Below are 72,089 nucleotides of genomic sequence, written 5' to 3'. Positions count from 1 at the left end.
ACTCATCTCTTCTTTATCTTTTGCCGTGGTCGATGACTGAGCTGAGCTCAGTCTCATACCTTGTAACATAGGCAAGAACCCCTTCTTGGACTGATCCATTCTGAATCTCTTCAAAATCTTATCAAGGTATGTGCTTTGTGAAAGACCTATGAGGCGTCTCGATCTATCTCTATAGATCTTGATGCCTAATATATAAGCAGCTTCTCCAAGGTCCTTCATTGAAAAACACTTATTCAAGTAGGCCTTAATGCTGTCCAAAAATTCTATATTATTTCCCATCAGGAGTATGTCATCTACATATAATATGAGAAATGCTACAGAGCTCCCACTCACTTTCTTGTAAACGCAGGCTTCTCCATAAGTCTGCATAAACCCAAACGCTTTGATCATCTCATCAAAGCGAATGTTCCAACTCCGAGATGCTTGCACCAGTCCATAAATGGATCGCTGGAGCTTGCATACTTTGTTAGCGTTCCGAGGATCGACAAAACCTTCCGGCTGCATCATATACAGTTCTTCCTTAAGATGCCCGTTAAGGAATGCTGTTTTGACGTCCATCTGCCATATCTCATAATCATAGTATGCGGCAATTGCTAACATGATTCGGACGGACTTTAGCTTCACTACGGGAGAGAATGTCTCGTCGTAGTCAATCCCTTGAACCTGTCGATAACCCTTAGCGACAAGTCGAGCTTTATAGATGGTAACATTACCATCTGCGTCCGTCTTCTTCTTAAAGATCCATTTGTTTTCTATCGCTCGCCGATCATCGGGCAAGTCTGTCAAAGTCCATACTTTGTTTTCATACATGGATTCTATCTCGGATTTCATGGCTTCAAGCCATTTGTTGGAATCCGGGCCCGCCACTGCTTCTTCATAGTTCGAAGGTTCATTGTTGTCTAACAACATGATTTCCAGGATAGGGTTGCCGTACCACTCTGGTGCGGAACGTGTCCTTGTGGACCTACGAAGTTCAGCAGTAACTTGATCCGAAGTACCTTGATCATTATCATGGTTTTCCTCTTCAGTTGGTGTGGGCATCACAGGAACGGTTTCCTGTGCTGCGTCACTATCCCGCTCAAGAGGTAGTACTTCATCGAGTTCTACTTTCCTCCCACTTACTTCTTTCGAGAGAAACTCTTTTTCCAGAAAGCATCCGTTCTTGGCAACAAAGACCTTGCCTTCGGATCTTAAGTAGAAGGTATACCCTACAGTTTCCTTAGGGTATCCTATGAATACGCATTTTTCCGACTTGGGTTCGAGCTTTTCAGGTTGAAGTTTCTTGACATAAGCTTCGCATCCCCAAACTTTTAGAAACGACAGCTTAGGTTTCTTTCCAAACCATAATTCATACGGTGTCGTCTCAACGGATTTAGACGGTGCCCTATTTAAAGTGAATGTAGCTGTCTCTAGAGCGTATCCCCAAAATGATAGCGGTAAATCAGTAAGAGACATCATAGACCGCACCATATCCAATAGAGTGCGATTACGACGTTCGGACACACCGTTTCGCTGAGGTGTTCCAGGCGGCGTGAGCTGTGAAACGATTCCACATTTCTTTAAGTGTGTACCAAATTCGTGACTTAAGTATTCTCCTCCACGATCTGATCGTAAGAATTTTATCTTTCGGTCACGTTGATTCTCCACCTCATTCTGAAATTCCTTGAACTTTTCAAAGGTCTCAGACTTGTGTTTCATTAAGTAGACATACCCATATCTACTCAAGTCATCTGTGAGGGTGAGAACATAACGATATCCTCCGCGAGCCTCAACGCTCATTGGACCGCACACATCGGTATGTATGATTTCCAACAAGTTGGTTGCTTGCTCCATTGTTCCGGAGAACGGAGTCTTGGTCATTTTGCCTAAGAGGCATGGTTCGCACGTGTCAAACGATTCATAATCAAGAGACTCTAAAAGTCCATCGGCATGGAGCTTCTTCATGCGCTTGACACCAATGTGACCAAGGCGGCAGTGCCACAAGTATGTGGGACTATCGTTATCAACTTTAAATCTTTTGGCATCTACACTATGAACATGTGTAATATTACGCTCGAGATTCATTAAGAATAAACCATTGACCATCGGAGCATGACCATAAAACATATCTCTCATATAAATCGAACAACCATTATTCTCAGACTTAAATGAGTAGCCATCTCGTATTAAACGAGATCCTGATACAATGTTCATGCTCAAACTTGGCACTAAATAACAATTATTAAGGTTCAAAACTAATCCCGTAGGTGAATGTAGAGGCAGCGTGCCGACGGCGATCACATCGACTCTGGAACCATTCCCGATGCGCATCGTCACCTCGTCCTTCGCCAGTCTCCATTTATTCCGCAGCTCCTGCTGTGAGTTACAAATATGAGCAACGGCACCGGTATCAAATACCCAAGAGTTACTACGAGTACTGGTAAGGTACACATCAATCACATGTATATCAAATATACCTTTGGTGTTGCCGGCCTTCTTATCCGCTAAGTATTTGGGGCAGTTCCGCTTCCAGTGACCCTTCCCCTTGCAATAAAAGCACTCAGTCTCAGGCTTGGGTCCATTCTTTGACTTCTTCCCGGTAACTGGCTTACCTGGCGCAGCAACATCTTTGCCGTCCTTCTTGAAGTTCTTCTTACCCTTGCCCTTCTTGAACTTAGTGGTCTTATTGACCATCAACACTTGATGTTCTTTCTTGATTTCAGCCTCTGCTGACTTCAGCATCGAGAACACTTCAGGAATGGTCTTTTCCATTCCCTGCATGTTGTAGTTCATCACAAAGCTCTTGTAGCTTGGTGGGAGCGACTGGAGGATTCTGTCAATGACCGCCTCATCTGGGAGGTTAATGTTCAGCTGGGTCATACGGTTGTGCAACCCAGACATCTTCAGGATGTGCTCACTGACAGAACTGTTTTCCTCCATCTTACAACTGTAGAACTTGTCGGAGACATCATATCTCTTGACCCGGGCATGAGCTTGAAAAACTAGTTTCAGCTCTTCGAACATCTCATATGCTCCGTGATGCTCAAAACGCTTTTGGAGCCCCGGTTCTAAGCTGTAAAGCATGCCGCACTGAACGAGGGAGTAATCATCAGCGCGAGACTGCCAAGCATTCATAATGTCTTGGTTCTCTGGGACGGGAGCGTCACCTAGCGGTCCTTCTAGGACATATTGTTTCCTGGCAGCTATGAGGATGATCCTCAGGTTTCGGACCCAATCCGTATAGTTGCTGCCATCATCTTTCAGCTTGGTTTTCTCTAGGAACGCGTTGAAGTTCATGTTGACATTAGCGTTGGCCATTGATCTACAAGACATATTTGCAAAGGTTTTAGACTAAGTTCATGATAATAAAGTTCTAATCAAATTATGAACTCCCACTTAGATTAGACATCCCTTTAGTCATCTAAGTGTTACACGATCCGAGTCGACTAGCCCGTGTCCGATCATCACGTGAGACGGACTAGACATCGTCGGTGAACATTTTCATGTTGATCGTATCTTCCATACGACTCGTGTTCGACCTTTCGGTCTCCGTGTTCCGAGGCCATGTCTGCACATGCTAGGCTCGTCAAGTTAACCCTAAGTGTTTTCGCTGTGTAAAACTGTCTTACACCCGTTGTATGTGAACGTAAGAATCCATCACACCCGATCATCACGTGGTGCTTAGAAACGACGAACTGTAGCAACGGTGCACAGTTAGGGGAGAACACTTCTTGAAATTTTATAAGGGATCATCTTATTTACTACCGTCGTCCTAAGTAAACAAGATGCATAATACATAATAAACATCACATGCAATTATATAGTTGTGACATGATATGGCCAATATCATATAGCTCCATTGATCTTCATCTTCGGGGCTCCATGATCATCTCGTCACCGGCTTGACACCATGATCTCCATCATCATGATCTCCATCATCATGATCTCCATCATCGTGTCTTCATGAAGTTGTCACGCCAACAACTACTTCTACTTCTATGACTAACATTTAGCAATAAATTAAAGTAGTTTACATGACGTTATTCAATGACACGCAGGTCATACAAAAAATAATGACAACTCCTATGGCTCCTGCCGGTTGTCATACTCATCGACATGCAAGTCGTGAATCCTATTACAAAGAACATGATCTCATACATCACAATTCATCATTCATCACAACTTCTGGCCATATCACATCACATGATCAATCGCTGCAAAAACAAGTTAGACGTCCTCTAATTGTTGTTGCATCTTTTACGTGGCTGCAATTGGGTTCTAGCAAGAACGTTTTCTTACCTACGAATCACCACAACGTGATTTTGTCAACTTCTATTTACCCTTCATAAGGGCCCTGTTCATCGATTCCGCTCCAACTAAGGTGGGAGAGACAGACACCCGCCAGCCACCTTATGCAACTTGTGCATGTCAGTCGGTGGAACCGGTCTCACGTAAGAGTACGTGTAAGGTTGGTCCGGGCTGCTTCATCCCACAATACCGTTGAGCAAGAAAAGACTAGTAGAGGCAAGTAAGATGACAAAATCCACGCCCACAACAAAGTTGTGTTCTACTCGTGCAAAGAGAACTACGCATAGACCTAGCTCATGATGCCACTGTTGGGGAACGTTGCAGAAAATTAAAATTTTTCCTACGGTTTCACCAAGATCCATCTATGAGTTCATCTAAGCAACGAGTCTAGGGAGAGAGTTTGCATCTACATACCACTTGTAGATCGCGTGCGGAAGCTTGCAAGGTGATGATGTAGTCGTACTCGACGTGATCCAAATCACCGATGACCAGCGCCGAACGGACGGCACCTCCGCGTTCAACACACGTACGGGACGGGAGACGTCTCCTCCTTCTTGATCCAGCAAGGGGGAAGGAGAGGTTGATGAAGATCCAGCAGCACGACGGCGCGGTGGTGGATGCAGGGCGTCACAGCAGCAGGGCTTCACCGAGACTACGAGGGAGAGACGTAACGGGGGGAGGTGGAGGCGCCAGGGGCTGGTGTATGAAGTCCCTCCTCTCCCCAACTATATATAGAGGTGCCAGGGGGGCGCCGGCCCTAGTAGATGAGATCTACTAGGGGGGGCGGCGGCCTAGGGGAGGTTTCCCTCCCCCCCAAGGCACCTAGGGGTGCCTTCCACCACTAGGACTCCTCCTAGGGGGAAACCCTAGGCGCATGGGCCTATAGGGGCTGGTGCCCTTGGCCCATGATGGCCAAGGCGCACCCCCTACAGCCCATGTGGCCCCCCGGGACAGGTGGCCCCACCCGGTGGACCCCCGGGACCCTTCCGGTGGTCCCGGTACAATACCGATAACCCCGAAACTTGTCCCGATGCCCGAAATAGCACTTCCTATATATAATTCTTTACCTCCGGACCATTCCGGAACTCCTCGTGACGTCCGGGATCTCATCCGGGACTCCGAACAACATTCGGGTTTCTGCATATCCATATCTTCATAACCCTAGCGTCACCGAACCTTAAGTGTGTAGACCCTACGGGTTCGGGAGACATGCAGACATGACCGAGACGCTCTCAGTTAATAACCATCAGCGGGATCTGGATACCCATGATGGCTCCCACATGCTCCTCGATGTTGTCATCGGATGAACCACTATGTCGAGGATTCGATCAAACCCTGTATGCAATTCCCTTTGTCAATCGGTACGTTACTTGCCCGAGACTCGATCGTCGGTATCCCAATACCTTGTTCAGTCTCGTTACCGGCAAGTCACTTTACTCGTACCGTAATGCATGATCCCGTGTCCAACACCTTGGTCACATTAAGCTCAATATGATGATGCATTACCGAGTGGGCCCAGAGATACCTCTCCGTCATACGGAGTGACAAATCCTAGTCTCGATCCGTGTCAACCCAACAGCTACTTTCGGAGATACCTGTAATGCACCTTTATAGTCACCCAGTTACGTTGTGACGTTTGATACACCCAAGGCACTCTTACGGTATCCGGGAGTTACACGATCTCATGGTCGAAGGAAGAGATACTTGACACTTGCAAAGCTCTAGCAAAACGAACTACACGATCTTTTATGCTATGCTTAGGATTGGGTCTTGTCCATCACATCATTCTCCTAATGATGTGATCCCGTTATCAACGACATCCAATGTCCATAGTCAGGAAACCATGACTATCTGTTGATCACAACGAGCTGGTCAACTAGAGGCTTTACCAGGGACATAGTGTGGTCTAAGTATTCACACGTGTATTACGATTTCCGGATAATACAGTTATAGCATGAATAAAAGACAATTATCATGAACAATGAAATATAATAATACTTTTATTATTGCCTCTAGGGCATATTTCCAACAGCGTCGGGGTCTCCAATTAGGTTGTGGAGATCGCCCTGAGCAATTTGACGGGTACCAGTGACCGCCCCCAAGGGTTGCCAAAGTGTACGGGTTCGGTGACCGCCCCCAAGGGTTGCCATTTGTATGGGTTCGGTGACCGCCCTCAAGGGTCCCTTAGTGGAATCACGGCATCTTGCATTGTGCGAGGGCGTGAGGAGATTATGGTGGCCCTAGTGGCTTCTTGGGGAGCATTGTGCCTCCACACCGCTCCAAACGGAGATTAGCATCCGCAAGGGTGTGAACTTCGGGATACATCGTCGTCTCCGCGTGCCTCGGTTATCTCTTACCCGAGCTCTTTACTTATGCACTTTACTTTGTGATAGCCGTATTGTTTCTTGTCATATATCTTGCTATCACATAGTTGCTTATCTTGCTTAGCATAAGTTGTTGGTGCACATAGGTGAGCCTAGTTGTTTTAGGTTTTGTGCTTGACAAATTAACCGCTAGGTTTATTCGGCATTTGTTCAAGCCTAAATCGTAATTATTTTAAAACACCTATTCACCCCCCCTCTAGGCGACATCCACGATCTTTCAATTGGTATCATAGCCTCGTCTCTCTTTATTAGGCTTTACTGCCTAGAGAGTAAAGATGTCGACTAGGGGATTAGGATTCTCTGACACTCTTAGTTTCGATGGCACAAATTTTGATGTTTGGGTAATTCGCATGCTTAATCTCTTTAGGGTCATGGACCCAAATTTAGAGCGAATTGTAGATATGGGTTTTTCTCCTCCAAAGGATCCTCAAAGATTATATTTAGAGGATGAGAAAAACTCTTATCTCAATGCTCAAGCTTCTAATGTGCTTTTCGATGCTTTGAGCAATGTAGTTATATTTCAACTCATGCCGTTCCGGGATGCTCATGAGTTGTGGACAAAGCTTCTAGATAAATATGGCGTGTCCAAGTTTTGTGGGGATGATTGTTCTCCCTCCACATCCGGTCGTATAGTCTTCTCAACTTCTTCTACTTCACCTACATGTGGCTTGCCACAAGGTAATGATATGGTGAGTAGTGTTGGTCATTGCAATGATGATAGTATGTTTATTATGGATGATCCTTCATCACTATCTTATTGCAATGCTCCTTCTTTGGGCTTTAACACTTCGAGCACTCCAAATGTTTCACATGCTTGTGTTGATAGTCCTTGCATATCATGTAGAAATTTCTTGACTAAATCCCATGATGATATGTTTACTATGTCTTGTTGCCATGATAAAAATGCATACATGTCCTCGAATTGTTGTGCTAACAATGTAGAGGAAACCCAACACCCGATGGAACAAGATGTGGTCTTGAATGGTGCTTCAACGGATCCTTCATCATCATCTATTGCATTTTGCCTTATGGCCAAGGCTTCAAAGGTATCTCCCACTTTGAATCCCAATATATCTTGTGATGATGGCAAGAGTGATGATGATGTTGATTATGATGAAGAGAATGATAATGTTTCCTCCTTAAAAACTAAGAGGGAAATGATTTTTAAAGCTCTTCACAAAAATAAACTTGCTCGTTCCAACTTCATGGAAATCATGTCTCTTGCCATTGAAGGCAAGAAATACATTGAGGAGTTGGAATCTCATCTAGAGAAGCATGAGGTCACCATTGAGAAAATGAAAGCTCATGAGCGTGATTACGCAAATGAGATCACGGAGCTATCTCAAGCTCTTAGACATGAACAAACCACATCCGAATCTCTTGAGGAGACCTTTGCTCTAGAATTATCTAGAATAAAGGAATCTCATGATAGAGCACTCGAGGTGGCCAATGATTTCAAAACTAAAAATGCTAAGCTTGAAGTTGCTCATGCTAGACTCCTTGAGAATTTTGAGCACCTCGAAAATGGCTCAAGGGTCATCAAGGGTGAGCTCATCAAACTCACTGAGTCTCATGCTCAACTTAAAGCTTCTTATTCAAAAGAGCTTGCCAAGTTGTCTTCTTCTCTTGTTGCTAATGATGATGCTTGTGCTACTAACTCTATCTCTTGTGAAGCATCCATATTAAAGGAGAATGTTGAGCTAAGGGCTCAACTTGAGTTGCTATCTAGCAATTATGGTATGTTGGAAGAAAATCATGTAAACCTCACAAGCTCTCATGATGATCTTCCAGTATCCCATAATGTGCTAAAGATAGCTCATGAGGCCATGCTTGCTAAGGTAACATCTAGTGAGCCTCATGTGGATACTAGCACTACTTCTAGTCAAAATGCTATATTGCCATGTGCTAGTCCTTGTAATTCATCTACTCACAATGTTGGTACATCTTGTGATGAATTGCTTTCCTTGCCGTGTTGTTCTAACAATGAAGCTTATACTTCCTCTAGTACTTGTGTTGAGACTAACCATGTAGAGGAAATCAAAGAGCTCAAGGCCCAAGTCACTTCTTTGAAGAAAGACTTGGAAAAGAGTCATGAAGGGAAATCACACTCAACAATATATTGAGTGTGCAAAAATCCCCCAATGACAAAGGTGGACTTGGATTCAACTCCAATAAGAAGAAGTCCAACATGATCAAGAAGAAGGGCCAAGAACAAGTCAAGAATTCAGACAAGATTATTTGCTTCAAGTGCAAAATTGAAGGGCATCATGTTAGATCTTGCCCATTGAAGAAGAAGTCCGTTAATGACAAGCAACAACGGAAGAGGCCACAAGTTCATTCTCATGCTAAACCTCAAGTTGAAGAAAGGCCTCTTCTCAAGAAGACTCAAGCTTATGCTTCTCAGGTTGAGAAATCAAGTGAGAAGAAAGTGAGGAGTAGACGTTGCTACCTATGTCGCGAGAAAGGTCACCTCGCCTCTTCATGCACTAGTGGTAACTTATCCAACCCAATTATTATTGATGAAGTCTATTCTCTTGGGAAGGATAAGGTTGGCAATGTGGTTGCCAAGTTTGTTGGTACTCAAAGTGGTTTGAAGCAAAGAACCATTTGGGTAGCCAAGCCTATTGTGACTAACCTCTTAGGACCCAACTTGGTTGGGGACCAACAAGCTCAAACTTGATCAATAGGTGATGTTGGAGGTCATTGGAGACTTGGCTACATTATGAAGAATTAAGGGTACTTCATCATTCTTATTGTCTCAAGCCAAGTCAATTGAATCATCAAGATTATATCTTATATCCAATGTGCCTCCTTGCGGTAACTTGTACCTCAATTGCTTACATTAAAGTTACTTGCCCCCTTGCATGTTTTGGTTTTGTTCCTTGCATGTGTTTGTATATGTTGTGCTTCCAACTTGATTATCTTGAGCAATCAAGTATGTGTGTGTGTTGGGGAACGTTGCAGAAAATTAAAATTTTTCCTACGGTTTCACCAAGATCCATCTATGAGTTCATCTAAGCAATGAGTCTAGGGAGAGAGTTTGCATCTACATACCACTTGTAGATCGCGTGCGGAAGCTTGCAAGGTGATGATGTAGTCGTACTCGACGTGATCCAAATCACCGATGACCAGCGCCGAACGGACGGCACCTCCGCGTTCAACACACGTACGGAACGGGAGACGTCTCCTCCTTCTTGATCCAGCAAGGGGGAAGGAGAGGTTGATGAAGATCCAGCAGCACGACGGCGTGGTGGTGGATGCAGGGCGTCACAGCAGCAGGGCTTCGCCGAGACTACGAGGGAGAGACGTAACGGGGGAAGGTGGAGGCGCCAGGGGCTGGTGTGATCTCCTCCTCTCCCCCCCACTATATATTGGGGTGCCAAGGGGGGGGGCTCCGGCCCTAGTAGATGAGATCTACTAGGGGGGGCGGCGGCCTAGGGGAGGTTTCCCTCCCCCCCAAGGCACCTAGGGGTGCCTTCCACCACTAGGACTCCTCCTAGGGGGAAACCCTAGGCGCATGGGCCTATAGGGGCTGGTGCCCTTGGCCCATGATGGCCAAGGCGCACCCCCTACAGCCCATGTGGCCCCCCGGGACAGGTGGCCCCACCCGGTGGACCCCCGGGACCCTTCCGGTGGTCCCGGTACAATACCGATAACCCCGAAACTTGTCCCGGTGCCCGAAATAGCACTTCCTATATATAATTCTTTACCTCCGGACCATTCCGGAACTCCTCGTGACGTCCGGGATCTCATCCGGGACTCCGAACAACATTCGGGTTTCTGCATATACATATCTTCATAACCCTAGCGTCACCGAACCTTAAGTGTGTAGACCCTACGGGTTCGGGAGACATGCAGACATGACCGAGACGCTCTCAGTCAATAACCATCAGCGGGATCTGGATACCCATGATGGCTCCCACATGCTCCTCGATGTTGTCATCGGATGAACCACTATGTCGTGGATTCGATCAAACCCTGTATGCAATTCCCTTTGTCAATCGGTACGTTACTTGCCCGAGACTCGATCGTCGGTATCCCAATACCTTGTTCAGTCTCGTTACCGGCAAGTCACTTTACTCGTTCCGTAATGCATGATCCCGTGTCCAACACCTTGGTCACATTGAGCTCAATATGATGATGCATTACCGAGTGGGCCCAGAGATACCTCTCCGTCATACGGAGTGACAAATCCCAGTCTCGATCCGTGTCAACCCAACAGCTACTTTCGGAGATACCTGTAATGCACCTTTATAGTCACCCAGTTACGTTGTGACGTTTGGTACACCCAAGGCACTCTTACGGTATCCGGGAGTTACACGATCTCATGGTCGAAGGAAGAGATACTTGACACTTGCAAAGCTCTAGCAAAACGAACTACACGATCTTTTATGCTATGCTTAGGTTTGGGTCTTGTCCATCACATCATTCTCCTAATGATGTGATCCCGTTATCAACGACATCCAATGTCCATAGTCAGGAAACCATGACTATCTGTTGATCACAACGAGCTGGTCAACTAGAGGCTTACCAGGGACATGTGTGGTCTAAGTATTCACACGTGTATTACGATTTCCGGATAATACAGTTATAGCATGAATAAAAGACAATTATCATGAACAATGAAATATAATAATACTTTTATTATTGCCTCTAGGGCATATTTCCAACAGTCTCCCACTTGCACTAGAGTCACTAATCTAGTTACATTGTGATGAATCGAACACCCATAGAGTTCTGGTGTTGATCATGTTTTGCACGCGAGAGAGGTTTAGTCAGCGGATCTGCGACATTCAGATCCGTGTGCACTTTGCAAATCTCTATGTCTCCATCTTGAACATTTTCACGGATGGAGTTGAAACGACGCTTGATGTGCCTGGTCTTCTTGTGAAACCTGGGCTCCTTTGCGAGGGCAATAGCTCCAGTGTTGTCACAGAAGAGTTTGATCGGCCCCGACGCATTGGTATGACTCCTAGGTCGGTGATGAACTCCTTCACCCAAATCGCTTCATGCGCTGCCTCCGAGGCTGCCATGTACTCCGCTTCACACGTAGATCCCGCCACGACGCTCTGCTTGCAGCTGCACCAGCTTACTGCTCCACCATTCAACATATACACGTATCCGGTTTGTGACTTAGAGTCATCCGGATCTGAGTCGAAGCTAGCGTCGATGTAACCCTTTACGACGAGCTCTTCGTCTCCTCCATAAACGAGAAACATGTCCTTTGTCCTTTTCAGGTACTTCAGGATATTCTTGACCGCTGTCCAGTGTTCCTTGCCGGGATTACTTTGGTATCTTGCTACCAAACTTACGGCAAGGTTTACATCGGGTCTGGTACACAGCATGGCATACATAATAGATCCTATGGCTGAAGCATAGGGGATGACACTCATCTCTTCTTTATCTTTTGCCGTGGTCGGTGACTGAGCTGAGCTCAGTCTCATACCTTGTAACACAGGCAAGAACCCCTTCTTGGACTGATCCATTCTGAATCTCTTCAAAATCTTATCAAGGTATGTGCTTTGTGAAAGACCTATGAGGCGTCTCGATCTATCTCTATAGATCTTGATGCCTAATATATAAGCAGCTTCTCCAAGGTCCTTCATTGAAAAACACTTATTCAAGTAGGCCTTAATGCTGTCCAGAAATTCTATATTATTTCCCATCAGGAGTATGTCATCTACATATAATATGAGAAATGCTACAGAGCTCCCACTCACTTTCTTGTAAACGCAGGCTTCTCCATAAGTCTGCGTAAACCCAAACGCTTTGATCATCTCATCAAAGCGAATGTTCCAACTCCGAGATGCTTGCACCAGTCCATAAATGGATCGCTGGAGCTTGCATACTTTGTTAGCGTTCAGAGGATCGACAAAACCTTCCGGCTACATCATATACAGTTCTTCCTTAAGATGCCCGTTAAGGAATGCTGTTTTGACGTCCATCTGCCATATCTCATAATCATAGTATGCGGCAATTGCTAACATGATTCGGACGGACTTTAGCTTCGCTACGGGAGAGAATGTCTCGTCGTAGTCAATCCCTTGAACCTGTCGATAACCCTTAGCGACAAGTCGAGCTTTATAGATGGTAACATTACCATCCGCGTCCGTCTTCTTCTTAAAGATCCATTTGTTTTCTATCGCTCGCCGATCATCGGGCAAGTCTGTCAAAGTCCATACTTTGTTTTCATACATGGATTCTATCTCGGATTTCATGGCTTCAAGCCATTTGTTGGAATCCGGGCCCGCCATTGCTTCTTCATAGTTCGAAGGTTCATTGTTGTCTAACAACATGATTTCCAGGACAGGGTTGCCGTACCACTCTGGTGCGGAACGTGTCCTTGTGGACCTACGAAGTTCAGCAGTAACTTGATCCGAAGTACCTTGATCATCATCATGGTTTTCCTCTTCAGTTGGTGTGGGCATCACAGGAACGGTTTCCTGTGCTGTGTCACTATCCCGCTCAAGAGGTAGTACTTCATCGAGTTCTACTTTCCTCCCACTTACTTCTTTCGAGAGAAACTCTTTTTCCAGAAAGCATCCGTTCTTGGCAACAAAGATCTTGCCTTCGGATCTTAAGTAGAAGGTATACCCTACAGTTTCCTTAGGGTATCCTATGAATACGCATTTTTCCGACTTGGGTTCGAGCTTTTCAGGTTGAAGTTTCTTGACATAAGCTTCGCATCCCCAAACTTTTAGAAACGACAGCTTAGGTTTCTTTCCAAACCATAATTCATACGGTGTCATCTCAACGGATTTAGACGGTGCCCTATTTAAAGTGAATGTAGCTGTCTCTAGAGCGTATCCCCAAAATGATAGCGGTAAATCGGTAAGAGACATCATAGACCGCACCATATCCAATAGAGTGCGATTACGACGTTCGGACACACCGTTTCGCTGAGGTGCTCCAGGCGGCGTGAGCTGTGAAACGATTCCACATTTCTTTAAGTGTGTACCAAATTCGTGACTTAAGTATTCTCCTCCACGATCTGATCGTAAGAATTTTATCTTTCGGTCACGTTGATTCTCCACCTCATTCTGAAATTCCTTGAACTTTTCAAAGGTCTCCGACTTTGTGTTTCATTAAGTAGACATACCCATATCTACTCAAGTCATCTGTGAGAGTGAGAACATAACGATATCCTCCGCGAGCCTCAACGCTCATTGGACCGCACACATCGGTATGTATGATTTCCAACAAGTTGGTTGCTCGCTCCATTGTTCCGGAGAACGGAGTCTTGGTCATTTTACCTAAGAGGCATGGTTCGCACGTGTCAAACGATTCATAATCAAGAGACTCTAAAAGTCCATCGGCATGGAGCTTCTTCATGCGCTTGACACCAATGTGACCAAGGCGGCAGTGCCACAAGTATGTGGGACTATCGTTATCAACTTTAAATCTTTTGGCATCTACACTATGAACATGTGTAATATTACGCTCGAGATTCATTAAGAATAAACCATTGACCATCGGAGCATGACCATAAAACATATCTCTCATATAAATCGAACAACCATTATTCTCAGACTTAAATGAGTAGCTATCTCGTATTAAACAAGATCCAGATACAATGTTCATGCTCAAACTTGGCACTAAATAACAATTATTAAGGTTCAACACTAATCCCGTAGGTAAATGTAGAGGCAGCATGCCGACGGCGATCACATCGACTCTGGAACCATTCCCGACGCGCATCGTCACCTCGTCCTTCGCCAGTCTCCGTTTATTCCGCAGCTCCTGCTATGAGTTACAAATATGAGCAACGGCACCGGTATCAAATACCCAGGAGTTACTACGAGTACTGGTAAGGTACACATCAATCACATGTATATCAAATATACCTTTGGTGTTGCCGGCCTTCTTATCCGCTAAGTATTTGGGGCAGTTCCGCTTCCAGTGACCCTTCCCCTTGCAATAAAAGCACTCAGTCTCAGGCTTGGGTCCATTCTTTGACTTCTTCCCGGCAACTGGCTTACCAGGCGCGGCAACATCTTTGCCGTCCTTCTTGAAGTTCTTCTTACCCTTGCCCTTCTTGAACTTAGTGGTCTTATTGACCATCAACACTTGATGTTCTTTCTTGATTTCAGCCTCTGCTGACTTCAGCATCGAGAACACTTCAGGAATGGTCTTTTCCATTCCCTGCATGTTGTAGTTCATCACAAAGCTCTTGTAGCTTGGTGGGAGCGACTGGAGGATTCTGTCAATGACCGCCTCATCTGGGAGGTTAATGTTTAGCTGGGTCTTCATGAAGTTGTCACGCCAACGACTACTTCTACTTCTATGACTAACGTTTAGCAATAAAGTAAAGTAGTTTACATGACGTTATTCAATGACACGCAGGTCATACAAAAAATAATGACAACTCCTATGGCTCCTGCCGGTTGTCATACTCATCGACATGCAAGTCGTGAATCCTATTACAAAGAACATGATCTCATACATCACAATTCATCATTCATCACAACTTCTGGCCATATCACATCACATGATCAATTGCTGCAAAAACAAGTTAGACGTCCTCTAATTGTTGTTGCATCTTTTACGTGGCTGCAATTGGGTTCTAGCAAGAACGTTTTCTTACCTACGAATCACCACAACGTGATTTTGTCAACTTCTATTTACCCTTCATAAGGGCCCTGTTCATCGATTCCGTTTCAACTAAGGTGGGAGAGACAGACACCCGCCAGCCACCTTATGCAACTTGTGCATGTCAATCGGTGGAACCGGTCTCACGTAAGCGTACGTGTAAGGTTGGTCTGGGCCGCTTCATCCCACAATACTGTTGAGCAAGAAAAGACTAGTAGAGGCAAGTAAGATGACAAAATCCACGCCCACAATAAAGTTGTGTTCTACTCGTGCAAAGAGAACTACGCATAGACCTAGCTCTGATACCACTGTTGGGGAACGTTGCAGAAAATTAAATTTTTTCCTACGGTTTCACCAAGATCCATCTATGAGTTCATCTAAGCAACGAGTCTAGGGAGAGAGTTTGCATCTACATACCACTTGTAGATCGCGTGCGGAAGCTTGCAAGGTGATGATGTAGTCGTACTCGACGTGATCCAAATCACCGATGACCAGCGCCGAACGGACGGCACCTCCGCGTTCAACACACGTACGGAACGGGAGACGTCTCCTCCTTCTTGATCCAGCAAGGGGGAAGGAGAGGTTGATGAAGATCCAGCAGCACGACGGTGTGGTGGTGGATGCAGGGCGTCATAGCAGCAGGGCTTCGCCGAGACTACGAGGGAGAGACGTAACAGGGGGAGGTGGAGGCGCCAGGGGCTGATGTGATCTCCTCCTCTCCCCCCCACTATATATAGGGGTGCCAAGGGGGGGGGGGCGCCGGCCCTAGTAGATGAGATCTACTAGGGGGGGCGGCGGCCTAGGGGAGGTTTCCCTCCCCCCCAAGGCACCTAGGGGTGCCTTCCACCACTAGGACTCCTCCTAGGGGGAAACCCTAGGCGCATGGGCCTATAGGGGCTGGTGACCTTGGCCCATGATGGCCAAGGCGCACCCCCTACAGCCCATGTGGCCCCCCGGGACAGGTGGCCCCACCCGGTGGACCCCCGGGACCCTTCCGGTGGTCCCGGTACAATACCGATAACCCCGAAACTTGTCCCGGTGCCCGAAATAGCACTTCCTATATATAATTCTTTACCTCCGGACCATTCCGTAACTCCTCGTGACGTCCGGGATCTCATCCGGGACTCCGAACAACATTCGGGTTTCTGCATATACATATCTTCATAACCCTAGCGTCACCGAACCTTAAGTGTGTAGACCCTACGGGTTCGGGAGACATGCAGACATGACCGAGACGCTCTCAGTCAATAACCATCAGCGGGATCTGGATACCCATGATGGCTCCCACATGCTCCTCAATGTTGTCATCGGATGAACCACTATGTCGAGGATTCGATCAAACCCTGTATGCAATTCCCTTTGTCAATCGGTACGTTACTTGCCCGAGACTCGATCGTCGGTATCCCAATACCTTGTTCAGTCTCGTTACCGGCAAGTCACTTTACTCGTTCCGTAATGCATGATCCCGTGTCCAACACCTTGGTCACATTGAGCTCAATATGATGATGCATTACCGAGTGGGCCCAGAGATACCTCTCCGTCATACGGAGTGACAAATCCCAGTCTTGATCCGTGTCAACCCAACAGCTACTTTCGGAGATACCTGTAATGCACCTTTATAGTCACCCAATTATGTTGTGACGTTTGGTACACCCAAGGCACTCTTACGGTATCCGGGAGTTACACGATCTCATGGTCGAAGGAAGAGATACTTGACACTTGCAAAGCTCTAGCAAAACGAACTACACGATCTTTTATGCTATGCTTAGGTTTGGGTCTTGTCCATCACATCATTCTCCTAATGATGTGATCCCGTTATCAACGACATCCAATGTCCATAGTCAGGAAACCATGACTATCTGTTGATCACAACGAGCTGGTCAACTAGAGGCTTACCAGGGACATGTGTGGTCTAAGTATTCACACGTGTATTACGATTTCCGGATAATACAGTTATAGCATGAATAAAAGACAATTATCATGAACAATGAAATATAATAATACTTTTATTATTGCCTCTAGGGCATATTTCCAACAGTGTGTTGGTTTGCACATCATGTACGTGTGTGTCATGCGTTGAGCCTTTTGCATCTTGTTCTTTTCTTAGTTGGCTCTTGTGAGAGATTAATGGAATATCCCATTATGGGGGAGTGATGTGCTTTGTGCACCTCACAATCCTATATATGTGTGTACATGAGTAATACCATCTAGTATTGATATTTCAAGATTATCTAGTCACTATGTGGTATGTCTTCTCATGAGAAATTCAAATTCTAAATTGTCCATTAATTATCTCATGTTGGTTCGTTATTTTGCCTCTTGTTTATATTTAATTGGTATCACATTATGGGGGAGTGATATGCTATGTGTATATTACTAGCCTAGAAAATGTGTACTTTTGAGATATTGTCACCTAGAATTGATATTGTAAATTATCTTGTTCCTAGGTGGCATGTTAGCTCTACAAGTTGCAATTTGCTTTTTGTTTGGTGTGAAGATGATGTCGGATATCCTTGTTATCTACCACCGGGAATTATTCCCAAATACTTCTTGTCTTTTGACAATTGGTACTCACTTATGTGTGGTAGAAATTATTGATCATCTTTACATTGGCCTTTGCTTTTATTTGCTTCATCTCTTGCCTAGGGTTGTGTCAACTCCCATTGTATTCCATACCACTTGTGGATCTTATTAATTTCTTGACCTTGTCTAGTGTTTTCTAGGTATAGTGAAAGTGGTGATCCCACCTCGTGCATTTTGTATTCAAATGCAAATTCTCTATAATGCACTAGTCTTGGGGGAGCTATCCAATTCTCTATAAAACACTCATCTTGTGATCCTTATCATGTGTGTGTTTGTGGAAGGCAAGCCGTTTCTTTTTGGTGCTTTGTGCCATCATGAAACTTTGTAGAGGGCTTGGTTTGTTTGGAACCATTCTCTCTTTTGGGAGTTTGACATCTTTCTTTTTGAGTGTATCAATGGATACCTCATTCCTTGATGTATCTTTTATGGATATCCTCCAAGTGATGATTTACTCATTTGGTATCTTTTCTTCGCTTGGTATTTCTTTGTCTTTTGGTCTCGGTTCTTGAAAGTCTTGAGCATGCATATTTACTTCTTGTAGTTTCTTTGGCATGTTTTCTTTCTTTGACCCAATATATAGGGGGAACTCCACCAAGTCTCAAATTGGATGAGATGTGCATGAAATTCATTTTCATATCTATATGCACATATTTATGTGGAGTTTGTCCTATGTGTTGTTGGTTCTCTAACTCTTTGGTCCCAATGAGTTTGGGTACCATTTTGTTTGTGTTGTTGTTCTAGGAACAAGTGGAGATGCATTGGATGCTCGGCTCACTCACAAGGAAGGTGTTGTCACCATGTGCTTATTGGAGTCAAGCTAGGATGATCAATGAACTACTTTGTACCTTCAATTGGTATCTACTACATCCTTCCAATGTTATCTCGGTAACAAGTATCTTCATATACTTCATGCACACATTTCTTGCATCAACCTTGTGTAGGTTGTATCATGGCATGTTATCCATTCTTTCTTGTGATACTTGTTTCCTTTCTCAAAGCATCCCAACAATGATGTCTTGTTGCTAGTTGTGATGTCTTTGATGTTCGTGTGGTTGGAATTCATTTATATACAATAAGACCATATCTAGCCATGTGCTATGCTCTCAAGCAAATATCTTATTGGTATATGTATGACTTCCTTTTGGATATCTTGTTCCTTCGTGTTGTAACTATTTCGGGTGTACATCCTTCTTTGTAGATATATATATCATCATGATTTCGTCTACATAGAATCTTATACACTTGAGAGAAGTTGCATATCTAGATGATATCCTTTCTTTCACGTCCACATTGTATTTCTTATGTTATTTCTTTAGTGGCTCCGTGAAAGTTTTTGCCTTGAGTGCGTGTCTTCTATCGTTACATCTTGATGCGCTCGTGTGTGGTGAAGATTATTTTCCTCATGCTTACCTTTACGAGGTTTTTGCCATCTTAATTTTCATCCCTCGTCTTGATGCGCCTTTCATCTTCTATCTTCACCGCGAGTTGTCACAAGCATAGGTTCTCTATATGTGTATTAGCAAGCTTGTGAACCCATTTGCTAGTTGTGTGTGGGAATGATAGGCCTTGCACCGTGTGCCTCATTCTTTCAAGACTTTATTGATGCTTAATGCTCATCCGTACATTAGTCTTCTCAAGTGCATTGCCTTGACTCACACACATCTTTTTGGTTGAGCCCACTCTTAAGTTGCCTCTCTTACTTGTTGCTCAACCATGTGTTTGTTACATGTACTAGGCTTAGTTTCCTATATGCTCACTTGCACTTGTTGTAAGTTTCTATTGATTTTGTGGGAGCTGTGATCCTATTTTGTGCACTTTGTATCCAAATACAAAAATTCTTATGTGTGCACAAATCATGGGGAGCTTCTCTAGTTTCTTTAGAACACTCCTTCGCTCATATCATAATATCCTTTATTCATGTAGCTCGTAGGATCTTTGGTCTAGTTGGTTCAATTGATACCCGTTGATTGCTTGCTTCAATTGGTACCTTTTGATTGCTTGATTGCTTGTTTCTTTCTTTGTTATGTCCTTGTGGCATATCATTCCTTTAGCAATCTTGGTGCCTCAATATAGTTGGTCTTCCTCCAAGTATTACCATTGGATATGTGTATTGCATTCCACTCTCTTGTTGAGAAATACATAATTTATGGAGGAACACCTTTTATATTGGCCTTCTAAGCTTTTCGCCCATTTTGGCAATCGATGCCAATGGGGGAGAAGTTTCAGAGAGTTTTGTGGAAAAGTTTAAAGAGTTTTTTCTTCTTCATTTGGTTTTGTACCTAAGCATTTGCATCTCATACACATGCATTGTTGGTTGTTGTGTTGCATGGTGATAAATAATTCCTTATATAAACTCTCTTGAAAGTGATTGTCATCAATTACCAAAATGGGGGAGATTGAAAGGACATGCGGTTCCCCCATGTGTGGTTTTGCTAATTGATGACAATCTCTATGGACTAACGGTTGCCTTGAGTTATATTTGAAGCATTTGTCCATAGGATTGTCTTGAAGTCCATGTGTTGGTTTCAAGGAGTTTATGAGATGGCCAAAGTGCTTTTCAATGAATTATCCAAAGATTGGTCATGTGTGAGTTGAGATGGCCAAAGTGCTTTTCAAGGAATTATCCAAAGATTGGTCATGTGTGAGTTGAGATGGCCAAAGTGCTTTTCAAGGAATTATCCAAAGATTGGTCATGTGTGAGTTGAGCTTATTGCAAGCATGTCTTGAAGAAGAAGATTGTGTGATCATTCATGTTTACCTTCAAGACATCATCCAAATGAACAGAGTTGGAAAGATTCAATGTTGATCAAGACTAAGTCAAGGGTGAATCAAGTTGATCAACTCACAAAGCGTAGAAGAAATACCGAGAGGGATCAAGTGATCCCATGGTATGGTAAGCATTGTCCATTACGCTTTGTGTACTAACCCATGGTCTACGTGAGAGTTCTTTGTGGGGTTAGGTATGTTTCCATGGTCTTGCGTCAAGAGGAAGATCTCATACAACCCATGGAGGATGACATCAAGTGGTGATCGTCATCAAGTTTGCAGTGTGCAAGTTCAAGTGGAGCAACTCGAAAAGAGGCTCACCCATAATGGAGTATGGGGGAGCAATCAAGCTTGAAGCTTGCCGTCCATTGTGGTGTCAATGGAATTGTGAAGGTGTGCCAAAGAGTGGCTCACCCATAGTGGAGTATGGGGGAGCAATCAACTAGTCTTCATCGAGCCAACACAATCAAGAAAGGTGGTCCAACTTGAGGAAGTCAAGATCGTCATCATCTAGCTCAAGTGGACTATTTGCAAGGCAAAGGTTTGCCCTTGATAGGTTTTTTATTTTACCGGTCTCATAGTGGTAGTTGGGAGACCGGGTTGTAGGATCGATTGCCGTACTATCAAGGGGGGCTCTCTAGGGAGTAGCTTGATCGTATCATTAGTCGAGAGCTCAAACCATTGCATCCTTGCATCATCTTTCTTGGTTCTTGTTTGGTTCCATTTTTGAGTCTTAGAGCTTATGGTCATCTTGATGACAAGCTTGAGTTCATCGAAAACGGACTTCGCATGCATCTTCTATGATGTTTTCGGTGTTGGAGGTTTTACCGGTCTTATCCGAGAAAGGGTTCTCACCATTTTATTATGGTCCTTTTCTCATTTGCTTCTTATTGATATTTCTCTCAAGATTGTGTTAGCCCTTGTCGTTAGCTTTCCAACAAACTTGATTTCGTCGAATTCGGAGCTCGTATGCGAAAGTTGTGGTTGTTTTGATATTGCCTGTTTTACACAGAGAGGTTGTACCGCCCCATGGAGAGGTTGTACCGCTTGACCGGTACAACCGGTGTTTGGAGCGGTTGTACCTCTCCAGAATTGGTCCGGAGGTTATACCGGTCATGTACCGCTCTACCACCGGACTGGTCTCTGTTGTGGTGCGGTTGTTGGGCGGTTGTGGGCCGATTGTACCGCTATTTGCCTGTTACCGGTTGTACCGGTGCTCATAGAGGTTGTATCGCTCCTATGTTTTTCTGCACATAACGGACAGATTCATGGGGACCTATTTAAGGGGGTCTTCTTCCCCAATGGTTCCCTATCTCTTGAGCTCATTTTTGCCCCCATTGTTGACCTTCTTTGAGCTTGCTAACTCTCAATCCCTCCATGGATTCTTGCTAGTTTTTGAGGGAAAAGAGAGAGGAGATCTAGATCCACATTTCCACCAATCACTTTCTCCTCTATGTGAGGGGAACCCCTTGGATCTAGATCTTGGAGTTCTTGGTGTTCTCCTTCTTGTTCTTCCTCTCATTTTCCTCCCTAACATTAGTTGCTCCGGTGGGATTTGAGAGAGAAGGACTTGGGCACTCTGTGTGCCTTTGCCATTGCATTTGGTGCATCGGTTTGAGTTCTCCACGGTGATACGTGGAAGTGAAGTTTGAGAAGCTTATTACTCTTGGGTGTTTGGGCACCCTAGAGCTTGTTCCTCTTGGGTGCCTTGGCGTCCTAGACGGTTGGTGTTGTTCGGAGCTCAATCATTGTGATGTAAAGCTCCGGGCAAGCGTCGGGGTCTCCAATTAGGTTGTGGAGATCGCCCTGAGCAATTTGACGGGTACCGGTGACCGCCCCCAAGGGTTGCCAAAGTGTAAGGGTTCGGTCACCGCCCCCAAGGGTTGCCATTTGTACGGGTTCGGTGACCGCTCTCAAGGGTCCTTTAGTGGAATCACGGCATCTTGCATTGTGCGAGGGCGTGAGGAGATTACGGTGGCCCTAGTGGCTTCTTGGGGAGCATTGTGCCTCCACATTGCTCCAAACGGAGATTAGCATCCGCAAGGGTGTGAACTTCGGGATACATCGTCGTCTCCGCGTGCCTCGGTTATCTCTTACCCGAACTCTTTATTTATGCACTTTACTTTGTGATAGCCGTATTGTTTCTTGTCATATATCTTGCTATCACATAGTTGCTTATCTTGCTTAGCATAAGTTGTTGGTGCACATAGGTGAGCCTAGTTGTTTTAGGTTTTATGCTTGACAAATTAACCGCTAGGTTTATTCCGCATTTGTTCAAGCCTAAATCGTAATTATTTTAAAATGCCTATTCACCCCTCCTCTAGGTGACATCCACGATCTTTCAGCATGTCTCAGCGCACAAATGCCCTATGATGTGCGCGAGGGTGCATCAAGGGCAGGTAAAGGAGCATTCGTCCATCGCTCTTGAACCAAAAGAGATTTTGTCAGCAATGGAAATACGAAATTAGTTCATGTAATGACTTTCTTGCACTAGAAATCATATGGATACACATGTTGCAAGACAGTTCTGAAACAAGGCCACATATGTGTGGAACAAGATCCTGGAGTATTGATTTTTCTTTACACTAGAAAATATGTGTACCGTGAACACAACGTCCCAAGTCAGATTAATAATCTAAAAAATGTATTTAAAAGAAAATTATTGCGAGAACATCTTTACGTTATACGTTACTAAAAATAACTTCAAGATTCAAGAACAATATACAAATTTCTTGTGATTGTGAGCAAATAGAACCATTTATCGTGTTCAACTTAATTCAACTTCAAACTTACATTTTCCTTTTGAAATAAACATAAAATATTCTGTTGAAGGGGCTGCTTCTAGTTTTAGGCTACTCAAATAGTATTGACTAATGTTTTATTAGTTTAACTAAACCAAGGATTTTCAACATACCTCCTTCATGGAATAAGATAGTGGAAAACAACTCCAAGAACAATATATGAGCCAACATCAAGACATGAGGGGGGTGGGGTGGGGTTGTGATTAGATGGTCGGCAACTAATGTATAAACGAAAACTAAATTAGCCCAAGGATATATGAGCGATGACAAAGAGGAGCAAGAATAGCATGTGAACAAAAACAGGAAACTAGCACATGATGCGGGGACGAGGAAGGGCGGCAAATAAAGATTGATGGTCGAAGGAAGGCCAATGGTGATTACAACGACAATAACACTGATGAAAAATGAATGCGTAATTAATAAGGATCGACTAGGGTTAGGCATGGGACTAATCGAGAAGCAACCACACCCTAAACTTACATAGACAAGAACTCCGACCTCGCAAGAGCGATGTCGGATGGGAGGGAGGAACGACCACATCCGGTGCTAGCCATGAAAAGAGTAGAGCGATGGCCTGGCACCGCGGTGCTAGGCGGGCTAAGCTTAGTTGGAATACCAGCGCGAGGAAGAAGAAGGCGATGAAATCGTTTTATTTTTCCTTTAGATTGGATCTATGGGCACCTTGAATATTTATAGACAAACTATGTGACGGTTAGGGTTTAATTACAAGTATAAACCACAAAGTATTTTTTTTGCGAGATGTGTAACAAGATCCGTTTTGACATAGCGAATCTTGTTATTTCAGCGTACTATGCCGTGAGAGACACGAAGATGTCGATGCAAAAAAAAGAGACACGAAGATATACGGTTTCACAAATCGCCCGGTAAATAATCGCTCTTCTAGAAGCACTCCGTAATGATCTCTCTTCATTTATTGCTGAAGTTTGTCGTACCGCCCGTAGTGGGCTCTTTGAACCAGATCCGACTCGGTACGAAAGCACCCACGAGCTTTGGGGAATCCGAGCCGGGGCCCGCCGCAACAGAAACAGGGACAGGAACGGGTCGCGCGGCGGGAAAGGAAAACAAAGAACGAGTCGCGCACACCCGTCCGCAGTCGCCATCTCCGAAGCGAAAAAAAAAACCGAGCGAGTCACGCCGAAGCCGCCCGGCGCCCCGCGAAGCAGCTGGTAGTGGCGGCTCGCGCCCCGCGGGTCCCTTTCCGTCAGCTACCCCTGGCCCCACCGAGTAAACCCGAGGCTGGCCCACACGCAGTGCCACGTCAGTCATCACCCCTCCTGTCCTGTCCTGTCCCCCGCTCTCTCTTTCCTCTCTCCCCGTTTCGGGATCCGGCGAGAGACCAGTCCAGAGCCAAGCCCAAGCCCGCACGCCGATGGCGACCGACGCCGACGAGGCCCCGCTGCTCGCCGACGAGCCCCTGCGGCCGGGATCCTGCAGCCGGGAGCTCGAGCTGCGGGAGTTCCGCGACCGCTACGTCTTTCGCTCGCTCGACGGCGGCGGCGCCTTCGCCGTCGCCCGCTCCGACGGCTCCCTCCGCCCCCTCTCCGCAGGTCACGCCCGCCCTAGACCGTCGGCAGATTTCCCAGCGGCGCATTTCTAGCGGGCTCGCTCCTGGATTTCGTTGGTGTCGCGTGTTCGGCTCGTGAGTGGGTGTTTTGCTTACCTGTTCGTTTGCTCGCGTGCAGAGGAAGCCGCTGCCGGGAGCGACTGTAAGGTCTCCAAGATATACGGAGTGGCCGGTATGATCAGGTTGCTCGCCGGTGAGTCAAACTGTCAACATTTGCCCTCGCCGAAACAATTAAAAGAACTATCCCCAGAACTGAACCCTTCTCTGAAATGTGTTCAGAAAGCTCCTTTCATTCATATATTACTAGTAGGTAAACTACGTTTTTTTTTTCGATTTTTTGTTCCAAACTTTGAGCAACCCGGCCAGCTATCTCATCAAAAGCTCAAACGGGCAGAAACAGGTGGAAGGAATCAATTCTAAAGTTTGCTTGAAACGGGCCCGGCATGTCTATACTCTGCTTTCAATAAAGGAGAAACACTCAAACCTAAAGAAAGATTCGTGTTTAGCTTCTGTTGAGGAGAGACTCGAACCTATGCAAACAAGATCAAAATAATGACAACTTATGCAGCTCTAGGACTAACACTCTCCATTATAAATTAAAGTAAATGACGGGCTAACCAGAAAGAAGAGAAACATGCTAGAAAAATCACAGAAAAAAAAGGAAAAGCAACCAACCATAAATCTCTGTTATCATTAAATTTCACCACAGTGTGATTTCACATATTGGATGCTTGGACCATCTGGCATAGTATCTGTACCTCTGCATATTGAAAAGCTTCCCTGGAAAGACATGTTGAAAATGTACCGCCCTCTCAAAAGCAAACATACTAAAAAGCTTGCTGCACCAGTTAGAGATCAAATTTAAACTCTGCTTTCAAGTTTTCAGTATAAGAAAGACTCAAACCTAAAGAAAGGTTCGCGTTTAGCTTTCGTTAAGGAGAGACTCAAACCTACACAAACAAGATCAAAGAAGATGACAATGTATGCACACTAGGACTAATGTTCCTGAACATGTAGATCAACCTAAACCGAGATATATTGGGAGTAATATTTTAGAAAAACATGGTCATGAAACTCATGCCCTAGAGTTGTGTTGTGATCGCTGTTTACATCGTCGTCTATCATATGAATTATACATAGCCATCGAACATCTGTTATGTGTTACATACTTACATGTACTTCTAGATCGAAATCCGTGCCTCACAGAAGGAGCCGATTGACAGTCTATATTGCTTGTATCTTGCTATATCACAACTAATGAAAATTATGCTAGAATTCTCAGAAAAAATGGCACTCCCATAATTTACTGACATTTGCTCTGATTGAATAAAACCTTCTTAAAGTATGTAGCTATTTAAACTCAACCGATAAGAAGTATCTTTGATCACCTATTCTGATAAAAACTAAAAGTACATAAAGGTCATCTAAAAAAAGATATTAGCTAGAAAAATCCCACAAAAGCCAAAACATCCCATGGTTGATCTATTTCATTGTTGAAAGTAAATTCTCTGTTCTAATATAATATCGCGCATTCCCAATATAATATCGCGCATTCCCAATATAATATCGCGCATAAATGGTGCCAATTCCCAATTTTAACTTTAACTCCACATAATGATGTAATACAGTGTTTTAACAGTATAATGATACATCCCCATGTGAGTTAAAAGAAAGATGATGAAAGTTTTTTCACGCTCAAGCAATTGGTGGGCACTGCTATTTCGAGTAAAAGCATAAATCTGTGGTTGATTTTGAGTTTTCATTAGTTTCATTTATATGAAGTTTTCGTATCCAGCATTCCGTGAGAAGTTTTTGTAAAACCAATTTTATTGGATCACTTGGATCAGTTAAATGAGATGTCAAAGGATGCAAAAACTTCCTTCGAAGTATAGTCGGTGATTCTATCATGGAGAGACCATTTCCTTTGTATCCAGTTGTTGTGTCCCACTTGTTCTGTTTCAGCTATTATCTCACATGTTGGTCTTCTGATGGCCACTTGCATGCTCTGTTTCTTCTGTTTTTGCTGAACTTGAACTCCTGTAATTGATAGGTCATAGTAATGGAACTGGGAAGGTTTCCCATTCTCGCTCAAATTTTGTTATGAACGAAGTACATGTAGCTTTATGATATTCTAGTCTTTAATCTTTTTAGTTTGCTTCTTAGACATGAATTTGATCTAAAATTGCTTGTGAAGCCAATGTTCTCTCTGTAACTTGAACGGTCGCATCACGCCCATTTGTATCCAGAGGTGGCATCAAGCAAACATTGTATGACTGACTGATAGCTACTCCCTCCGCCCGAATTACTTGTCTCAGATTTGTCTAGATACACCCGTTTCTGGACAAATCTAAGACAACTAATTTGGGACGGAGGTAATATTTACCTGCTTATACTTTGTTGTTCTTTGTCTGCCTCTGTACTAGTATTGATGAACAGAAGCATGTTCAGGCAGTCTACAAATGCTAAAGTTGTTGCAGCATGTAACTTACAATTGTTACATTAAAGAAAGCTGCATCAAGATGCACAGTGTTTTGGTACACAAACTTCCATTTTTGGCAACATATTATTCAGCAGATACTGTTTTCAAAACTAGAAATTGATCACACACCGATTATGTGCTGTGCTTTGTGAATCTGCATTTGCAGCTAGATTTCTTCTATAATTTATTGACTTGAATTGGGTTTGTATGTCCCCATGCGCTGCATAGTCTGAGTGCCGTATTTGCGAGAAAGGATAAACTCTTGGGGTACAGTGATGACTGAAATAGTCAGGGCGAACAAAAAACGAAAACCCCCAAATACAGGTCTTTACAATGCAGGCTCTCTACTTTGTGCTGTAAAGTTAGCTGAGTTGCGCATGACTCTCAGGTGTTCAGCAATTCATAAATGTTGCTGCTTGGGTTAATTGAACTTATGTCACTACTAGGTAAATCCTGGAAATATGTTTTGATTGGCCGTCATCAGTTAAACATAATGTTTTTATATTTTCTTGCCCTGTTTTTCTAGATTTTCTTGCGCCTTTCTGTATGTTTTCACCTTAGCACTGCTAGTTTGTTTTTCAAGAACATTTCTGGAAATCAGGTTTTTATGCCGGAGCGGCTGTTCCACATTTCAAAACTTTGTTCTTATCAGGAAGCTACGTACTTGTCATCACTTCTCGCAAGGATGCTGGCTCTTATGGGGCTTCCACAGTTTACCATGCAAATTCGATGAAATTCTTGTGCTGCAACGAGGCTATAAAGCATTTAACTTCAGAGGAAGTATGGAATAGATGAATATTTGATGCAATTTGACTCACATTGTTTGATCATAACCGGAACATGATTACCTTTACATGATATTTTTGTTTTGTGAGAGTGCATTTTAACTTGTTTATACATCTGCCTGCAGAAACGAGATGAGGCATACTTCATGTCTCTCTTGAGAATTGCAGAAACTACTTGCGGACTTTATTATTCATACGACAGGGATTTGACATTAAAGTAAGTATTCTGTCATGTGTGTCTCTGAAAAAAGGCAGCTGAAAAATGTTTATTATGTAGTTTCATGCATCGCAGAATTATGATAATTTTTTTGATCTGTTCTTTTCTCTATAATATGAGCTCTCGTTATTTGTAGCTTGCAGAGGGCATCAAAGCTGGCTGCGGGGAGGGTACATAAGCCACTATGGAAGCAGGTTAATATTGGTTTATTATTTGCATTTTAATATTCAACTGTCTTATTATACTTGAGTTGTTACATACTCATCAACACAATGAATTTGATATGTCCCAGCCACATGAGAAACAGGTTTTCTAAGTCGACCAGGTTGCACACCATGAAGACTAAAGTTGCATAGAAATCTGCATGTAACTTTAGGTGTAGAAGGGTGCAACTACCCACTGAAGATGAGGCAAATATTTAATGTAGAAGTAGACTTAGTTTTTTTTACAGATAGCAAAACTATAAAAATAACAATATAACATAGTTTAGAACCCAAATATAGCTGGTGAGCATATTGCATATTGCCTGTAGTATTTGGATCTTTTGGCTACTGTCTTTGTTCTTTTTAGTTTTGTTATTAATCTTACATTTATGCTTAATTTCAGTGCAAGCACATCCTAACCAGTATACATGCACATGCAACTGTAAATTAATATAAAAAGAGCAAAACCTTAAAATTACCCCTGTAACAGTTTAAACACCTGTGCTTCACAATTGAGACTGTAAAGACTAAAGTCATAGTATCTCTATATATACTCTATTCTTCTGTCATTATGAGCTGGCACATCCTCACCAGACATTCTTGGTTGAGATCGGTGTATTTCTGATGATTCACATCCACACGACGAGTTCCTAATACTTGGCAACCATAAAGCTGTACAAGCCTTTATTACGTTTCAATCCTGCCTGATTTAGTCTTTCCTTATAAAGAATCAGGCAACTTACCAAAAGGATTCTTTCATGGTCACTGCTCTTCAAGTAGTTAACTTTATTTTTCAGGCTGATCCACGGTTTGTTTGGAACAGGAATTTGTTAGAGGAGCTTATTGAAACTAAGGTAATCCTATTTGAAGAGAATACGAATGTTTTTCTGATTTTCCTTTTCAGATTACTTACCTATTTTTATACGTTGTTGCAGCTTGATGAGTTCATTACCCCACTGATCCAAGGAAATATCCTAAAATTTCAACAAATTCCATGAAAATATAATACAGTAGTAACTATATCTGCACTTGTTACTGTTTACTGTGTACTTACCTTCTGGCCATTGGCTTCTCCTTCCATTGTGCAAATATGCAATGCTGTCCCCATCATTTGTATTTCAGCATTGGAGGAAATATGCTTCAGGAGTTGGTCCATCCTTGACTATTTTACGTTTTCAGACAGAGCAATTTACCTTGAAGGATAGACTAGTCAGAATAACTTTATTCTCTCGGAGATGCAACAGGCGTTTAGGTTGTACATTTTTTCCCTAACATTTCAATTGGATATTAGCAACTGGGACTAACTTCTCATTGTCATCCACCCATTCATTGCAGGGACAAGAATGTGGAGAAGGGGTGCAAATCTGGAAGGTGCCACCGCCAATTTTGTCGAGACAGAACAGCTGGTTGAGTATGAAGGTTTGACGTCCTCATTTATACAGGTGATTTCATGATATAATGAGATAAGCTTCTTTGCTGGATGATCATGACATATCCAAAAGAAACGTGATGTTAATCCTATAAATGCGATGTTATGTGACGACATTTAGATTAATATTTTACAACTCCCTTGTTAGGTTCGGGGCTCTATTCCACTTCTCTGGGAACAGATAGTGGATTTAAGCTACAAACCACGACCCAGCATTATTGAACATGAAGAAATGGTAGGAACATATTGACATCAACGTGTATATCTAATGGCCACCCTCACTGAATACAACCTGCTGACTTCTCTCAAACTATTATCACTCACAGACGAAGGTTGTTGAACGCCACTTTCACGATCTTTCACAAAGATATGGAGACACAATGGTTATTGATCTGACCGATAAAGTAAGTTTTTGAATTCATATTGGAAGTGTGAGTTGTTTTGTGATTAAATCAATTCATGATATGCTGATTTATTTCAGTCTTTACATTTTAAGCTACAATGTGAAAGGACTTGTGTAGAATCAAGCACAGAGCGAGCAGTCCATGTGTAAAAAAATGTGAACTGCTCATGTTATTACACCCAGTTCTAGCCTGTTTTAGCAAATTGAAGACTGAAACAGAAAAAATAAAATTGTCTGTAGCTACGTCTTGACCTCTTGAAAATATCAAACTTTCAGTCAGATAATCAGATTATTCTTTCAGGCCGTACAGCAGAGACAGATGACAGTTTGTCCGACCTTTTTTTTATTGCAGCAAGGTGATGAAGGAAATTTAAGCAATGCATTTGCTGCTGAAATGCAGAACTTTCCTGATATCAGGTGCTTTATGAGCTTACGTTTCCTGAAAGTGCTTATCTATTCTATCGATTTTTATTTGCAAAGCTGCAAGTAGTGAAGTACTCCCTCCGTTCCAAATTACTCGTCGCAGAAATGGATGTATCTAGAACTAAAATACATCTAGATACACCCATACCTGCGACAAGTAATTCGGAACGGAGGGAGTAGTACTTACTATCTCCTAGGGATTATGTGTCACATAGCATTCATTTGTTCTATGCTAATAATGTTGTCCTTTTCTAACAGGTATGTGCACTTTGATTTCCATCATATTTGTCGCGGAGGGAACTTTGATAACTTGCAAGTTCTCTATGATGAAATTGAGGAAGCTATTCAGAAACAAGGGTAATTTCTGAATAACGAATATTCCACTCTTTATTTTTCCTAATAATACCACTTTAGTATCCATTTCAACCACTCAAGTTTAACTGTGGCAAGTAATTTGCTCTTGGTTCATCTCTGGGCCAGCGGAGTAGATATTTCCTTATGAACTCTAAAGGAGAGATATTATTGGACCAAAGTGGCGTCGTTAGGTCCAACTGCATAGATTGCCTGGACCGCACAAATGTGACACAGGTCTGTTCACCTTATTTATCAGATCCAGTTTGATAAACATTGTTTTTTTTTTCAAAATTGTTAACTTATTTGCATTATGTTTTCATTGAAACACAAAGTTAACAGTTTGTAACCGTACGCGCACTTTCCTAACTGAGTAGGTGGATTTGCAACCTTGTGCTCCTAGCACTGTACCCTGCAAAACTTTTCGCTCTAGTTAAGTTGAGTGTCTAGATCATTATGCCACCATTACAGTTGTATAACAGACAGTTCTCGATTGCAAAGATCAAAGAGCAGCCTAATTTCTTGTAATTATTTACATATTAGTTAGACATTACTCCCTCCGTTCCACAATGTAGTGCATATAGATTTAAAAAAAAGTTAAACCTCGCAAATTTTGACCATGTGGACGAAAACATTTACATCTAGAATGCCAATCATATATCATTAGATTCATCATAAGATATAGTTTCATATTTTATATATTTGGTATTATAGATATAAATAGGTTTATCTATAAACTTGGTCAAAGTTTGCACAGTTTGACTTTTCAAAAAATCTATACGCACTACATTATGGAACGGAGGGAGTAATATAAGGTATTAACTAGAAAATGTACATTGCTGTGGGATGTGTAGCACAAAATTCTTATGAATACAATCTTTGTGGGAGTCGAGAAGCTAGTAAGCAACAATTTCTTCAAGGGGGCAGCTGGGTTGGAGCATGCGGATGACATGGACTCATGTGAATGCACTTAGTGGATATTCACAGGATATATGAATGGGTATGTCCCATTGGCATTCCCCTGAACACCAGCTCTGACTCTGATCATCTTGAGATGCAAAGATTCACTTCCACAATCGTTTCTTCATGGTGGCTTTGTCCTTGTTGCCTGGAACATCTAGAAGCAACGAAATGCTACGATCTTTGACAATGTTAGCCCTTGTAACCTAACCTCTTGGTCTGGGTTTGGCAATTTTGCTCTCAGGCTTCATGCAGCCCTGTATTTCCAAAAGGGCAAAAAACACATTTTGAAGTTTAAAAGCTTTTTTTCCCACAGATATATCTGCAAAATCTTATTGAGAAATGCATTAGTTTTTAAGCTGCATAGAAAAGACAAATTTGTGGATCCATAAAAGCAAATAGTAACTCTATTTTTTAATCCACATATTTGTCTTTTTTGCGTACATCACAACTGAAAAGATATACTAATGAAAATTTATACTTACACACTACACATCTATATATAGATGTAAAACAAATTTCGGTATTTTGAGGTTTTAAAATACTGTATTTGTTTTAAAGAAAGGGGATCCATGTAGCCATGGCTCTATTTCGCTTTTTTGCTTGATCTCTCCTCGTCAAGAAGGATCTCCTTCTCTTACCTTTCTTAATGAGTGAGGAGCTTGCAGCTTCTCTCTGAGCCTGGAGTAGCTCCCTTGTTTAAGCTCTGTAGCCCCCTCCTCTCATCTGTGTTTGTACAGCCCCCTCAGCATTGTTAATATCTCTTTAATGTAAATATTTTTTAATAGTAAATAAAAGTTACTGCCGGAGCCTCCCCTACAGGTTTCCATTAAAAAACCATAATATAGTTCTGACTTGGTTCGGCCTTAGTTCCTTGAAGCAACTATACTCCCTTGCGACTATATTGAGGTTGCAGCTGAATGAACAGTAACCTTGACTAAAATACAATAGGAAGGTCTAAATATTCATGTGATTGATATCACATTATTTTGATTGACAGACTTAGTTTTTCGTGATTCAGACCTTGCTACTTTTAATTGTCTGATGAACACCTTGCTGAATCATTTCATATCGTCATGGTGAATTCTTTTTGAGTGCTGCTTTCCAGAGTTTCCTTGCAAGAAAATCTTTGGACTCACAGCTGCAACGAATGGGGGCATTATCATCAGCTGAAAGTATCTCTCAATCTGATAGCATTAACGATAAATTTAAAAAATGTAAGGTATGGTGATGTTTAGTATGGTGCTTTAGACAGTTTTACATGTATCGTATTCATGCTTAATACATGCTTGGCAGTGTGGGTTGAGCATGGTGATGAGCTAAGCCTTGAATATGCTGGTTCTTATGCCTTAAAGGGAGACCTTGTAAGGTAATTTCTAGCATATCTTGCTACATCAATCTTCCTGAATCAACCTTGTTATGTGCATATCGTCCAGTTCTTGACAACTCAAATAACACAGGTATGGAAGGCAGACATTGCCTGGATTGATTAAAGATGGCATGAGCGCTCTTTCCCGGTATTATTTGAACAATTTTCATGATGGAGTGCGACAAGTAAGTTGTCAACGTATGGTCGTTTGTGATGTTCCACACGAACTATCTTGCATTCCCACCTAATATTTGCTATCATTAATAGATGTCCTACTTTTATCAGAAAATAATTGTTTTTAGGTATGTTTCTTTCAGTTAGCTTTTGATACAGTTTGTTCGTTGCTAGATTATAACTTGCCCCCACGCTTCATGCTAGATTATCACTTGTAACACCTGTTCTTAGTACTGGAGTTTATATTTTACAAAGTTGTGCTAATTGTATGGTTCTTCTGAAACCAAAATTTCAACTCTAGGATGCTCTAGATCTTATCAGTGGTTACTACACGGTCAGCAAAAGCAGTTCTTCTCCTTTTCAAATCATTGGATTTGAATCTGCACCAGTAAGCAGCCTTGTCCATCTTCTCTGCCTTAGTGTGGTTCCTCTCATTTATAGATGGCTTTCGCAACTCTTCCTATTCTTCAACCAACCACTATAGTCAGCATTAACCATGCAATCGAATCTGACATAAGTTTTGCATTTGCTGGGAAAAAGTATCTTCCTGTGGCGTCGGCAATCATAGTTGGTGGGATCACTGTCACAACTTTCACTCTTAGTCAAGGTCTGCCTTGTACTCATCTTCGCTCAGTAGGTTCCCGTTTAGCACCGTGTATTACTGATCTCGTCTTCCCATCTGCAGTTGGACGGAGCGCACAACACCTCATCTCATCCATCATCTTCGCTGGCTTGACAGCCGGAGTGGTAGCCTTGGTGAAAGCGAATGGGAAGCAGCTCTGCTCTAGACCCCGATTATGCGGTCTGATCTAGTTGGCGGCCCCTTTTCTCTTGTCCGGTTCTCAGAGCTTTGTTGTTGGAATCTGAATGGATATGAAGTGTTGACAGCAAGCTACCTGTCCACTGTCAGCGTAGATAGATTAACCAAGGGAGAGGTCAGCTTGCTGGTCCGGTAAATCTGAAGTAAATTTTGTAAACACCTGGTTAGATTGTCTGGTTTCCTGGTAAATATAGTGGATTGTGCAGTCGGAGGCACACCGTCTTGTAGTACTGTAAACTAAGGTTAAATTGTAACACTGGATTGGATTCTGCTGCACAGTTTCTGTATCTTAAACTTGTGAAATTGTTTGCACAGAATTTAAAATTACTGAATTCGACAGGCATACTCCAGAGTGAGAAGTTGGCTCTTGTATAATGCCAGCTTAACCCAGGACAGACAGCGGTAAGTTGTCCGGCTCGTTGGTGGCAACTGCATGCGTGGGTCCTGAACACCTCCGCCTGGGTCGTGGTCTTTCAGAAGGCCCCGTGCACATGTTGTTTCCTTGGATCAAGATCGATTCTCTTGAGGCCGTTTTGCCTGCACATGTTTTTCTTTTTTCTTTTCCAATTAGCACATGTGTTCTATCTATTCCTATGTTGTCAAGGCAATTTCTTCTGTGGCTTCCGTGGGTAGTTTCAGCTAGATCGTCCCGAACTCCCAGATGCCTATAGCCAGAACATATATGGTTCGAAAAAGGAAGAAAAAAAATGACAGGCGTATGCTGCCCAAAAATAAGCGCTCCCAAGATATTGGTGGCACGCCACAGTTCAAGGTGGCCAACCAAACGTTGGTGGCCAGAAAGAAAAAGACCGTCTCTGTTTTGCTCTCTTTGCTGGCTGCTATCCACGTTGGGGTCTCGAATTCACCTTGGATTTCGTAGCGTAGAACAAAGGCTCCGTCCGTCCGTCAAGCATCCTCTGTCGCAGGTGAATTGGCTCTAAATGTCTCCGCCTGTTCCGCTGGATTCCGGCTACCAGATAAGGCGGCGTGGCATGTTGAAATTTATTTGATCTCCTCTCTGTTGTCTGTTGTACTGGCTTAACATGAAGTTTCCAACGCAGGATGATCTAATAGCTGTTAGTTCTTGGTAGCATCGATCACATCAAGAAGGATTCAAAGGAAAAAAGTGCAATTGAAATAAAGTTTCACCACACGAAACCTAAGCGAGAAGCCGATGGCAAGCACTGATGATCCGAAGAACGAGCCGTCGTCCCCTTGGTCCATTTTTAATTGGAATAACAAAGCAGGTAAGGTTAAGGGGGTCTCCTGCATCCAATTCCAAGGATACGAACACACAAATACCCCCCCTTTTTTTTCTGACAACAATGTGAACTACTATCTGCTACCAGAGCCGGAGGTCGAGCAACCCAGAATGAGAAGCACCCAAGAGATCCTCACAAAATATAAATTCAACGGGGTATTATATTTCTCCACCTTTGAATTTTGCATTTACTCCTATATTGCTTGTCTCTTGCTGATTTAGCTAGTAGCTGTAAATTGCGCTCCAGGATGCTGCCGCGGCAGCGGCGCACGCGAAGGATAAGCTCATGGAGCGGCAGGAGAAACTCGCGGTAAAACGATTTGGTTCCTTCTATTGTTCAATCGACGCCAAGAGAGTACGGTAAATCTTGACGACACTGACATCCTGTTTCTTGGATGCCAGAAAATGGTCGAAGAATCTGCAGAGTTTGAGAGCGAGGCGGAAAACTTTGCCACCCTCGGCCAGCAGGTCAGGAAATCCCTGGAGACCAAGAGATGGTGGTGGCCATCGTGATTCATAAACCAATCGTCCGGTCATCAAGCGATGTGATGTGATGTAGTGTAAAAAACGCTTCTTATATTATGGGACGGAGGGAGTAATACCAATGTGTTTAGCGTGCCTGGCTGCTGCACTGGTCTGCGCATGCTAAATGAAACGAGAGCAAGACGTTGCCTTTTAGCAACAAGTGGGAATGATTGTGGACGGATACATGTATCTACTCTACTTAGTTTTAATTAATCATGTGATGGTGATGGCTGACGACCGTGCGATGAACTTCTCACCCGCCAGCACCATACATGTAACTAGCTCTTATCGTGGACGGATAAATGGTACGAGGTGGCATATTTTGCTTGCGGATCGAATGGTGCTAAGAGAGGACACGGGTGGCGTGTACCAGCCATGGGTTGGAGGCTTCTCCGATTGGACCGTCCATTGATGAGGTTAGGCTGCTTGCTGGTTCCCTTTTCCACTTGCCACGTCACCTCTCCAGTTTTTTTTTGAAACATCAAGACTTTATTCCTTAAATCAAAGGCAGGTTGTTTACAATAGCATGAGAAATAAAGTCCGGAATATTAGATTCCCCAAAAGAGGAAGATCTATTGCTAAAAGAGTTGCTAGCTAAGATATGAGCAGCCTCATTAGCTTCACGAGACAATGAGAGTATACTGTATTGGCCAAATCAAGAGCAAGTTCTCTGCACTCCAAAATCGTGGCTATATTTAATCCCGTATAATCCGAGTTCTGCACTGATTCCACCACGAAACTGCTGTCAGACTCAACTTGAACTTTGTTGCATCCGAAAACTTGCTTGAGTAAGCACGGATAAAGTTGGTAGCTAGAACTCTAATTGATATGGCTACTTTCTCTGCTGTTTGAATCAGTTCCCCTTTCATATGTTAGCGCCTCTGCCACCAAAGATACCAGGCCGCCACCAGTATTAGTTCGGACGTGGGCAAACCTTTAGAAACGCCCTGTGTCCGACTGAGAATCTTGTAGTTACTGATCCAGACCGGTCCTGCATAATAGCCTCCAGTATAACATTATGAACCCCCAATTCTGACCAGATTTCCTGCACTCTCTTGCATGTGAACAAGCAATGTTGAATATCTTCCAACCCAACCGAGCAAAATGGACACTGTGGGGTAAGCGGGATATGTCTGTTTGCCAATATTCCATAGCAAGGCAGTGATCCATTCAGTACCTTTCAAGCAAAATGCTTAATCTTTCCAGGGAGTTTAAGATTCCGCACTTCATACCATATTGTGTTAGCTTGGGCATTTCCTTGACCATCAGATCTAGCAAGACGATGTCCATACATGTGTTCAAATTCTATGTGATAAGCTGACCGGACCGAAAAGATCCCTGCTCTCATGTAATTCCATGCTATGAAGTCCTCCATCACCTGAACATTTAGAGGTATTTGGAGGATCCTATATGCATCAACTGGAGAGAACGCGTCTTGGATTAAAGCTTCATCCCACTGGCCATAATGAGGATCAATCAATTTCTCCACGTATCTTAGCATCACTGATCCTCGAGGGGTAATAACTTTCTGCGATGGGCTTGATGGAATCCATGGGTCCTGCCATATATCTATCTGCGCTCTTGTACCCACACGCCATATACACCCTCTTCTGAATGTTTGAATACCTGCCACAATACTCTGCCAGGTAAACGACGAACCTTTCTTTGGACCTGCCTTCAAAATATTACCCTCTGGATAATACTTTGCGCTTAAAACACGTGCACATAAAGAATTAGGGTTTTGGATTAGTCGCTAACACTATTTTGCTAATAAAGCAAGATTGAAACTGTGAAGAAAGGGGGACTGGGATTTAGAGACGTCGCCTCTCCAGTTCCTAAACTAGTATGACCCCGTGATCTCTGTGGTCTGAGAATGGACCGTCCTATAAACAAGGACAGGAGCATGTAGTGTAGCATCAACTAACTATCCAGTAGTTGTACTGTACGTAGCATAAGTTAGCTGATGGTGCGTGGGTGATATGGTTGAGTGGTGGCACGAGGACCTCGTGGCCTCCTGCCGGCCACACCCGCAGCCGCGGTTCCCAGCAATTTCCTTTTATTAGCCCGTGTGTTTAGTGGGAGGACTTTCCAGGTCCCTATCTGACAAAGTGGTTAACCAACGCAAAGCAGCCCGCGCGCCGGCCATGGGATGGACCAACACCAACACGGTGCGTGCTGACGCTACGCTACCTTCTTCTCCGTCCAGGGAAAAAGAGAGGAGCAAACATCAGCAACCGCTCTAGGACAGAGTACCACTGTTATCTTTTAACCAGTTGACTGCTCATGTGTGTGTTGGTAGTCAGTAGTACTAGTAGTAGCTAGCAACAACCATGCTAGCTCGGGTGCCACCTAGTAGTTGTGAACCCAAGCGTGACACACAGGCACGGCCACATCAATCTCCCGTGCAAATTTCCGAGCCGTCCCGCGCCACCGGCCCTGTGGCTCCAGCGACGTCGCTCCAGCATCCAACAAATAATCAAATATAAACCCGTACAAATACAAATATATACTATGAATGGTTGTTCGGAGCAGGGGATGTCGACGTGCCGCAATCCGTCGCCGACCATTTGGGGCTTGTTTGGTTTTGAGTCCTGTCCTGCCCTAGGTGCCTGTAAAAAGTCATTGCCTGGAATAGGCCTGAGAGCATCTGTGTCGTACTCCCTCCGTCCTATAATGTAAAAGCGTTTTTTACATTAGTATAATGTCAGAAACGCTCTTATATTATGGGACGGAGGGAGTATATGCCTGGGCAAGCTCGTCTGATAGAATGACGTTTGGTTGATGCTCGGAAAAGCATTAAAGAATATATTTTCTTTTTGAGGGTATAGATATTATTTTTGAGAGGCTTGTGAAATCGGTGGCCTGGCCTCAGGCTAATGGCGGCACCTAGATTGACCCGTGCTAATGACGACAACATACATTTCCAGGCCGGTCATGTTGTCAAATGCTCAGGATACTATCCAAACAAGTTTCACGCAGGTTTTAGGGACGATCATGGCCAGGCACGAGTTCGTCAGGAAGGCAACCAAACTGACCGTTGAAGCCACCGCCGCCATCCTGACTGTGCATCTCCTTCCCACATTAACAGACGCATCATGGTGCACTACTTCTTTTGAAGATGAATCCGACTTTAATCTTTAATTTAACAAATTGAATCATACTAAGTATATTGTGACATGCATAACGACAAAGATCTCTGATATGTAACATTTCCCTCGGATATATTTGAACTTGTTGCATTTAGCTAAACTTTTGCATCTCAACTTTTCTCCGAACCGGTGGCGAACCAAGATTTTGACCAAAGGGGGTACCAATTTTCTCACTCACAACAGAAATGCCAGGTATAACCATAAAAAATGCCAGTTTATCATTCTATCCTTATAATGCATATAGGATTAAACTAAGAGTACTAGGTCAAAAAAGATTTGCATTTTTGGAGGGGATGCCAGGGCACCCTCGGAACTCCCACTGGATCCGCCACTGCTCCGAACCCTTGATGAAGAAGACGAAAGTTGCACGAACTAGATTAGCTTCATAAGTGTCGCATTAATTATTCACACCAGTAGGCGATAATCTAACATTGTTGAATACATTGTCTAGGACACACCCCTTGCAAGGCAGAGTGTCGAACCGTTGTTTCTTCGTCGTACTGTTTATAAAGAAGTTTAGGACTCTCTTCAATTCATAGGATTGTAAAACACATGAATATGAAAAATATAGGATTGGCTCCCTTTAGCTCACAAGATAGAAATATCATAATGATAAAAAAATTCATAGAAGTGAGATGATATGTATCTCAATTTCTCTATGGGAAGAAACGTCATTTGATGCATACGATAGGATTTTTCCACTGAGTCTAGGCTAAGGCCTCCTTTGGTTTGTAGGAATTTTATAGGACATGTTTTTCAAAGATTTTTTTCTTTGGAGCCATCTGGTTTGTAGTAATGGATTTTTATTTCTATATAGGATAAAAACCAATCCTTCACATTTTAAAGAAAAAAACATTAGCCCAAATTCAATGAAAAAAATTCTTATCCTCTTCATCAAATGACATCTCTTTCCATCTACGAATTGACATACGATCATCTTGTTGGAAATATGCCCTAGAGGCAATAATAAAGTGGTTATTATTATATTTCCTTAATCATGATAAAGGTTTATTATTCATGCTAGAATTGTATTGACCAAAAACTTAAATACATGTGTGGATACATAAACATATACCATGTCCCTAGTACGCCTCTACTAGACTAGCTAGTTGATCAAAAGATGGTTAAGGTTTCCTAACCATAGACATGTGTTGTCACTTGATAACGGGATCACATCATTAGGAGAAGGATGTGATGGACAAGACCCCTCCGTTAGCTTAGCATATGATCGTTCAGTTTATTGCCACTGTTTTCTTAATGTCAAATACATATTCCTTCGACCATGAGATCATGTAACTCCCGGATACCGGAGGAATACCTTGTGTGCTATCAAACATCACAATGTAACTGGGTGATCATAAAGGTACTCTACAGGTATCACCGAAGGTATCTGTTGAGTTGGCGTGAATCGAGATTGGATTTGTCACTCCGTATGATGAAGAGTTATTTCTGGGCCCTCTCGGTAATGCACATCACAAGAAGCTTGCAAGAAAAGTGACTAAGGAGTTAGTTGTAAGACGATGTATTAAGGAGCGAGTAAAGAGACTTGCTGGTAACGAGATTGAACTAGGTATGGAGATACCGGCGATCGAATCTCGGGCAAATAACATACTGTAGGATCGAAGGTAGGTCTAGAGGGGGGGTGATTAGACTATTGACCAAATAAAAATCTAGCCTTTTCTAAATTTAAGTCTTGGCAGATTTTAGCAACTTAGCACAAGTCAAGCAATCAACCTACACATGCAATTCTAAGAGTATAGCAGCAGAATGTAAAACATTGCATATGAAGGTCAAGGGAGGGGTTTGGAAAGGCAAACACAATGTAGACATGGAGATTTTTGGCGTGGTTCCGATAGGTGGTGCTATCGTACATCCACGTTGATGGATACTTCAACCCACGAAGGGTAACGCGAGTCCGCGGAGGGCTCCACCCACAAAGGGTCCACGAAGAAGCAACCTTGTCTATCCCACCATGGCCATCGCCCATGAAGGACTTGCCTCACTTGGGTAGATCTTCACGAAGTAGGCGATATCCTTGCCCTTACAAACTCCTTGGTTCAACTCCACAACCTTGACGGAGGCTCCCAAATGACACCTAACCAATCTAGGAGACACCACTCTCCAAAAGGTAATAGCTGGTGTGTTGATGATGAACTCCTTGCTCTTGTGCTTCAAATGATAGTCTCCCCAACACTCAACTCTCTCGCACAGATTTGGCTATGGTGGAAAAATGATTTGAGTGGAAAGCAACTTGGGGAAGGCTAGAGATCAAGATTCTTGTGGTTGGATTGGAATGTCTTGGTCTCAACACATGAGTAGGTGGTTCTCTCTCAGAAAAATGAGTAGTGAAAGTGTAGGCACGTTCTGATGGCTCTCTCTTGAATAGAGAAGGGGGTGGAGGGGTATATATAGCCTCCACACAAAATCTAACCATTACACACATTTGAGCCAACTCGGTCAGACCAAATAGGTGAACTCACTGAGACCGATTCAGTCAAAAATATGAACGTTAGGATTCTTGGTGGGACCGACATGATCAACTCGGTTGGACCGATGTGCTAGGGTTAGGGCAAAACCTTATCTCGGTTTGACCGACTACATGAACTCGGTGAGACCAACTTCAGTAATAAGCAAATAAAGAGTTGGGCAGGCAAACTCGGTGGGACCGATCGCTCCTTTCGATGATACCGAAACATTACGAAGGGGAAACAGAGAGTTTGCATTGAGAACTCGGTGGGACCGAAATCCCTTTTGGTGAGACCGAACTGATTAGGTTTTCTGGCTATGGCTATGTCAAGTGTACTCAGTGGCGCCAGATGGATCAAATCGGTGGGGCCGAGTTTGACTTTAGGTTTAGGAAATATTTGGATTTGAGAAAGTGGTTGAGGGCTTTGGAGCATATCACTAAGTATTTTGAGCAAGTAGATCATTAAGCAACACCTCATCCCCTTTTAATAGTATTGGCTTTTCCTATGGACTCAATGTGATCTTGGATCACTAAAATAGAAATGAAGAGTCTTGAGCTTTTGCCAATATTTGTCCTTAGCATTTTGAGGGGTCCACATCTCTAGTCCATGTCATGCCAATCATTGAACTTTCTGAAATAATGAACTTGAATGGATATTAGTTCAATGAGCTATATGTTGTTATGAATTACCCAAACCACCCGGGGATTAGTTGCACTTTCACATATCGACAGACAAAGGGAATTACATATGTTGTCATAAAGGTTCGACCGATAAAGATCTTCGTGAAGGAAATATGCCCTAGAGGCAATAATAAAGTTGTTATTTATATTTCCTTATATCATGATAAATGTTTATTATTCATGCTAGAATTGTATTAACCGGAAACTTAGTACATGTGTGAATACATAGACAAATAGAGTGTCACTAGTCTGCCTCTACTTGACTAGCTCGTTGAATCAATGATGGTTAAGTTTCCTAACCATAGACATGAGTTGTCATTTGATTAACAGGATCACATCATTAGAGAATGATGTGATTGACTTGACCCAACCATTAGCTTAGCACGATGATCGTTTAGTTTGTTGCTATTGCTTTCCCCATAACTTATACATGTTCCTATGACTATGAGATCATGCAACTCCCGAATGCCAGAGGAACACTTTGTGTGCTACCAAACGTCACAATGTAACTGGGTGATTATAAAGGTGCTCTACAGGTGTCTCCGATGGTGTTTGTTGAGTTGGCATAGATCGAGATTAGGATTTGTCACTTCGATTATCAGAGAGGTATCTCTGGGCCCTCTCGGTAATGCACATCACTATAAGCCTTGCAAGCAATGTGACCTAATGAGTTAGTTACGGGATGTTACATTACAGAACGAGTAAAGAGACTTGCCGGTAACGAGATTGAACTAGGTATGATGATACCGACGATCGAATCTCGGGCAAGTAACATACCGATGACAAAGGGAACAACGTATGTTGTTATGCGGTTTGACCAATAAAGATCTTCGTAGAATATGTAGGAGCCAATATGAGCATCCAGGTTCCGCTATTCGTTATTGACCGGAGATGTGTCTCGGTCATGTCTACATAGTTCTCGAACCCGTAGGGTCCGCATGCTTAACGTTCTGTGACAATTTGTATTATGAGTTATGTGATTTGATGACCGAAGTTTGTTCAGAGTCCCGGATGAGATCGGGGACATGACGAGGAGTCTCGAAATGGTCAAGACATAAAGATCGATATATTGGAAGGCTATGTTCGGACATCGTAAAGGTTCCAAGTGATTCGGGTATTTTTTCGGAGTACCGGAGAGTTACGGGAATTCGTATTGGGCCTTAATGGGCCATACGGGAAAGGAGAGAAAGGCCTCAAGGGTGGACTCGCCCCTTCTCCATGGACTGGTCCGAATTGTACTAGGGAAAGGGGGCGCCCCTTCCTTCCTTCTCCTTCTCCCTTCCCATTTTCCTATTCCATGTAGGAGGTGGAATCCTAGTAGAACTAGGGAGTCCTTGTAGGACTCCACACTTTGGGCGTGCCCTATGAGGGATGGCCTCCTCCTCCCTCCATCCTTTATATACGTGGCCAGGGGGCACCCATAGGCACACAAGTTGATCATTGATCTCTTAGCCGTGTGCGGTGCCCCCTCCACCATAATCCACCTCGGTCATATCATAGCGGTTCTTAGACGAAGCCCTGTTCCGGTAGCATCATCATCACCGTCATCACGCCGTCGTGCTAACGAAGCTCTCCCTCGACACTCTGCTAGATCGTGAGTTCGTGGGACGTCACCGAGCCGAACGTGTGCAGATCGCGGAGGTGTCATACTTTCGGTACTAGGATTGGTTGATCGTGAAGACGTACGACTACATCAACCGCGTTGTCATAATGCTTCCGCTTATGTTCTACGAGGGTATGTAGATAATACTCTCCCCTCTCGTTGCTATGCATCACCATGATCTTGCATGTGCGTAGGAAATTTTTGAAATTACTGCGTTCCCCAACAGTGGCATCCGAGCCAGGTTTATGCGTAGATGTTATATGCACGAGTAGAACACAAAGGAGTTGTGGGCATGGGTATATACATATTGCTTGCCGTCACTAGTTGATTCATGATTCGGCAGTATTGTTGGATGAAGCGGCTCAGACCAACATTACGCGTACGCTTACACGAGACTGGTTCTACTGACGTGCTTCGCACATAGGTGGCTAGTGGGTGTCTGTTTCTCCAACTTTAGTTGAATCGGATTCAATGAACATGGTTCTTTCTGAAGATCAAATAACAATCACTATACCGTGTTGTGGTTTTTGATGCGTAGGTAAGAATGGTTCTTGCTCAGCCCGTAGCAGCCACGTAAAACTTGCGACAACAAAGTAGAGGACGTCTAACTTGTTTTTGCAGGGCATGTTGTGATGTGATATGGTCAAGACGTGATGAGATATAAATTGTTGTATGAGATGATCATGTTTTGTTAAAGTTATCGGCAGCTGGCAGGAGCCTTATGGTTGTCTCTTTATTGCATAAGATGCAAGCGCCATATAATTGCTTTACTTTATCAATATGCGATAGCAATAGTTGCAAAAGCAATAGTTGGTGAGACGACCATGTGACGACATGTTGATAGAGATCAAGATGATGGAGATCATGGTGTCATGCCGATGACGATAGAGATCATGACGGTGTTTTGGAGATGGAGATCAAAGGCACAAGATGATGATGGCCATATCATGTCATATATTTTGATTGCATGTGATGATTATCCTTTATGTATCTTATTTTGCTTACTTTGGCGGTAGCATTATAAGATGATCTCTCACTAAATTTCAAGGTATAAGTGTTCTCCCTGAGTATGCACCATTGCAACAGTTCGTCATGCCGATACACCACGTGATGATCGGGTGTGATAAGCTCTACGTTCACATACAACGGGTGCAAGCCAATTTTGCACACGCAGAATACTAGGGTTAAACTTGATGTGCCTAGCATATGCAGATATGACCTCGGAACACCGGAGACCGAAAAGTCGAGCGTGAATCATATAGTAGATATGATCAACATAGTGATGTTCACCATTGAAAACTACTCCATCTCACGTGATGATCGCACATGGTTTAGTTGATTTGGATTACATGATCATTTAGATGACTAGAGGGATGTCTATCTAAGTGGGAGTTCTTAAGTAATATGATTAATCGAACTTAAATTTATCATGAACTTAGTCCTGATAATATTTGCATATCTATGTTGTAGATCAATTGCTCGCGTATAGCTTCCCTGTTTTATTTATGATATGTTCCTAGAGAAAACTATGTTGAAAGATGATAGTAGCAATGACACGGATTAGATCCGTGATCTGAGGATTATCCTCATTGCTGCACAGAAGAATTATGTCATTGATGCACCGCTAGATGACATAACTATTGCAGGAGCAAATGCAGATGTTATGAACGTTTGACAAAGCTCGGTATGATATCTACTTAATAGTTTAGTGCACCATGCTTTACGGCTTAGAACCGGGACTTCAAAAATGTTTTTGAACGCCATAGAGCATATAAGATGTTCTAAGAGTTGAAATTGGTATTTCATACTCATGCCCGTGTCGAGAGGTAGGATACCTCTGACAGTACTTTGCCTACAAGATGGAGGAGAATAGCTCAACCAGTGAGCATGTGCTCAGATTGTATGGGTACTACAATTGCTTGAATCAAGTGGGAGTTAATCTTCCAGATAAGATAGTGATTGACAGAGTTCTCTAGTCACTATCACCAAGTTACTAGAACTTCGTGATGAACTATAATATGCAAGGGATAATGGAAACAATTATGAAAGCTCTTCATGATGCTGAAATCCGCGAAGGTAGAAATCAAGAAAAAGCATCAAGTGTTGATGGATGACAAGACCACTAGTTTCAAGTAAAAGGGCAAGGGAAAGAAAGGGAACTTCAAGAAGAATGTCAAGCAAGTTCCCACTCCCATGAAGAAGCCCAAAGCTAGACCCAAGCCTGAAACTGAGTGCTTCTACTGCAAAGGAAATGGTCACTGGAAGTGGAGCTGCCCTAGATACTTGGCGGATAAGAAGGATGGCAAAGTGAACAAAGATATATTTGATATACATGTTATTGATGTGTACTTTACTAGTGTTTATAGCGAACCCCTTGGTATTTGATACTAGTTCAGTTGCTAAGAGTAGTAACTCGAAACGGGAGTTGCAAAATAAACAAAGACTAGTTGAGGACGAGGTGACGATGTGTGTTGGAAATAATTCCAAGGTTGATAAGATCACCATCGCACACTCCCTTTACCTTCGGGATTAGTGTTGAACCTAAAATAAATGTTATTTGGTGTTTGCGTTGAGCATAATATGATTGGGTCATGTTTATTGCAATACGGTTATTCATTTAAGTCAAAGAATAATTGTTATTCTGTTTACATGATAAAACCTTCTGTGGTCATACACCCAAGGTGAATGGTTTATTGAATCTCGATCGTAGTGATACACATATTCATAATATTGAAGCCAAAAATTGCAAAGTTAATAATGATAGTGCAACCCATTCGTGGCACTGCCGTTTAGGTCATATTGGTGTAAAACGCATGAAGAAACTCCATGCTGATGGACTTTTGGAATCACTTGATTATGAATCACTCCGAAACAATGGAGCGAGCAACTGACTTATTGGAAATAATACGTACTGATGTATGCGATCCGATAAGTGTTGAGGTTCACGCCGGGTATCACTATTTTTTGACCTTCACAGATGATTTGAGAAGATATGGGTATATCTACTTAATGAAACATAAGTCTGAAACATTTGAAAAGTTCAAAGAATTTCAGAGTGAAGTGGAAAATCATCGTAACAAGAAAATAAAGTTTCTACGATCTGAGCGCGGAGGCGAATATTTGAGTTACGAGTTTGGTCTTCATTTGAAACAATGTGGAATAGTTTCGCAACTCACGCCACCTGGAACACCAAAGCAGAATGGTGTGTTCGAACGTTGTAATCGTACTTTATTGGATATGGTGCGACCTATGATGTATCTTACCGATTTACCACTATCGTTTTGGGGTTATAGATTAGAGACAGGTGCATTCACGTTAACTAGGGCACCATCTAAATCTGTTAAGATGACACCGTATGTACCATGGTTTGGTAAGAAACCAAAGCTGTCGTTTCTTAAAGTTTGATGTTGCGATGCTTATGTGAAAAAGTTTCAAACTGATAAGCTCGAACCCAAATCGGAGTAGTGCGTTTTCATAGGATACCCAAAAGAAACTTTTGGGTACACCTTCTATCACAGATCCGAAGGCAAGATATTTTGTTGCTAAGAATGGATCCTTTCTAGAGAAGGAGTTTATCTAGAAAGAAGTGAGTGGGAGGAAAGTAGAACTTGATGAGGTAATTGTACCGTCTCCCGAATTGGAAAGTAGTTCATCACAGAAATTAGTTCCAGTGATTCCCACACCAATTAGTGAGGAAGCTAATGATGATGATCATGAAACTTTAGATCAAGTTACTACCGAACCTCGCAGGTCAACCGGAGTACGGTCCGCACCAGAGTGGTACGGTAATCCTGTTCTGGAAGTCACGTTACTAGACCATGACGAACCTACGAACTATGAGGAAGTGATGATGAGCCCAGATTCCGCAAAATGGCTTGAGGCCATGAAATCTGAGATGGGATCCATGTATGAGAACAAAGTATGGACTTTGATTGACTTGCCTGATGATTGGTGAGTCATTGAGAATAAATGGATCTTCAAGAGGAAGACGGACGCTGATAGTAGTGTGATACGTCTCCAACGTATCTACTTTTCCAAACACTTTTGCCCTTGTTTTGGACTCTAACTTGCATGATTTGGATGGAACTAACCCGGACTGACGCTGTTTTCAGCAGAATTGCCATGGTGTTATTTTTGTACATAAATAAAAGTTCTTGGAATGACCTGAAAATCAATGGAGATTATTTTTGGAATATATAAAAAATACCGGCGAAAGAATCAAGGCCAGGGGGCCCACACCCTGTCCACGAGGGTGGGGGGTGTGCCTACCCCCTGGGTGCGCCCCCTGCCTCGTGGGCCCCTGACGTTCCACCGACCTCAACTCGAACTCCATATATTCACGTTCGAGGAGAAAAAAATCAAAGAGAAGGATTCATCGCGTTTTACAATACGGAGCCGCCGCCAAGCCCTAATCTCTCTTGGGAGGGCTGATCTGGAGTCCGTTTAGGGCTCCGGAGAGGGGAATCCATCGCCATCGTCATCATCAACCTTCCTCCATCACAAATTTCATGATGCTCACCGTCGTGCGTAAGTAATTCCATCGTAGGCTTGTTGGGCGGTGATGGGTTGGATGAGATTTATCATGTGATCGAGTTAGTTTTGTTAGGGTTTGATCCCTAGTATCCACTATGTTCTGAGATTGATGTTGCTATGACTTTGCTATGTTTAATGCTTGTCACTAGGGCGCGTGGCCATGATTTCAGATCCGAACCTATTATGTTTTCATGAATATATGTGAGTTCTTGATCCTATCTTGCAAGTCTATAGTCACCTATTATGTGTTATGATCCGTTAACCCCGAAGTGACAATAATCGGGATACTTATCGGTGATGACCGTAGCTTGAGGAGTTCATGTATTCACTACGTGTTAATGCTTTGGTCCGATACTCTATTAAAAGGAGGCCTTAATATCCCTTAGTTTCCAATAGGACCCCGCTGCCACGAGAGGGTAGGACAAAAGATGTCATGCAAGTTCTTTTCCATAAGCACGTATGACTATATTCGGAATACATGCCTACATTACATTGATGAACTGGAGCTAGTTCTGTGTCACCCTATGTTATAACTGTTGCATGATTGATCGCATCTGACATAATTATCCATAATTGATCCATTGCCTATGAGCTTTTCATATATTGTTCTTGTCTTATTTACTTTTCCCTTGCTACTGTTACAATCACTATAAAACCAAAACTGCTACCATTACTTTTACCACTGTTACCACTACTATCATATTACTTTGCTACTAAATACTTTGCTGCAAATATTAAGTTTCTAGGTGTGGTTGAATTGACAACTCAACTGCTAATACTTAAGAATATTCTTTGGCTCCCCTTGTGTCGAATCAATAAATTTGGGTTGAATGCTCTACCCTCGAAAACTGTTGCGATCCCCTATACTTGTGGGTTATCAAGACTATTTTCTGGCGCCGTTGCCGGGGAGCATAGCTCTATTCTTTGAGTCACTTGGGATTTATATCTGCTGGTCACTATGAAGAACTTGAAAGATCAAAGAACCAAGATTTTTCGAACTGCCATTTAGCTTTGCACTTGATTCACCTTTTGTTTTGAGTAAACTTGTGACACCTACACCTGCTATTCATTCTGATATGTCGCATGTTATTAATGATGCCACTTCTGCTTTGCATGATACTTATGATGAAACTACTTCTATGCTTGATAATACCGTGTCATTAGGTGAATTTCTTGATGAACAACTGGCTAGGGCTAGAGAGAATGAAATTATTGAAACTGATAATATTGATGAAAGTGACAATGAAGATCCTCCCCTAGATATGAATTGCTTGTTGTGCCTGAGGGTTATGTTATGGATGAAGAAACTGTTAGAGACTTTTTAGCTTGCAATGATAGATATGATCTTAAGAAATTATTAGCTAAGCTTAAAGAAAAGTCTTTGAATGCTAGAATGAAATATGACCCTGCTTTTGCTACTTCACCTATCTTTATTACTGATAAGGATTATGATTTCTCTGTCGATCCTGAGTTAATTACTTGTGGTTGAATCTGATCCTTTTTATGGCTATGAATTTGAAACTATTGTGGCACATCTTACTAAATTAAATGACATAGCCACCCTGTTTACTCATGATGAGAAAACTCGCTATTACTTTATCCTTAAGTTGTTTCCGTTCTCATTAAAGGGTGATGCTAAAACATGGTTTAATTCTCTTGATCCTGGTTGTGTGCGTAGTCCCCAGGATATGATTTATTACTTCTCTTCTAAATATTTCCCCGCTCATAAAAAACAAGCTGCTTTAAGGGAAATATATAATTTTGTGCAAATTGAAGAAGAGAGTCTCCCACAAGCTTGGGGAAGGCTTCTCCAATTACTTAATGCTTTGCCTGGTCATCCTCTCAAGAAAAATGAAATACTTGACATCTTTTATAATGGACTAACCGATGCTTCCAGAGATTACCTGGATAGTTGTGCTGGTTGTGTTTTCAGGGAAAGAACTGCTGACCAAGCTAAATTGCTATTGAATAATATGTTGACTAATGAAAATAATTGGCACTTCCTGAACCAACTCCTAAGCCAACTCCGAAGAAAAGGGGTATTCTATTTCTCAGTCCTAAAGATATGCAAGAGGCAAAGAAATCTATGAAAGAAAAAGGTATTAAAGCTGAAGATGTTAAGAATTTACCACCTATTGAAGAAATACATGGTCTTTATAACCCGACACAGGTAGTGTCGGGGATATACCCCGCGGTATGACCCGGCCGGAAGTATGACCCGACCGGACTTGGCGGCTCACAGAGACCCGACGAGTATTTGGTGACTTACCGATGACCCCAATGGCGGGTCAGATGGATGACAAGGCCCAAGGCCCAGAAGGCCGGTTCATGTGATGGTGGGCCGACTTAAGAGTAAGACATAAGGAATATTCTCCTGCAAAGGAAGCAAGACTAGGACTCCACTTGTAATAGAGTAATCCTAATCCTACTAGGACTAGTCATGTAACCCGCCCCTTCAACTTATATAAGGAGGGGCAGGGCTCCCCAAAAGGGGGAGAAGAAGTAAGAAATAATCTCTAGGGCTAGACACAAAGGGGGAGCCGGCTTATGCGGCGACTCTCCCATGAGCATAATGAGATCTAGCCACAAACAACACGTAGAGCTATTACCGAATGATGTTTCCCGGGCCTCGAAGCTATCTAAATCCTTGTCTTGTGTTGCATCTCTCAATTCCGCTCAACCCCTCTCAAGCTACTACAAAGATGCGTTGGCCTCATGACTAAGTCCTCACACTAGGACATCTGCTGTGACAATTCCACGACAGTTGGTGCCCACCGTGGGGCTCGCGCATGGTGATGTTGAGTTCTTGGAGGGATTTCTCTTAGGGTTCGAGAAGTTCACAATTTTTGGATGAAGAGCATATTGGAAAGGATCTACATCGTTTTTTAAGTTTGTGAGTCAAGATCACGAAAAAAATTGCACCGTCCGTGGGACATTTACGTGTCGGAGTGGTGGCTTCGTCGACTTCAACTTCAGCGAGATCGTATCCTGCCGGTTCATCCATTTGGGCGTGTACAAATTCCATCATCGGCAATGGTTGTGATTTTGACAAGAGACATGCTGATATTTCATTGTTTAAAACATCAGATCAATCAGGGCGTATACGGTCTTCAATGTCCGATGAGACGAGGCATCAATCTCTAGTGAAAATCGAAGGAGGTATTTTCTTTCGCATGATTAATCGATGCAAGATCGGATCGATCTCCGGTTTCTAAAACTACAAGGCAAAAGGCTATGGCGATGGGTCACACGTGACCGTCACGATGTCTCCAGCAGTCAAAAAAAGAAGAAGGGGAAACAGCCCATGACCCGTAAGTGGATTGGGACAGGAGACTTGGTCTCCTCCATCGAGCCGGTCTCGCCTTCACCGATCTCCGTCGGGCCGGCCGTGAGCCACCGTGGCCGCGCTGCCTCCCCCTGCAGCCTCCTCTGAGCCGCCTTGCCGCGTTTGATAACCCACAAGTATAGGGGATCGCAACAGTTTTCGAGGGTAGAGTATTCAACCCAAATTTATCGATTCGACACAAGGGGAGCCAAAGAACATTCTCAAGTATTAGCAGCTGAGTTGTCAATTCAACCACACCTAGAAACTTAATATCTGCAGCAAAGTGTTTAGTAGCAAAGTAATATGATATTAGTGGTAACGGTAGCAAAAGGTAACAGTAGCAAAAGTAATGTTTTTGGTATTTTGTAGTGATGATAGTAATAGCAACGAAAAAGTAAATAAGCTAAGAACAATATATGGAAAGCTCGTAGGCAATGGATCAGTGATGGAGAATTATGCCAGATGCGGTTCATCATGTAACAGTCATAACCAAGGGTGACACAGAACTAGCTCCAGTTCATCGATATAATGTAGGCATGTATTCCGAATATAGTCATACATGCTTATGGAAAAGAACTTGCATGACATCTTTTGTCCTACCCTCCCGTGGCAGCGGGGTCCTTATGGAAACTAAGGGATATTAAGGCCTCCTTTTAATAGAGTACCGGAACAAAGCATTAACACATAGTGAATACATGAACTCCTCAAACTATGGTCATCACCGGTAAGTATCCCGATTGTTGTCACTTTGGGGTTAACGGATCATAACACATAATAGGTGACTATAGACTTGCAAGATAGGATCAAGAACTCTCATATATTGATGAAAACATAATAGGTTCAGATCTGAAATCATGGCACTCAGGCCCTAGTGACAAGCATTAAGCATAGCAAAGTCATAGCAACATCAATCTCAGAACATAGTGGATACTAGGGATCAAACCCTAACAAAACCAACTCGATTACATGATAGATCCCATCCAACCCATCACCGTGCAGCAAGCCTACGATGGAATTACTCACGCACGGCGGTGAGCATCATGAAATTGGTGATGGAGGATGGTTGATGATGACGATGGCGACGGATTCCCCTCTTCGGAGCCCCGAACGGACTCCAGATCAGCCCTCCCGAGAGGTTTTAGGGCTTGGCGGCAGCTCCATATCGTAAAACGCAATGAATCCTTCTCTCTGATTTTTTCTCTCCCCGAAAGTGAATATATAGAGTTGGAGTCGAGGTCGGAGGAGCTCCAGGGGGCCCACGAGGTAGGGGGCGCGCCCCCACCCTCGTGGACAGGTGGTGGGCCCCCGGCCTTCATCTTTTGCAAGGATTTTTTATATTTTCCAAAAAGTTGTCCTGTGAAGTTTCAGGTCATTCTGAGAACTTTTGTTTCTGCACATAAATAACACCATGGTAATTCTGCCGAAAACAGCGTCAGTCCGGGTTAGTTCCATTCAAATCATGCAAGTTAGAGTCCAAAACAAGGGCAAAAGTGTTTGGAAAAGTAGTTACGACGGAGACGTATCAACTCCCCCAAGCTTAAACCTTTGCTTGTCCTCAAGCAATTCAGTTGATAAACTGAAAGTGATAAAGAAAAACTTTTACAAACTCTGTTTGCTCTTGTTGTTGTAAATATGTAAAGCCAGCATGCAAGTTTTCAGCAAAGATTATAACTAACCACATTCACAATAACGCTTAGGTCTCAAGTTTACTCATATCAATGGCATAATCAACTAGAGAGCAATAATAATAAATCTCGGATGACAACACTTTCTCAAAACAATCATAATATGATATAACAAGATGGTATCTCGCTAGCCCTTTCTGAGACCGCAAAACATAAATGCAGAGCACCTTTAAAGATCAAGGATTGACTAGACATTGTAATTTATGGTAAAAAAGATCCAGTTAAGTCATACTCAATGTAAACTAACAATAATGAATGCAAATGACAGCAGTGCTCTCCAACTGGTGCTTTTTAATAAGAAGGTGATGACTCAACATGAAAGTAAATGGATAGGCCCTTCGTAGAGGGAAGCAGGGATTTGTAGAGGTGCCAGAGCTCAATTTTGAAATAGAGATGAATAATATTTTGCGCGGTATACTTTCATTGTCAACATAACAACCAAGAGATGGCGATATCTTCCATGCTACACACATTATAGGCGGTTCCCAAACAGAATGGTAAAGTTTATACTCCCCCTTCCACCAACAAGCATCAATCCATGGCTTGCTCGAAATAACAAGTGCCTCCAACTAACAAGAGTCCCAGGGGGAGTTTTGTTTGCAATTATTTTGATTTAGTTTGCATAAAGCATGGGACTGGGCATCCCGATGACCGGCCACTTTCTCGTGAGTGAGGAGCGGAGTCCACTCCTCTTGAGAATAACCCACCTAACATGGAAGATACAGACAACCCTAGTTGATACATGAGCTATTAGAGCATACAAAACAGGATATTTATTTGAAGGTTTAGAGTTTGGCACATACAAATTTACTTGGAACGGCAGGTAGATACCGTATATAGGTAGGTATGGTGGACTCATATGGAATAACTTTGGGGTTTATGGAGTTGGATTCACAAGCAGTATTCTCGCTTAGTACAGGTGAAGGCTAGCAAAAGACTAGGAAGCGACCAGCTAGCGAGTGACAACAGTCATGAACATGCATTAAAATTAATCAACACTGAATGCAAGCATGAGTAGGATATAATCCACCATGAACATAAATATCGTGAAGGCTATGTTGATTTTGTTTCAACTACATGCGTGAACATGCGGCAAGTCAAGTCACTTAAATCATTCAGAGGAGGATACCACCCTATCATACCACATCACAACCATTTTAATAGCATGTTGGCACGCAAGGTAAACCATTATAACTCATAGCTAATCAAGCATGGCACAAGAAACTATGATCTCTAGTTGTCATTGCAAATAGGTTTATTCATAATAGGCTGAATCAGGAACGATGAACTAATCATATTTACAAAAACAAAAGAGGTCGAGTTCATACCAGCTTTTCTCATCTCAGTCAGTCCATCATATATCGTCATAATTGCCTTTCACTTGCACGACCGAACGATGTGAATAATAATAATAGTGCGTGTGCATTGGACTAAGCTGGAATCTGCAAGCATTCAATAAACAGGAGAAGACAATGCAATATGGGCTCTTTTGTCAGATCAACAATAATGCATATAAGAGCCACTACAAAAATTTAATTATGGTCTTCTCCTATCGACCCCCAAGAAAAGAAGTAAAACTATTTACACGGGAGAGCTCCCAACAAGTAAAAGAAGAACAGGAAGTCTTTTTGGGTTTTCTTTTTAATTACTACTACATGCATGGAAAGTAAACTAATTAAAAGCTACAACTAATTTTTTTGGTTTTTCTTAGGGTTTATTAAACACACAAGAAGAAAGCATAAAAAGGAAAATAAACTAGCATGGATGATACAACGAAAAAGTATGAGCACCGACATCTAGCAATGAGTGTGTGAACATAAATGTAATGTCGTTGGGAAATACGTACTCCCCCAAGCTTAGGCTTTTGGCCTAAGTTGGTCTATGGCCACGGCTGGCCTGGTGGATATCCATAATAGTAGTTGGGGTCGTACTACGATGAAGAAGGCTCTGATTGCCACTGGTTGGCAATCATCTCCGGATCCCACTGGTAATTAGACTGTCGTGGAGGATCAACTCGTGGTTCCGGCTCTGTGGCTGATGTAGGCTTCTGATAGGCGTAAATAGCCTCTAACGGAACAAGGTACTGGCCTGTAGATAAATCAAACAAGGAAGGAGCAGGCAGGGTAATAGTCTCAGGATGATGTTTATCAAAGAACAATTTGTATTTAAGCTCTCCTTCCCTATTCTTAACAATAAAATCATGTGCCACCATACTCTTATAATCTAAATAAACACGAGGCAACACTTTTTCTTCCTTCTCATAATGCTTGATAGGTATGTTAAAATGTGCAGCTAGGCGTGAAGCATAGATGCCTCCAAAGATGGGGCCCTTTGTACGGTTCAGACTTAACCGTTTAGCAATAATGCCGCCCATACTGACAGAGTTATCACTGTATAAACCATGGAGCAAAATAATAATATCAGGAACACTAAGGTTTCCACAATTTCTGCGACCAATTAAGAAACAACTAGCAAATAATGCAAAAGCGTAAAACAGGAAAATGTATGCTATTGATTCGTGCATCAGAAACCTTCCTCGTTTCCCCTATAGTGATGGTATCAATAAACCCATCCACATCCTCGCGATGTGGTTCCTCTGTCTTGCCCTCGAAAGGGACCAAACAAACCTGACAAAAATCATAAAGTGACATCTCCTTATGCTCATCATATAAATAAAACTCCACCGTAGTTGGTGAGTTCCTAGAATGGAAATGAAAGTTTTGCACAACGATATTTGTGAGTAAGAGATACTGATCGTGTTGGTCGTAGAGGAAAGCGGTGAGCCTGCATTCTTAGCCAATTCATAAAAATCTTCATAAATCCCGGCTGCTCTCAAGAAATCATCGGAAGGCCATTCACACGACCGAACCTCCGTGGTGCGAGGCAGATTATAGTTGGGCTTCGGTGCCTTTTTCTTCGAGCTTTGGCTCGATGAGCCCCTCAAAAGTCTCTTCATCATTTTCTGAAAAATTCTGAAATTTTTAGTAACTTCAAAATAAAAGCAAACCAAACTCAATAATATTGATAGGAACTACTCCTACAAGTGCCTAGGGCCTATATCATGCATCAAAACTACTTGGAACCATATAAATTTGACATGCAAGCTCAAGAACAGGGTCACCTAAGCAGCAAAAATTTGCAATGAATAAAGCACTAGAACAAAAACTAATTGGACCAATGGAGGAGTCACATACGAAGGAACAATCTCCCAAGCAGTTTTGTGAGAGGTGCTTTGAGCAAGGAGATCGAAAATGGCAGCAAAACGAGCTTGGACTCGGGTTTGAGCTGGATATTCGTGTTTGTGGGAGGAAGAAGAAGTGTGTGGGTGAAAGGATAAGTGGAGGAGGGCCACCATGGGCCCACGAGGCAGGGGGGCGCGCCCCTGACCCTCGTGGCCAGGTGGATGACCCCCTGCTGTGTTCTCAGTACCAAATATTCTCAAGTATTCCAGAAAAAATCATATTTAAATTTCAGGGCATTTGGAGAACTTTTATTTTCGAGGTATTTTTATATTGCACGGATAATTAGATAACAGACAGAAAAATACTATTTTTATTTTATTTAATATAAATAACAGAAAGTAAAAGGAGGGTACAGGAGGTTGTGCCTTCTAGTTTCATCCATCTCATGATCATCAAAAGGAATCCACTGACAAGGTTGATCAAGTCTTGTTAACGAACTCATTCCGAATAACATGGAACCGGAGAAATTTCGAATAACACTATGTTACCTCAACAGGGATATGTACATCCCCAATAATAAGAATATCATATTTCTTCTTGACAGTAGGAAGAGGAAATTCAAAACCTCCAAATATAATTGATGGGATTTTTCCAATAGAGTTGATACTATGAACTTGAGGTTGTTTCCTCGGAAAGTGTACCGTATGCTCATTACCATTAATATGAAAAGTGACATTGCCTTTAGTGCAATCAATAACAGCCCCTACAGTGTTCAAGAAAGGTCTTCCAAGAATAATAGACATACTATCGTCCTCGGGAATATCAAGAATAACAAAGTCCGTTAAAATAGTAACGTTTGCAAAAACAACAGGCACATCCTCACAAATACCGATAGGTATGGCAGTTGATTTATCAGCCATTTGCAAATATATTTCAGTAGGTGTCAACTTATTCAAATCAAGTCTACGATATAAAGAGAGAGGCATAACACTAACACCGGCTCCAAGATCACATAAAGCAGTTTTAACATAGTTTCTTTTAATGGAGCATGGTATAGTGGGTACACCAGGATCTCCAAGTTTCTTTGGTATTCCACCTTCAAAAGTATAATTAGCAAGCATGGTGGAAATTTCAGCTTCCGGTATCTTTCTTTTATTTGTAACAATATCTTTCATATACTTAGCATAAGGATTCATTTTGAGCATATCAGTTAATCGCATATGCAAAAACATAGGTGTAATCATTTCAGCAAAGCGCTCAAAATCCTCATCATCCTTTTTCTTGGATGGTTTGGGAGGAAAAGGCATGGGTTTCTGAACCCATGGTTCTCTTTCTTTACCGTGTTTCCTAGTAACAAGTCTTTCTTATCATAACGTTGATTCTTTGATTGTGGGTTATCAAGATCAACAGCAGGTTCAATTTCTACATCATTATCATTACTAGGTTGAGCATCAGCATGAACATTATCATTAACATTATCGTTAACATTATCATTAACATTATCACTAGTTTCAGGTTCATTACCAGATTGTGTTTCAGCATCAGAGATAGAAATATCATTTGGATTCTCAAGTGTATCAACAATAGGTTCACTAGAAGCATGCAAAGTCCTATCATTTTCTTTTTCTTCCTTTTAGAAGGACTAGGTGCATCTATATTATTTATCTGAGAATCTTGCTCAATTCTCTTAGGGTGGCCTTCAAGATACAAAGGTTCTTGAGTCATTCTACCATTTCTAGTAGCCACTCTAACAGCATAATCATTATTCTTACTATTCAATTCATTAAGCAAATCATTTTGAGCTTTAAGTACTTGTTCTACTTGAGTGGTAACCATAGAAGCATGTTTACTAATAAGTTTAAGTTCACCTTTGACATTAGCCATATAATCACCCAAGTGTTCGAGCATATTAGAATTGTATTTCAATTGTCTACCAAAATAAGAATAAAAGTTTTCTTGTTTAACAATGAAATTGTCAAACTCATCTAAGCATTGTCTAGCAGACTTATAACGAGGGATATCACCTTCATCAAATCTATAGAGAGAATTTACCTTTACTACCTGTGTCGGGTTATCAAGACCATGTACTTCTTCAATAGGTAATGGATTAGTATCATATGTTTCTTCAACAGGCGGTAAATTAAGACCATGTATTTCTTCAATAGGAGGCAAATTCTTAACATCTTCAGCTTTAATACCTTTTTCTTTCATAGATTTCTTTGCCTCTTGCATATCTTCAGGACTGAGAAATAGAATACCTCTCTTCTTCGGAGTTGGTTTAGGAATAGGCTCAGGAACTAGCTCAGGAGGTGTCCAATTATTTTCATTTGTCAACATATTATTCAATAGAGTTTCAGCTTCATCCGGTGTTCTTTCCCTGAAAACAAAACCAACACAACTATCCAGGTAATCTCTGGAAGCATCGGTTAGTCCATTATAAAAGATATCAAGTATTTCATTTTTCTTAAGAGGATGATCAGGCAAAGCATTAAGTAACTTGAGAAGCCTCCCCCAAGCTTGTGGGAGACTCTCTTCTTCAATTTGCACAAAATTATATATATCCCTTAAAGCAGCTTGTTTCTTATGAGCAAGGAAATATTTAGCAGAGAAATAATAAATCATATCCTGGGGACTATGCACACAACCAGGATCAAGAGAATTAAACCATATCTTAGCATCACCCTTTAATGAGAATGGAAATATTTTAAGGATATAAAAGTAGCGAGTTCTCTCATCTTTAGTGAACAGGGTAGCTATATCATTTAATTTAGTAAGATGTGCGACAACAGTTTCAGATTCATAGCCATGAAAAGGATCAGATTCAACCAAAGTAATCATATCAGGATCAACAGAGAATTCATAATCCTTATCAGTAACACAGATAGGTGAAGTAGCAAAAGCAGGGTCAGGTTTCATTCTAGCATTTAGAGATTGCTGATTCCATTTAGCTAATAACCTCTTGAGTTCGTATCAATCTTTGCAAGCTAAAATAGCTAAAGAAGCTTCTTTATCAAAAACATAACCCTTAGGAATAATAGACAAGTCTTCATCATCACTTTCATCAGTATTATCAGATTCAATAATTTCATTCTCTCTAGCCCTAGCAAGTTGTTCATGAAGAAATTCACCAAGTGGCACAGTAGTATCAAGCATAGAAGTAGTTTCATCATAAGTATCATGCATAGCAGAAGTGGCATCATCAATAACATGCGGCATATCAGAACGAATAGCAGAAGTAGGTTTAGGTGTCGCAAGCTTACTCAAAACAGAAGGTGAATCAAGTGTAGAGCTAGATGGCAGTTCCTTACCTCCCCTCGTAGTTGAGGGATAGATCTTGGTTTTAGGATCTCTCAAGTTCTTCATAATGATAAGAAGATATATATCCCAAGTGACTCAAAAAATAGAGCTATGCTCCCCGGCAACGGCGCTAGAAAATAGTCTTGATAACCCACAAGTATAGGGGATCGCAACAGTTTTTAAGGGTAGAGTATTCAACCCAAATTTATTGATTCGACACAAGGGGAGCCAAAGAACATTCTCAAGTATTAGCAGCTGAGTTGTCAATTCAACCACACCAGGAAACTTAATATCTGCAGCAAAGTGTTTAGTAGCAAAGTAATATGATAGTAGTGGTAACAGTAGCAAAAGGTAACAGTAGCAAAAGTAATGTTTTTGGTATTTTGTAGTGATGATAGTAATAGCAACGGAAAAGTAAATAAGCGAAGAACAATATATGGAAAGCTCATAGGCAATGGATCAGTGATGGAGAATTATACCGGATGCGGTTCATCATGTAACAGTCATAACCAAGGGTGACACAGAACTAGCTCTAGTTCATCGATATAATGTAGGCATGTATTCCGAATATAGTCATACGTGCTTATGGAAAAGAACTTGCATGCCATCTTTTGTCCTACCCTCCCGTGGCAGCGGGGTCCTTACGGAAACTAAGGGATATTAAGGCCTCCTTTTAATCGAGTACTGGAACAAAGCATTAACACATAGTGAATACATGAACTCTTCAAACTACGGTCATCACCGGTAAGTATCCCGATTATTGTCACTTCGGGGTTAACGGATCATAACACATAATAGGTGACTATAGACTTGCAAGATAGGATCAAGAACTCTCATATAATGATGAAAACATAATAGGTTCAGATCTGAAATCATGGCACTCGGGCCCTAGTGACAAGCATTAAGCATAGAAAAGTCATAGCAACATCAATCTCAGAACATAGTGGATACTAGGGATCAAACCCCAACAAAACTAACTCGATTACATGATAGATCCCATCCAACCCATCACCGTGCAGCAAGCCTACGATGGAATTACTCACGCACGGCGGTGAGCATCATGAAATTGGTGATGGAGGATGGTTGATGATGACGATGGCGACGGATTCCCCTCTCCGGAGCCCCGAACGGACTCCAGATCAGCCCTCCCGAGAGGTTTTAGGGCTTGGTGGTGGTTCCGTATCGTAAAACGCGATGAATCCTTCTCTCTGATTTTTTCTCCCTGAAAGTGAATATATAGAGTTGGAGTCGAGGTCGGAGGAGCTCCAGGGGGCCCACGAGGCAGGGGGCGCGCCCTAGGGGGGTAGGCGCGCCCCCACCCTCGTGGACAGGTGGTGAGCCCCCTGGCCTTCATCTTTTGCAAGGATTTTTTATATTTTCCGAAAAGTTGTCCCGTGAAGTTTCAGGTCATTCCGAGAACTTTTGTTTCTGCACATAAATAACACCATGGTAATTCTGCCGAAAATAGCGTCAGTCCGGGTTAGTTCCATTCAAATCATGCAAGTTAGAGTCCAAAACAAGGGCAAAAGTGTTTGAAAAGGTAGATACAATGGAGACATATCAACTCCCCCAAGCTTAAACCTTTGCTTGTCCTCAAGAAATTCAGTTGATAAACTGAAAGTGATAAAGAAAAACTTTTACAAACTCTGTTTGCTCGTTGTTGTAAATATGTAAAGCCAGCATTCAAGTTTTCAGCAAAGATTATAACTAACCACATTCACAATAACACTTAGGTCTCAAGTTTACTCATATCAATGGCATAATCAACCAGTGAGCAATAATAATAAATCTCGGATGAAAACACTTTCTCAAAACAATCATAATATGATATAACAAGATGGTATCTCGCTAGCCCTTTCTGAGACCGCAAAACATAAAATGCAGAGCACCTTTAAAGATCAAGGATTGACTAGACATTGTAATTCATTGTAAAAGAGATCCAGTCAAGTCATACTCAATGTAAACTAACAATAATGAATGCAAATGACAGCAGTGCTCTCCAACTGGTGCTTTTTAATAAGAAGATGATGACTCAACATGAAAGTAAATGGATAGGCCCTTCGCATAGGGAAGCAGGGATTTGTAGAGGTGCCAGAGCTCAATTTTGAAATAGAGATGAATAATATTTTGAGCGGTATACTTTCATTGTCAACATAACAACCAAGAGATGACGATACCTTCCATGCTACACACATTATAGGCGGTTCCCAAACAGAATGGTAAAGTTTGTACTCCCCCTTCCACCAACAAGCATCAATCCATGACTTGCTTGAAACAACGAGTGCCTCCAACTAATAAGAGTCCCAGGGCCAAGCCACCTCACTGCGCCGTACGCGCCTCTGCTGGTTGAGCCGTCGTCTTCACTGCAACCAAGTTGCCATCGCGGCCTATTAAAAGTTTACAGCAGGAGAGTCGCCACCATGCTCCGACTTGGTTTGTCACCTTGCCGGCCTTGCCGGTGGGCTGTTCCACGCATGACCCTGTTTCTGGGTTACATCCACTTTGAGCCGCCCCTGGCTGAGCTGCTCTGCCGTTGGCCATTGAGTTTTCTGGATATGAATCGGCCCCTGAGCAGACGTTACTGTAAGTGCATCTAGTGCCACCCCTAGTTGGTTTTGGAGTATTGACGACAAACCTAGTTGAGGGACTAATGTGTTTGTGAGAATTGTAGGATAACACAGGTAGAAGTCCCTCATTGATTCGGTTTTCCTACCAAAGATGACCCCTAAAAATGTATGAAGACATTGATGTCAAAGGTGGTATATGAAGATATTCACATTGAAGACTATGACAAGAGAAGACATCGCATGAAGCCTATGGAGCTCGAAGACTTAGATCTTTCATAGTTCTTTTTCTTCTTCTTTGTTGAGTCATAGCAACCACCGTACTGTTAAGTGGGGTCCAAGAGAACCAGTCAGAATGACTGAAGTGATGCCTAACCAAAACCTATGTCTTCGAGTGAAGACTATGAGAGCGAATCTTGTCGAGAGTCGGACAAGTCAGCTTTGCTTGTAGCCCAAGTAAAGTTGCCGTGTGAGTTTGAAATCTGACCGTTGGAACACGTGTCAGTTCCTTAGTGACCCAGGGTCATTTCGGACAAATCAGGTCGGGTTGCCTAGTGGCTATAAATAGCCCACCCCCTACAACCAAAAATGGTTGGCTGCTCAGAGTTAGTGTACGGCTTTTGTCGTGTGAGAGCAACCCACCTCGAAGCCCTTGAGAGAGAATTCCTTGCGAGGATAAATCCCTAACCACCCAGAGCCAAAGAGAATTAGGCATCACTTAAGTCTTCTTGTCTGTGTGATCTGAAGACTTATTACACTTGAGGACTGTGAATCCTCCAGCCGGTTAGGCGTCATGTTCTGAGCATCCAAGAGACATTGTGGATTGCCGGTGAACGAAGTCTATGAAGGTTTGGGAGTCTACCTTGAAGACTTACCAGAGTGATTGGGCGAGGTCTGTGTGACCTTAGCTCAAGGGGAATATGGTGAGGACTGGGTGTCCTGAGCTGCGTGTTCAGGACTGGGTGTCCGGGACTGTGTGTCCTCAGGTTTAAATACCTAGCCGCCCTAACCAGAAGTACAGTTGTCACAGCAACTGGAACTGGTCCAACACATCATTGTCTTCAACGAGTCACTGGTTTCATCCTTCCCTTCTCTTTACATACTGTTACTCCTTGTGAAGTCATTGTATGATTGCACTATCTTTTATCTTCACTGAGTGACTGCGTGTTCTGTTTGGCTTCATAATATCTTCCTACCTGATCCTTACTACACTGCTGCTATTAGTCGTTGTGCTTTCACTCTATTGAATACTTGACTATGGCTTGCCTAGTGTAGTCTACCTTCCGCTGCAGGGTAATAGGTTTATTTTTATTGTTTGTCTTCATAACTTCCACGTTTTGAAGACTTTCATAAAAATCGCCTATTCACCCCCCCTCTAGTCGATATAACGCACTTTCAATTGGTATCAGAGCAAGGTACTCCCTTGTTCTGTGTGATTCGGTTTAACCACCTGGAGTTTTAGCTATGTCGACTGCAGGGATAATCAAAGTCTCCGCTGCGTGCCCCGTCTTCGATGGAGCTGAATATCCCTACTGGAAGAATAAGATGCGCATGCATCTTGAAGCCACTGACGTCAACCTATGGTATGTCGTCAAGAACGGCGTTCCTAAGGCTGGAGAAGGTGTCACTACTGCTGACGTCAAGAAGTTTGTTCAACTGGACTCTACTGCCAAGAATATCATCTGTGGTCATCTAACCAAAGGGCAGTATGGCCGCGTGAGTGCTTTGGAAACATCTAAGCTAGTCTGGGACTGGCTCTCCAAGGTCAACGAAGGCGTCTCAACCCAGAGAGACCAGAGAATCAATGTCCTTCGCAACCTCTTCAACCGCTTCAAGAGAAATGACAATGAGAATGTCCAGCTCACATTTGATCGACTCACTGACATCACGAATGAGCTTCAAGCCCTTGGCGCTACTGAGATCACCAAGCATGAAGTCGTCAAGACACTACTGAGATCACTTGACAGTTCGTTTGACACCCTAGCCCTGATGATTCAAGAACATCCTGATTTCAAGACACTCGATCCGTCTGACATACTTGAGAGGCTCAACACACATGAGTTTCAGCTTTCTGAGAAAAGAGATATCTATGGTCCAAACTATGGGCGAACTCGTGCCTTGAAGGCAAAAGCTGTCTCCTCATCTGAAGAAGAATCTGACAGCAGTGCTGATGATCCTGAAGACATTGGAAGGGAACTTGCTATGCTTGTGAAGAAGTTCCAAAAATTCACCAAGAAGAAAGGCTTCAGAAAGTCTTCCCGATCAAGCTCAAGGAATGATGAAGCTTCTGCTCATGACTACAAGAAGAAAACATGTCACAAGTGCAAGAAACCTGGCCACTTCATCTCTGAGTGTCCGCAGTGGGACAATGAGAACAAAAAGAAGAAGAAGAGCAAGGAATATGACTCTGACGACAAGAAGAAGAAGAAATACTCAAAGTCTTCTTCAAAGTCTTCATCACACAAGAAGAGCTCATCTGGAAAGGCACGTGCGTTTGTTGGCAAGGAAATGGATTCAGAGGAGGAGTCCACTTCTGAGGAGGCGGAGGTGGAGTCTGAGGAGGAGTCCGATTCTGGCGTCGCAAGTCTGGCTAAAGCATACTGAGGGAGTCCTGGATTAGGGGGTGTTCGGGTAGCCGGACTATACCTTCAGCCGGACTCCTGGACTATGAAGATACAAGATTGAAGACTTCGTCCCGTGTCCGGATGGGACTTTCCTTGGCGTGGAAGGCAAGCTTGGCGATGCGGATATTCAAGATCTCCTACCATTGTAACCGACTATATGTAACCCTAACCCTATCCGGTGTCTATATAAACCGGAGGGTTGTAGTCCGTAGGCAATCAACTCCATATACAACAATCATACCATAGGCTAGCTTCTAGGGTTTAGCCTCCTTGATCTCGTGGTAGATCTACTCTTGTACTACCCATATCATCAATATTAATCAAGCAGGACGTAGGGTTTTACCTCCATCAGGAGGGCCCGAACCTGGGTAAAACATCGTGTTCCCTGCCTCCTGTTACCATCCGGCCTAGACGCACAGTTCGGGACCCACTACCCGAGATCCGCCGGTTTTGACACCGACATTGGTGCTTTCATTGAGAGTTCCTCTGTGCCGTCACAATCAGGAAGGATGCCTCCTCCCGTCTTTAAAGACGGTGCCGTTGCTAAGGGAGCCTTAGCTGTCGACCAAACCCTCCGGCTAGGTGGTTTCCTCATGACCGCCTGTTCGGCTATTGCACCGACGGTGACCTCTCGGGTCATCAAAAGCAACCTACACGTCAGCTCGGAGCTCATCGAGCAGCTAGATCCAATGGAGCTCTCTTCCGTAAACGAGCTCTTGGATCACATCGCCGCCCTGGGGGTCACTACGGATTACGACCAGGTTGGGCTTAAACCCGATCTAAGAGAAATTAACTCTCCCCAAGTCACCCACCACGTTGCCGTGGTAGAGGCGCAGTGCGGCGACCCTTCATCTATTTTAAGGACTAGCTACGTCTGAATTCCCGACTCCTCCAAGACGGATACCCGCGGAGAGGAGGATGTAACTCAAGACCTAAGCTTAGGATCAGGCAACGGGCTAGATTCGTTGGACAACATCCAAGAATCCGAACTTCAGAGTTCGGAAACTCTTCGGCCTCCGAATCTTGGATTGGGCGAGGTTTCAGATTCAACGACACCCGCCCACCCGAGCATAAGCGATCTCTCCCAAATCAGGCAGAGGCCCGAGGAAACAGTACATCATTACTGGGCCAGATTCCTCCTGGTTATGAACAGGATAAAGGATTTCCGCGAGGGAGACGCAATCTCAATTTTCTGCAGTAATTGCACGGATGAGGGAATCCTTAACGCCGTAAGTCGTCGTGATATTACACGCTTCGCTGACTTGGCGTCCATAGTACAAAAATACTGTGCGATGGAAAGCGCCTGGAAAACCAAAATAAAATTTTGGGATAATCCAGCCTTGAATAGTAATCCCGTCCGAACTAAGAGGGTGCATCATCATAGGACACCCGGGATAAACACCAAAAAGCCAAAACCCTCTACAGGGCATGGAACCGTACTGGAAAGGTGGCTTGATGGACCCTGTAGAATCCACAGTACAGAGGACGCCACATCAACTCACAATGTTAGAGCATGTTGGATACTTCGGCAGGTGGCCAAAATTGGCGAGGACCTCTTAATTCTGGAGGCCACAGAAAGCCAGCCCGAGGACACTAGTACCGTTCTCACAGTCTTCGAGACTTTCGCATCAAACAGTATGCGAAAAAAGAACACTCCGCAGCCTCGCCGAAGTCTATCAAGTTGCAACAATAAATCCATGGAGGGACACTGCTATTACCTTCAACGCAAGTGATGAACCTAGATTCCGAACAGCCCGAGCACCAGCCGCATTGGTCCTCAGTCCCATAGTGGACGGCTTTCGCCTCACCAAGGTGCTCATGGATGGAGGCAGCGGACTGAACCTCATTTATGAGGAAACCCTTCAAAAAATGGAAATAGACTGGAACCACATCAAGCAAAGCAGCACAACCTTTAGAGGAATAGTCCCCAGTCGGGAAGCGCGCTGCACAGGAAAAATCACACTAGATGTGGTGTTCGGCACGCCGGATAATTACAGGTCCGAAGGAGTCACGTTTCAGGTGGCCCCGTTCAAAAGCGGATATCACGCTTTACTAGGACGGGAAGCATTCTCAATCTTCCAAGCAATACCCCATTACGGGTACATGAAGCTTAAGATGCCCGGGCCGAACGGAATTATCACTCTAGCTAGTGATCCGGATGTAGCACTCCACGCCGAAAACAAGACGGCCGCATTAGCCCTTGAGGCACTATCCGAAGCCTTAGCGGCCGAGGAACTGACTGCGCTGCGCTCCACGGTTAACAGGGATGATGTGATACTCGATAAGAGATCCAAATCCACATCCTTCAAGCCAGCTGACGAAATAGTCAAATTCCAGGTCCATCCAACGGACCCCAATAAAACAGCTTCCGTCGGGGCACGACTGAACCCTGATGTAGACGCCGCACTGCGAGAGTTCCTACGAGAGAACTGGGACATTTTCGCCTGGCACCCTTCAGACGTGCCAGGGATCCCACGCAGGCTGGCCGAACACAGCTTAAATATCCTAAAAGGATTCAAACCTGTCAAACAAGCCCTTCGGCGTTTTTCCAAACCCAAGAGATAGGCTATGGGAGAGGAGCTAGCCAAGCTATTGGAGGCCGGATTCATTAGAGACATAAAACATCCGGACTGGCTAGCAAACTTGGTGATGGTACCAAAGAAGGACAAATCCTGGCGCCTGTGTGTCGATTTTAAAGACCTCAACAAGGCTTGCCCAAAGGATCCCTTCCCCCTCCCCCGTATCGATCAAATTATCGATGCCACTGCAGGACACGACTCGTTGTGTTTCCTCGACACATACTCCGGATACCATCAAATCAAGATGGCAGAATCAGACCAAGCCGCAACAGCATTCATCACACCATACGGCCCATTCTGCTTCAACACAATGCCCTTCGGGCTGAAAAACGCCGGCGCAACATATCAGCGCATGATCCAGACATGTCTGGCAAATCAGATCGGCAAAATAGTGGAGGCGTATGTTGATGATGTGGTCGTCAAATCAAGACATGTCGAATCTCTAGTAGACGACTTGAGGCTTACATTCGATAACCTCCGAAAATATGACATCAAGCTCAACCCGGAAAAATGCGTCTTCGGCGTTCCAGCTGGAAAGCTCTTGGGCTTCATTGTATCCGGTAGAGGAATTGAAGCAAATCCAGCCAAGATCCGAGCTTTGTCACAATTGGATATCCCAAAGGACCTCAAAAAAATACAAAAATTAACTGGATGCGTGGCAGCTTTAAGCCGCTTCATCTCCTGCTTGGGAGAAAAGGCACTACCCCTCTATCGCCTCCTTCGGCGCACCGAACACTTCGAGTGGACGGAGGCCGCCACAGCCGGACTTGATGAAATAAAAGCCATATTGGCAACAAACCCAGTCCTGGCCGCGCCGAACACCGGCGAACCAATGTTATTGTACATTGCAGCAACACATCAAGTTGTCAGCGCAGTGCTCGTTGTCGAGCGGGAAACAGATGGACACAAATTCCCCCTTCAAAGGCCGGTCTACTACGTATCCACTGTCCTCACTCCATGCAAATCACGGTACCCGCATTATCAAAATATTGCATACGCGGTATTCATGGCATCCCGGAAGCTACGATACTACTTTCAAGAGTGTTCCATAACAGTAGCCTCAGAAGTACCACTCAACAATATTATCAACAACCACGACGCAACGGGCCGGATTGCAAAATGGGCCATCGAGCTTCTCCCGTTCGATATAACCTATAAGCCACAACGAGCTATTAAATCGCAAGTTTTGGCCGACTTCATCGCAGAATGGACGGAGGCCGAGCTCCCTAAAGAGTACGGCACATATTCAAACTGGATTATGCATTTCGACGGCTCCAAAATGTTGGCCGGACTGGGGGCTGGCGTCGTCCTGACGTCCCCCACAGGAGACACAGTCCAATATGTGCTCCAAATCATGTACATGGATTCCAACAATGCAGCCGAATATGAGGCCCTCCTACATGGTCTCCGGATAGCAGTATCCATGGGTATCCAGCGCCTAGAGGTATGCGGGGATTCAAACCTCGCGATATCCCAAATAAATGGAGACTTCGACGCCAAGGACCCAAAAATGGCAGCTTACCACAACGCCGTCCTAAAAATGTCAGCTCGGTTCGAAGGGCTGGAGTTTCACCATATAGCCCGAGAAAACAATCAAGCAGCGGACGTCCTGGCACGCATCGGAGCAAAACGCGATGCAGTCCCCCCAACATCTTTTTGGAAAGATTGGTCAAGCCATCCGTAGCATGGGAGGGGGAACCCGCAAATAACAGCCCGGACCCAGCCGCACCACTCGACGCCGAACAATCTGATACAATTGGAGGCTCTGCCAATGAAATTACACCTTCAGCCCACGTAATAATGGCGGTCATCGCCCCGTGGACAGAATCATTCCTAGCCTACCTTACTAGGCAGGAACTCCCGGAGGACCAAAACGAGGCCCGCTGCATAGTGCGGCGATCTAAAGCCTATAGAGTCCATGAGGGAGAGCTTTATAAGAAAAGCACTACCGGAGTCCTTCAAAGGTGCATCTCCGAAGAGGAAGGATGGAACCTTCTGGCTGAAATTCATGCCGGACTCGGTGGTCACCACGCCGCTGCTCGGTCCCTTGTTAGCAAGGCTTTCCGTACATGCTTTTATTGGCCGACAGCCCGGGCAGACGCTCAGGACCTAGTCCAACGATGCGCTGGTTGCCAACTTTTTGCCAACCAAAGCCATATGCCACCCACCGCAGTCCAAACTATACCCATCACCTGGCCTTTTGCGGTCTGGGGGCTTGACATGGTCGGACTCCTTAAAGGTGGGACCGATAGGAAAAAATACTTACTGGTCATGGTGGATAAATTCACCAAATGGATATAAGCCAAGCTTGTTAAAACGGCCGAATCCGGACCTATGATAGACTTCATATCCGGGGTTGTACACCGTTATGGCGTCCCCCATAGCATCATAACCGATAACGGTACAAACTTTACCGCCGACGAGGTAAAACTCTGGTGCAAAAACATGGGCATCAAGCTCGATTATGCTTCCGTCTATCACCCACAAACCAACGGCCAGGTCGAACGTGCAAATGGTCTTATCATGAGCGGCATTAAACCCAGACTGGTGCGGTCCCTCAAGGAATCTAACATGCACTGGGTAGAGGAGGTCGACTCCGTGCTATGGGGGCTGCGGACCACGCCAAATCGCACCACCGGATACACACCATTTTTTATGGTGTACGTCGCAGAGGCAGTTCTGCCCTGCGACATAATTCATGACTCACCTAGAGTGCGCATGTACGAAGAAAGAGAAGCCGAGCTCGATCGGCAGGACAACTTGGACGCCCTGGAGGAGGAGCATGACGTGGCAAAAGCCCGTTCCACATTTTATCAACAGCAGGCCCGAAGATATCAAAGCAGAGAAGTACGGGCCAAAAATTACAATGTTGGCGAACTAGTTCTATGCCTGCCGGATAAGAAAAAGGACAAACTCAAGCCCAAATGGGAAGGTCCATTCATAATCGACCAAGTCCTGACTGGCGGGGCGTACCGCCTGCAAGATGCGTCGGATAACCGACTCGAGCCGAACCCGTGGAACGCCACCCGTCTCCGAAGATTCTATGCCTAGCGCCGGACTCTGTGTTCGTCTCCTTCCTCTGTCCATTTTTTGCATTTTTCTGTCTTACATTTCTCTCCTTCCCCTCTTTTCTTTTATAGCCCTTAAAGGCTCATCTAGTGATGCGCCACTCGCGCTCATTAAACCTGGGGGCTTCTTTAACAGAAGCTTATTTATACGGGCTTCACGCCCAACACATGCATCAAACTTCCGCATGTACCTTTTTCTTCACCATTATATGCATCGATATGACTTAAGTTTTGGCCAAGCTGGGTTGCCTGTCTCTTGTGCTTACCCCTACGTTCCCGATTGTTTGGCTAGGCGGTAAAGGGAGCACCTCTGCGATTGTTACTGCCGGGTCAGCCGGATGTGTACCTCAGACTGGGTGAAGCCGAAAGCTAGCGTTCTTAAGGGAATATTCGGTCGGTGAGATAAAAGATGATCTTTTTACTCATTTTATGCGCCCCCAAATGCTTTTTCTGCGTCTTTTTACGCAGTCCGGACATGCACTTTAGGGCATGCCTCCTAGCGAAAGGAACCCCTAACGGAACTATTCTCTTTGGAAGATGTTTCTTACTAACCATGTAATATAACATAACTAGTTGGGCACTTGTCTGATAAAGCACTAATGACCCCTACGCCTGGTCTCCACGCATACCACGGTTCTTATATAACCACTACGGTATTCGGACACACTCCAGACCGTCAGGTCCCGAGGTTGAAGCGAAAAGGTCGGCAACGACAAACGATGTACAATCCGGCTAGAAGGCATTACACATGTCAATTCAAAATTACATAGTCATTCTGACTGATTGTATTCCTCTTCTATACCATCTAACAGGCTGTCTAATTTACAGTCCTGCTGGGAATACTTCGCGGCCAACTCTACTTGGCCGTATACTAAGCTCACAGGGATCTCCTTCCCGTCAGGCCCCACTGGTCCGACCTCGGCCATGTGGTTTGGGCC

At 43.3% G+C, this 72,089-nt stretch overlaps 2 protein-coding genes across 4 annotated transcripts; both read left to right on the top strand.

The window, feature by feature from the left end:
- Nucleotides 1-24,681: 24,681 nt before the first annotated feature.
- LOC123085572 (phosphoinositide phosphatase SAC8) lies at nucleotides 24,682-34,951 on the top strand. Of its 3 annotated transcripts, none has more exons than XM_044507235.1 (20): nucleotides 24,682-24,978; nucleotides 25,114-25,188; nucleotides 28,127-28,254; nucleotides 28,385-28,476; nucleotides 28,613-28,670; nucleotides 29,477-29,533; nucleotides 29,615-29,648; nucleotides 29,851-29,931; nucleotides 30,015-30,121; nucleotides 30,257-30,343; nucleotides 30,435-30,512; nucleotides 30,813-30,928; nucleotides 31,193-31,291; nucleotides 31,423-31,522; nucleotides 33,354-33,462; nucleotides 33,542-33,614; nucleotides 33,706-33,799; nucleotides 34,090-34,176; nucleotides 34,329-34,395; nucleotides 34,474-34,951. In XM_044507235.1, the coding sequence occupies exons 1-20, from the start codon at nucleotides 24,801-24,803 to the stop codon at nucleotides 34,599-34,601; spliced, it is 1,848 nt and encodes a 615-aa protein (XP_044363170.1). In that variant the 5' UTR covers nucleotides 24,682-24,800; the 3' UTR covers nucleotides 34,602-34,951. The 3 variants fall into 3 exon arrangements, with proteins under 3 accessions (XP_044363170.1, XP_044363171.1, XP_044363172.1); XM_044507236.1 differs by having other exon boundaries at nucleotides 24,683-24,978; nucleotides 30,864-30,928; XM_044507237.1 differs by lacking the exon at nucleotides 28,127-28,254 and having other exon boundaries at nucleotides 24,762-24,978.
- A 137-nt stretch (nucleotides 34,952-35,088) lies between these two features.
- Nucleotides 35,089-36,687, top strand: LOC123085573 (uncharacterized). Its single transcript, XM_044507238.1, has 5 exons — nucleotides 35,089-35,534; nucleotides 35,670-35,855; nucleotides 35,958-36,025; nucleotides 36,117-36,179; nucleotides 36,272-36,687. Exons 2-5 carry the CDS (start codon nucleotides 35,783-35,785, stop codon nucleotides 36,380-36,382), a joined length of 315 nt encoding a protein of 104 aa, XP_044363173.1. The 5' UTR covers nucleotides 35,089-35,534; nucleotides 35,670-35,782; the 3' UTR covers nucleotides 36,383-36,687.
- Nucleotides 36,688-72,089: the final 35,402 nt, after the last annotated feature.

Source organism: Triticum aestivum, chromosome 4A (genome assembly GCF_018294505.1).
Source record: "Triticum aestivum cultivar Chinese Spring chromosome 4A, IWGSC CS RefSeq v2.1, whole genome shotgun sequence".
Classification (NCBI taxonomy): Eukaryota; Viridiplantae; Streptophyta; class Magnoliopsida; order Poales; family Poaceae; genus Triticum; species Triticum aestivum.
Note: the sequence above shows the minus strand (reverse complement) of the source record. Positions and strands in the feature narration are given on the sequence as shown.

Excerpts from the sequence above, each read along its gene's own strand:
- LOC123085572 (XM_044507235.1), top strand. The coding sequence starts at position 24,801 with ATGGCGACCGACGCCGACGAGGCCCCGCTGCTCGCCGACGAGCCCCTG. Across the intron at positions 28,255-28,384 it reads AGCATTTAACTTCAGAGGAA|AAACGAGATGAGGCATACTT; the intron begins GTATGGAATAGA and ends ATCTGCCTGCAG. Across the intron at positions 29,932-30,014 it reads GAGATGCAACAGGCGTTTAG|GGACAAGAATGTGGAGAAGG; the intron begins GTTGTACATTTT and ends CATTCATTGCAG.
- LOC123085573 (XM_044507238.1), top strand. The coding sequence starts at position 35,783 with ATGGCAAGCACTGATGATCCGAAGAACGAGCCGTCGTCCCCTTGGTCC. Across the intron at positions 35,856-35,957 it reads TAATTGGAATAACAAAGCAG|AGCCGGAGGTCGAGCAACCC; the intron begins GTAAGGTTAAGG and ends ATCTGCTACCAG. Across the intron at positions 36,180-36,271 it reads AGCGGCAGGAGAAACTCGCG|AAAATGGTCGAAGAATCTGC; the intron begins GTAAAACGATTT and ends CTTGGATGCCAG.